The sequence below is a fragment of the Notamacropus eugenii genome, chromosome 2 (assembly GCF_028372415.1).
Source record: "Notamacropus eugenii isolate mMacEug1 chromosome 2, mMacEug1.pri_v2, whole genome shotgun sequence".
NCBI classification, from domain to species: domain Eukaryota; kingdom Metazoa; phylum Chordata; class Mammalia; order Diprotodontia; family Macropodidae; genus Notamacropus; species Notamacropus eugenii.
The window spans coordinates 11413062-11485150 of record NC_092873.1 but is presented as its reverse complement, the minus strand read 5'-3'; the positions used below and the strand labels follow the sequence as shown (position 1 = coordinate 11485150).

The window sequence follows — 72089 nt, the reverse complement described above, 5'->3', positions numbered from 1 at the left end:
AGTTTCATATTTGAAATTATTTCCATTTAGTTATTTAAATATCTATATTCTATTACATTCTGTTTAATTATTTTTTTCTTATAATGATTAGGTTCATATTTTATTACACAGTGCTACATTATTATTTTAGTAGCATATTCATCGTATTATTGTTTCTCATTCTCCTTTCCTACATATCAGTATTTTTTCCATGAAAGGTAGTATCATCTGCAGACTGAAAATTCAAATCTTCTTTTATCTTGATCAAAATTACTTTGATTTTCATTTTAAAAAGAAAATGCTTATCAAACTATGACAAATAAGGAGCTATCTCTTTTTCTGCTTTCCCATTTTTATATTTGCACATTTGTTCTCTTAAGGGATTATATTCACTGATTACCTCTTTGTTTCTCTCTTCTACCATAAAAATTTGTTTTTCAGTATCAACACGAACTTTGCTGAAGACATCAATACATTCTACCTGGTCATCACTCCATACCTTTTCTTGAATGATGCCTTTGTTTTGCGTATCTTCAAGCTGTTGTTGAAGTAATATATTTTCACTCCAGATGTAAGCTAATCTTTCTTGGATAGATTTATGTTTGACAATATATTTGTTCAGTTTTTCTTTTTACACTTGCTTTGTGTGTTCAAGTTTCTTTGCGTTATGTTGGGCCTGTTTTACTTCTCTCTGTGTGCTTTCCAAAATGGCTATCGTTTCTCTAAGGTAGTCATGTACATGGTACAGCTCATTTTTTTACACTGTTGCCTTTACTTTTAGGTGTAGAGAGCTCTTGACAAAGGACACAATTGCCTTTCCCTAACCTAGACAAGTTATAGTTTAGTTTGTCCTGTAAATGAAGTCACTCATCTCTTTCTCCCTGAAAGGTATGTCCAAAGGCTAGTTTCGATGTCTCACTTTGTTCATGACCTCAATAGTAGAAGGGGTGGTATGATTTCATTTCTGTCTCAAGCCTTTCCTATTTTTCTTTGTTGCATTCTCTACCTTAGTGTTCAACACTACATTCTCAGCTGTCCGAACATTTACTTGTCCACTCTACTGGGATATGATTTTTGTTACTGCTCCTTCATTCAGTTGTAATTCCTCTTGAAGCCCATATTTCTTTTCTTTTCAAACCTCAGTTTCTTCTGGATCTTGATTTTCTTTTGCATGATCTTTAATTTTTACTGTATTTAGCTCCAGTTTAAGCATAGCAACTTTGTACTGTAGGGTTCCAATTTTGTCCAGCAGATATTTTTCTTTTTCATTACTATCATTCGGGACCTGAATACAATTAAAAGGGGAAAAAATGCTATTCAAGATTAAATTGTATATTCTGAGTTTTCCTTAGTAATTCAAAACAAACTCCAAGGGGCCAAGAAGCATACGGAGAAAAAGTAAATCGAGGGAGTTGCACGTATTTCACATTTCGGTCAGACTCAGGTTTCCCAAAGAATAGGTCTTCAAGGTGCTTCATCAATCTGAAGATGTGGGTTGGATTTTTAGGCCTGTAAAACTGTCTGCCTTTCAGCATATTTCATTTCCTTTGCTCTATCGATGGGACACCACACTGATTCATCCTACAGTAATGACAAAAGTAACAATACCTACTATTTGCACAGGCATAGTAGGGTTCTGTGCAAATGACTTTCATTGCATTATCTCACTTCAGACTGGCAACACACTTATGAGGGCAATATTCATATTGTTCAATTCATTTTACAGAATAGAACTTAGGTGAGGAGAACTTGTGAAATAACCCCCCCCCCCCTCCAATCATCACACTCAGTAGGTTTTAGTAGCAGTATTTCAATCTAGGGCTCTTCATACTCGAAGTCTAACACTCTTTTGCAAAAGTTATTTTCCTCTTAGGTGTTGAAGATAAGAATTTGTCCTATATTTAGAGTCATTATTCTGGTACAATCATCTTAGCTGCAAACCAATGAAATGATGACTGTCTTAAACTTTCCTAATACACGTCTTGAGAAACAGCTCTTTTCTGGGAGAACTGTAGCATTTTCATTTTATCATTGATTTAAAACTTTTAGAAGTTTTCTAGTCTGAACATCTCTTTTAAGGATGGGAAAAGTGAGACCCGCAGTGTGGTCAGTAGATTGTAACCTAAACTTCCTTTACCATCAAATTTCAAAAGAATAGTGGAAGAATTATTGAGTTCAAAGTATAAAAATTTGATGTTGCAGTGCCATCAGTTCAAGCAAACTGGGCCCCATTCAGGATAGGTGGAAAAGCTATCTCAAAATGCTTAGAAGATCCATTCTATGAGATTCCTTCTATAAAGTCACGAGGAGAGCATGAATAGGGAGCACTCCAGTACCCAGGCGGCAAAGGACTACTAAGGGCTAAATGATTTACTTGCTAAATGATTTACTTCCAATCGATTTTGGATAAAAGAAATGCAAAATCCTAAGTCTGGCATTTGAGGAACTTGATTTTTTATCATACAGAGCAATGATGAATGTCAATTACTGAATCATTGTAATGGAAGGAGCCTTATTTTAGAAATCTAACTGAAAGTTATTCCTGTTACAAATCCTTATGTTCCTTCTCTTTCATGGAACATGTGTGAGACAACATCGTGAAATCGATCAAATTATTATCATGCATTTTATCACTCTTTCCCTCTGCCTATGAAAGCAGAAACGGATGAAATCAATTAATGAAGGAAGGAAAGAAATTTGTTTGAGATATCACCTTCTATTGGTTGCATTCCTTCCTCCCTGTAGGTATTAGTGACACTGATGAGCTGCCCCTTTCTGATTCTCAGAAAGGGCAGAGGTGCTCCCTTTGTCTTCCTTCCCTTCTAAAGACCCCGTCCTTTTTCTTTCCCCTTCCTCTTCTTACTGCTTCTGAGCCTAGTTAGGTTCCATACTTAACTGAGTATGTTCTTCCTTTCTTGAATCATATCTAATGAGAGCAAAGTAAAAACAATGCTCATCTCCCTCCATTCTTTCCCTTTACAGTCATATATTTTTGTGTCTCCTTAAGTGGAGTAATTTACAGTTTTCTGCGTCCTCCTTTGCCCTTCTCCCATTGCAATCTTTTTGTGATACTTAATTCCTTTTTTTGTCACATCTGTTAGTTTATACCCACAGCCTCTGTCTATGTCATTATAAAGATAAAATTTTCAAGATTTTTAAATGTCAGAATAAAGATAAAATGGTCAAGATTGTGAAGAGTATTGTTGTCCCACATAGGTATGTCAACAGTTTTCTCTTATTGAATAAGCTGATATTTTTTTAAAATGTGTTTTTCTTGTTTATTTTTTCATACTTCCCTTGAGTCTTGTATTTGAAGGTCAAATTTCCCATCAATCTCTGCCCTTTCATCAGGAAGATCTGGAAGTCCCTTCTTTCATTTAATATCCATCTCCTTTACTGAAAGATCACCCTCATTTTTGCTGGGTACCTGACCCTTGGATATAGTCCAACCTTCTTTGCCTTACAGAATAGCATATCCCAAAGCCTCTGACCTTTTAATGTAGAAGTTCCAAGGACCTTCGTGATCCTGACTGTAATTCCATGGTATTTGAACTGCTTCTTTCTGAATGCATGCAGTATGTTCTCATTCACCTGATAATTCTGGAATTTGACTACAATGTTCCTTGCAGTTTCAAATTTGAGATCTCTTTTAGGAAGTGATGGGTGGATATTTTTGATGACTAGGAGAAGGAAGTGGAAGAGGAGGTGGAGGAGGAGGAGGAGACAAAGAAGAATGTGACCTCAGCAGATCATATTAAGGAATGGGAAAGATGTTTACATTTAAATTACCATTACCGAAGGAGGAGAATAAAAAGGAGGAGAGCAAAGAGAAGAAGGAGGGGGAGGAGAGAGAGAGAGGGAAAGGGAAAGTGAGCGAAAAAGTTAAAGGTAAAGGAAGAGGGAGAGGGATAAGAAAAGGGGAAAAGAAGTAGAAGAAACAGAAGAAGAAGAAGAAGAAGAAGAAGAAGAAGAAGAAGATGATGATGATGATGTTGATGATGAAGAAGTAGAAGAAGAAGAAGAAGAAGAAGAAGAAGAAGAAGAAGAAGAAGAAGAAGAACAAAAAGGAGAAAAAGGAGGAGGAGGAGGAGTAGAAGGAGGCAAAGGAGAAGGGAGAGGAGGAGGAGGAGGAGAAAAGGACATCATCTTGTGAGTATCCGTTATTGTTGTATTCAGAAGTCCAGTGATCATGGACCTGAATGAACAGAATGAATGTTAGTAGTGCAGAGTACAAATTTCACATCATGAATGGAAAGCTGCAGAGGAAAAAAAGGGGAAAAGCCAAAGACCATGTGGTCATAGCTGGTTGTATTCCCCTTTGCAAGTACTTCCTGAGCTAACATCAATAAAGATCGCCAATCTGCTCTGCATTATATGTACCTTCAAAACCAAGGCAGCTTTCATGATCTATTCTAATGGAAGTCTGCAACAGGACGATACAAACAAATACAGAGAATGAAAATATCCCTGTCGGAAGAGACATTATAAATTCCAGAGTCCAACCTTGCAGTCAATGTAAGAATTGTGTCTGTAGTAGTCACACATAGTCAGACAGTGTCTCCTGAAGGAACTTGTCTCACAACCAATCCATTCCATTGCCATAAATTTTCATTTTTCTTATAAAAGTCACAACTAGGCACCTTTCATCACTGATTTGACCAATCTGTTCTAGAGATACCCAAGTCAGCACAGCAGCTCTTCACGGATCTGAAATTAGACATCATGCCGTCCCTCAACTGTCTTATTCATTCTTAGTTCATCCATATCACTTGTCTCTGAATTGAGTTCAGCCTTCTCCAGTCATCCTGATTCATATATGGCCAAAGAACCCTGGTGGTTCTGGAGGAGAAAGTGAAGCTGGTGACTTTGCACAGCCATTCCTTATTGAAATCCAATTCAGTGGTAAGCCGTGTCATCATCTTCTTCAAGTTCTATTGCTCCTCAAGAATAAAGGAGATACCAAAGCCTGTGAGTAGCTCACTTTAGCTCAATAGGGACCCAGCTGAGCAGTTCTAGTTGGGCTACTCAGCTCGTCCTGTCCTCTCTCCTCTTTTTCTCCCCGACATAGGGTATCACCTCTTTCCTGTAGGGGGTTCTGCCCAAAGAAAGGTGAGATTTCATGACTCAAACCTACATAGTTACCGGACATTTACTGGTTGGATTCGCTTCTTAACGATAATGCCTTCAACTCAATTCACTCTGCCTCTGATTAAGTGAACTATAGGTCGCTGACGAAGTACCACTTAATGAGTATTTTTTGGCCATCCTGGCTTCAGAGTGAATGTAAATAATAATTGTTTCTCTTCAGGAGAGAAGAGAGTTGAATTTTTTTTTTTAATTTCCATTAAAGGAGATATCCTTCGATTTACCTTTTAAACAGGCTTCTTCACTGAACTGGCATTGCCTCACTCAAAGTGAGAATTTGAAAAGACATTTATTTCAAACGAACAAGTTTCCTCGGCACACGCTGGGTCATCTCCAGTCATGCTGATCGATATGTAGCCAGTGGACTCAGATGGCTCCAGAGGAGAAAATCAAGCTGGTGGCTTTGCACAGCCCTCCCTCCAATCCAGTTGAAGTATAAGTCATGTTGTCTTCTTACTGAGGTCAAGGTCCTCTATCAGAAGGAAGGACAAACCATAATCACAACTCTTAACTTATCAATATTCCTCTTAATATGTAGCCCCCATTATTATCATAGTCTTGTGGACGGGGACCCTGCAGCCCAGAGGTGAATGGAACTGTTAACTTGCGAGATTTAAACTGTATTATTCTATTACCGTAGCCTTTCTTATGATCAGCTAAAACGAACATCACTTTTTCCAAGAAACTGCTGCAACCCACTCTTCCCCTACCCTTACTTAGGACATATCTAGGGCAATGATAATTTTGCAGAAGCTAGGCTTGAACCCAGGGCTTCCTGTCTAAGGCCAGCTCCACCCTCCCCGTGCCAGGCAGCCTGTCCCTGAGGAATCATTGCCCTCCTCTCCTGAAGGTCAGAAGGGAAAAGGAAGAATGAGAGCAAAGAGGAACCTAGGCTACCAGACATCAGAGTAGTAACATGCTACTCGTTTTCAGTCGGGGCGTCAACGAATTCTTAAAGCCTTGTAGACCCTTGGCGGGCTATGGAGAATCACCTCTTCCTTTTACAGACGCAGAAACTGAGGCTGGGAGAGGAGGTGCTTTCCCAAGTGAAACAACAGAGCCAGTCCGGAGTTCGACATTCGAATCCAAGTCCTCTGAATCCAGCTGCTCCAGCTTTCCCATTAGGTCTCCTCCACCCCTTCACAGCCCCGCCCCTATGCATCCTGTCCCAGCGCGAGACCCGGCAGAACCTCTAGCAGGGGAAGCAGCCAGCCTTGGGCCCAGCCACCCTCGCGATCATGACCTTTGGAGCCTTCCAGCAGAGAGTTAATGGACCTGGCACGTGAGCACTCGTGCAGGCTTAATCTTTCCCGTTGGGCGCGTGCGCATGCCTTGAGCGTCTGTCAAGCTCACGCGCACTTCGGTCTCCCTCGAGGCGTTGCTAGGGCTCCAAGCATCTCCAGGATCGATTCCTTTCTAACTGTTGCCCTGTTTGGACGCAGTTTCCTTGGAGTCTCTGACTATCGAAGTGTTTTGGAGAGTAAGCGAGCTCCCGGAGAAGGCTGAGGGTCTCCAAGTGAGTTCTCCAGACCATCTCTGAAGCCCGCCCTCAGGATGAGGAAGATTTTCAAAATCTTGAGAAGGAGAGAGCGGTCTCCATCTGGCTCCTCCTCTCCCAGGAGAGACAGCGAGGTCCGACCCTTGGTCCCAGGTGCCGGTTATGTCATCAGAATGAAGGACCTCGGGAAGATCCATAAAGCTGCCTCCTTCGGGGATGTGGCCAGGGTGCAGCACCTGCTGCTGCTGGGCCAGGCACACGTGGACGATCTGGATAAAGAGAAGCGGTGAGAGGGCGCTGGGGGTGAGAGAAGGGATGGCCCCCCCCCAGGAACAGTGTAAGACACCCCCTCCTCCACCCTCCCTCCACGAGTCTGCATGTGCCTTGGCTAATCCTTGGAAAACTTGTCCTTTGAGCACCTGGGCCAGAGCAGGCGCAGGCTCTGCCTCCTGGAGATTGGATCCCAAGTTCTGAGTGCTGGTGACCCCTGACCCTCCTGCCTGCCCATTTTTAATGGAGGGGAAACTCCTTCCTTTTACTTGTAGTCTGCTTCCAGCTGACTTACTCTTTCTCAGTGACGTGGTGGGAGCAAATGCTGCTCTCTTCCAGTGAAATGTTCTTCTGAGTCTGCTATTTATTTCCCAGACGTTTTTGTTCATCATATCCGGTCAGAAGAACTAATGCACATTGTAGATGTCCTCGGGTGAGAAGGGTGGCCACTTATATTTATTTGGGCAGCGATTTCGATTTCAGGCGGAGTAACAATAATGCATTTTATGTTACAAGTATAGTACCTAACAAGAGTACAATTTTGATTTTCGTAATTACCAAGCATTGACTTAGCTCTCATTTTCATAGCACACCTCTACACCTGGCTTCTGCAAATGGCCATCCAGATGTTGTGTCTCTCTTAGTAGAGAGAAAATGCAAAATAAACCTGCGTGACAAGCACTATCAGACATCTTTAATGAAGGTATGCCCTAGTTAACCTTGCTGGTCTATAGAATGCGTTTGGAGTAAGAAAATGTGCTTTACTAAATTATTTAAATATCACTAATGATGTTTTAGTATACTAAATACTTTTTAGAGTATTGATTGTCTCTTTCTCTACATTCCATTCACAGGCAGTACAGTGTCAGCAGGAGGAGTGTGCAAGGATCCTGCTGGATTATGGTGCAGACCCTGCTCTGATGGATACCCATGACAACACTGCACTTCACTATGCTGCCTCTGGACTTAACACAGCCATAGCAGCAAAGCTGCTTAGACATACAATAGACATGGAAGCAAAAAACAAGGTAGAAGTCTACCTCTTGTGTGAGAAAATATTTTCTGAGATCAAATGTGTAAATCAGGTATTTTCCAATGCACATTATATTCTTGGAAGCATTTCTTTAATGCAAGTATCTTAAAATCCATCTCTACTCAAAGTTCATTGGCCTTGGGAATTTTCTGATGGCCAGGCAAAACGGGGAGGAGACTCCATTCACAACGGAACTCTTAATGAGGAACTTCCCTCGACTGCTTTGGACCAGGGCCTGTTCTAAGATTTAATCTTCGAGTAGGGTTGTTAACCTGGGATCCATTAATTTCAAAAAAAAATCACCATTTATTTTATAGTTCTTTCAATGTTATTGGCTTCCTTTGCATTCTCTGTATTTTAGGTATTTAAAAGCATTATTCTGGAAAGGGGTGCATGACACACACACACACACAAAAAGTTATGAAAACGTGACTTAGGGAATGGTTTGTAATGGTGAAATGTGAAGTGACTTCCCAAGCTCACCTAGCCACTCTAAGTGTCTCAGCAGCAGGCCTTGAATCTCTGTTTCACTGATTTTGAGTTTGGCTCTCCATTCAGTCCACCACATCTGTCTCTCTAGAATTTTCTTTGCATGCTATATTAGGTCTGGTACCCAGAATTCAAAGGTTCCATCAAATATCTGTCTGCAATACTTTACATATAAACATTTACCTATGATAGTACAATGTTAATTGGTCAAGAAGAAATGTCATAATGTTTTAAAAAATATTCTCTTAAAAATTTGTTCAGCATAAAACTGCAGACAGACATTTTACAAGAACAAATTCTTAAGTGTATGTAGGTGTGTTTTTTTTTCTATTTCCTACACACTATGCCGTTTCCTTTGTAGACTTATTGAGTATCTCCTGATTTTTAAGAAAAGGTTTGACTCTTCGTCACTGCTGCTCAAGAAAGAAAATAAAAATCAAAATATACATTAGGAGGGTTGTGAAGGGAGGGAAAATATCAAGAGAATGACTTTCTTCAAGGTTCAGCCACCTTAAGGCAAGATTTTCTTGAGTTTTGAGGCTGGTTGTAACACACTTCAGGGGAAAGGATGAAGAGAACTAGGCAACTTGAAAACTGACCAGAACGTAGTTGTAGCTTGGCCAAGTACTGGGGAAATAAGGGTGACTGCACGCAGACGATCATTGATCATGACATGAAGACAGAGGAAAGGAAGGTACCCCTAAAAGATTAGGAAAATCTCTTACACATCCTGGTTTTCTACGTCCTGATCACAAATTAATAACTGGAAGCAATCCCAGAGGCTATCTAACTTCATTCCCTCATTTTACATGTGAGGAAATTAAGGCCCAAAGAAGTGAAATAATTTACTTACGGTCACATGGAAATTAACTAACAGAAGCTGGATTTATGCCCTGCTCTTCTCATTCCAGAGTTCCATTGTAGCCTACTTCCTTAGCATGTCATTAGCAAGTTCACAGGATGTTCACAACATGCCTTCAACTGAATTCTATCATATAAACAATTCTTGCATACCTTAACTTGATCTTTAATATGATTTTGCAGGAAGGCTGCACACCACTTTTGCTTGCAGTTAAAGAAAATAACCGAGATATGGTAGATCTTTTCTTAAAGAATGGAGCAAATGTGAATACATCGGATAGGCTTGACAGGTACGGTAATTAAAGCTTCCAAGAAAAAAAGAGGTAACTGTTATTAGAGGAATAAGAACAACTTCAGTCAGGGAACTCTTAGTGAGCAACAATAATTGAAATTGTTCATCACTGAGAAAGGGTGACAATGTGCACAAACATCAATTATGAAAAGGGCTACTATTTATGCTTCTGCAGCAGAGAAAGCCATTCATGTGGGCATGCCATCCACCATCAATTAGTGATTTATTTTCGCAGGTTTCATTGTTTGATTTTCAATGACTTAAGATCATCACATAGCTGTTTTGTGTACTCGTGATGCAATTGATTCTCTACATGAAATAATCTTCATGTCAATCATGAGAATTGATGTGTGTAATTTTTCCTTCTTCTTCCTTTCATTGTTCTTAAGGATATGTGCACTGACAAATACAAATCAATACAATAATAAGATGACTGACTTTCATGATCCTGTGACCTTATCACTGTGAATATTTATGCCACTGGCTGAGATTTTAGTCCTTCCATACTTTCTTATGCTACAGGATTTTTGTCCTAATACCAGAAATTCCACATAGAGGATCCAAGAAAGGCATTGAAGCCTTCTCCTGGTTCTTTTAATATTTGAGGACGATGGAAGCACTTACATTGTCACATTTTCTCTCTTTTATTCTTTTAAAATTTATTTATTTTTACTTTTCAATTTTTTGCAGTTTTCAAATTTTGAGTTCAAATTGCTCTTCTTCCTGGGCCTCCCCCTTTCCCAGGATGTTATGCAAACTGATATAGGCTGTACATGTACAATCATATTCAACCTATTTCTACACTGCTCATGTTTGACAGAAGTAGCAGAATAAAAGAGGAAAATCTGAAGACAGAAAAAACAAAAAACCAAAAGGGAGAGAAAATAGTATGCTTCCACCTCCATTCAGACTCCATAATTGTTTCTCTGGATGTGAATAACATTTTCTGTCATGAGACTTTTTCCCCCGGTTTTCTCAGCATTTTTTGTCAACTAGTGAATTCAGAAGCTGGAATCTTTGGATTTCTCATATAGAAGATTACTGTAGTCATTGACCCTGGTTCTTTGATACCAAACATATTCCACTAATCCTACACTCTGTTTCTCAGCCTGTCCCAAGTGGCTTTGATGATTGTCGATTTATACAATAGAATTTTATATATGGTAGAGATAGACCACCTTCACTTGTATTATTTTTGATTAATTCCCTTGGTATTCTGGACCTTTTGTTCATCCCGATGAATTTTATTTTTTAATTTCTATACAATAATTTTGGTAGTTTGATTGGTATGGCACTGAGTAAGATATTACTTTTGGTAGAATTGTCATTTGTATCATATTAACTTGGCCTACCAATGAATAACTGATATTTTTTAGATTATTCAGATCTGACTTGATTTGAGTGAAAAACGTTTTGTAATTGTGTTCATTGTTGGTTGGTTTGTATTGGAAGAGAGATTCCCAAGTATTTTATATTGTCACAATTCTCTTTCATCGCTCAATTCTTTGCACACTTTTCCTTCTACCTCTCTTATATGATTTTAATTTCCTTTCTGAGCTCTTCCATGAGATCTCTCTGGGATTGAGCTCACTTCTCTTTTTCCTTTGCGATTTTGCCTATACGTGTTTTGGCGTCATTCTCCTTCTCTGAATTTTTTTCCTCCACATTCTTTGTGGCCACAATAACTTCCTATGGTCATTTTTTCCAATGACTTTTTGCTCGTCTTTTTTTCCCCTTTCTTTTCAATTTGAGCTCTGCTCACAATGTGGAAAGGGCACTGTTTCAGAATTTTATAGCAGGGTCCCTAGGTCCTGGCTGTTTACCTGGTGCTGCAATGTTTTGCTGACTCGTGTGGGAGCCCTCTTTTACGGTGGTTTGCTCGGGGGATGGGAGTGGGAATGAAAGGCACTGCTGCAGATAGTAGGGTTCTGGCAGCTTACCTGATGCTGTCCCGGAGTTCTACTGCTGATGTTTGTCATGTGCTACGACTGGTGGAGTGTTCTCGAGTTTCCCTAGATGTACCCTGAAGTTCTTGGCATTGTAACCATTGGTGGCTGCCTGTTTCCTTAATCACCTGTAGGGATAGACCCTACCTGTTTGGCTGAGTCTATTCTGAGGCATGTCAGTTCTTAGAACTGGAGTCTGCCCACTCCCTATACTGGGACTCCGAATCTACCATTGCTTTGTTGAGATGAGGCTTGCTGCTGCCCTGTTGGGATACTTCCTGTCCTGGAGTATGCTCCCTTTTACCTAAGTGAGAAAGAACTTCCCTGTCAATCTTCCAAGGTTTGGGGGCTCTAAGATTGTTTCACCCTATACCTTTGATGGTTCTGCTGTGGCAGGATTTGTTTGAGGGCAGTATTTTATGGTTGTTTCGAGGTGAATATTGGAGAGTTATGGCGATTTACTGCTTACTCCATCATCTTGGATCGCAAAACTAAAAATAATCTTTTAAAAAACAAACCTAATATTTTAAAAGATAGGATAATATTAAGAGCTAATACTATATTTCATAACTCCATCAGTTTCAATCTTTCCCATAATCCTTTATTCCGCGCCACCCCCAAATATATTGTACTCGTTCCTTTTGCTATGTTTGGTATTGAGATTTTGGATCAGAGAAAAACATTTAAACAGAATCAACATTTCTACCTGCCATAAAGAGTTTATTAACACTTGAATATACCTTAAAATATCCATAATTTCCCCATATAATATATTTACATTACATGGATATTTTTGACACTACTTCCACCTTCCACAGAGTTAGCCTATTATATCGGTTATCACTGCGTGAGTGTTCACCCTTCCTTGCAGAGGAAGACCATGCCATCAGGGCAATACTGCCATGACTTGCAATTGACTTTATTTTGAGCGAGGGAGGGCTGTGCAGGTTGCCAGCCTCACATCTCCTCCAGAACCATCTGAATCCAGTGACCAGATATTCATCAGGATGACTGGAGATGACCCAGGATGAGACAATTAGGGTTAAGTGACTAGGCCAAGGTCACACACCTAGTGAGTGTCAAGTATCTGAGGTGAGATTTGAGCTCAGGTCCTCCTGACTCCTGCACTCGTGCTCTATGCACTGCACCACCTCGCTGCCCCATGAGTTATCACGAAGTAATCAAGGAACAGCACACCTCTACGTGACATTACTGATATACCTACAATACTGCCTTAGGCAGAAAGACAGTGAATTATTCAACATAACACAAACTCGGAACTTCAGAAGATCTCTGTTTTCACGATTTTGGATATTTTCTCTACTAGTGCAGCTTGTAATCACACTAACTCTTTATCAACTGCCTTCATGGGTTAATGGGCCTTCCTGAAATCCAATGGTCCTAGCTATCTGGTGATGAACCTTTCTTCAGTTACATGAGCTTGTCCATAAACATTACTTTCAAAGAGCCTCCACTTTCCTTTCAAGGCTAGTAAACAAGTGGAAACTTGGTGTAGGCTCCCTTGAAAGTTCTTCACTTTTGTACACAAGTTACTCTGATGCACTACCTTCTTGTTGTCATGAAAATCTTGAATTGGACAGTTCCTGCTAGAACTCTAAGAGGACAAAAAATACCCCTCTCAATCCTGTCTTTCCTTCTTTTCCTAACTGCCATTTTTCATGCTGCATATAAGCACAAAAAGTACTCATCCCTCACGAAGTATTCATGTTGCACATGCGTATAACCTCATATATGAGATATCCTCTTGTTGCAACATATCGAGAGAAATCTAATTACGTGTGACTCCTTTAAATTCTGAAATGTCGATGGTTTCTTTGTTATTCTAGAACAGCCCTGATGATTGCTGCCCGTTGTAAACCAACAGGTGTAGTCAGTCTTCTTCTTCAATATGATATTGATCTCTCTTGCCGAGATGCATTTGGACAGACAGCTGAGGAACATGCTGCTTTCAGTGGTCATTCCATGTAAGTATCAACGTTTTAATTCTAATAATTTGTATGGAATTGCATTTAAAATCATTTCTCCTCTATACAAAGGAGACTGTCTGGGACTTTCATAGTTGCATAATATGGCAAGCATCTGGCAAGCATACTTCAAGGCACTGTGAAGAAGTTGGTCCAAAGGCCAATTTCGGTTATCCAAGTTCAGGAGGACATAAGCATGAGACGAGTTACAAAGTAGAGTCAGGGTATGTGAGATCAGATTTTTCAGAAGTAAGGATAACGAGGATGATAGGTGCCATTTTTATAGTTCTATAAGGTTTTCCAATGTTTTCCATACATTTTAGTATTTGATCATCCCAAAAGTTCACTTCACAAAAATTTATTTATAAAGTCTGCTTTAAAGACACGGTTTTTTTTTCCTGTTTGTTTCTTAATCTTTGCTGATACCTCCAGTTATAGTAGATTTAAAGTTAGTTTTAGGAAAAGCCACATGATATGTTGGACACCTGAAAGTGAGTGACAGCTAAAGAGAATAAGTAATAAATATAATAATCAACATCAAAATTTACAATGAGGCAGTTTGGTCAGGGGAAAGAGTGCTCTAATTGGAATCAGAGGACCTGAGGAAAAATGATGCCTCTCACTTTATGGATCACCCTGGAGAACTGTTAACCTTTTCTGGAACTCAGTTACTTAATCTAGAAAATAAAGTGTTTGGAGTAGATGATCTAAAGCTCTGAATCTATACTTCTCTATTACTGTGACTCTGAGTACATGTATACTAGGTTTAGGCTGAATAATTAGCTATACCCTACAGACTTTATCAAAAGAATAACAACAATTTTGCTGATAATCTGATTATTAAAGTCTAAGGTATGCAGAGACCCGGTACGTATAATTTTATCTTGGTTGATGTAGAAATATTTTGTTTTATCTTTTACTTTGTACATAGTCATTACGAACTAATTTATCAATATGGACAACAGAAGGCACTTAATCAGCCCCTTTCACTCCAAATCAGCAGTTTGGAAAGGGCTGCTGATTCCAGATTTACCGTGACTGGACCTGCCAACGATCAGGAAGGTAAGAGTGACAAATTAAAAAAAATAGCTAATTTTAAAAAATAATGAAAGAGCAATCTTTAATTTCATATATATTAAATATTTATGTATATAAATATATGTATATATGTTCTATTTCCATTTTATACTTTTAAAGGGTAGGAATTGGTCTATTTTTGGTTATTTACTTAATTATCCTTGTAGGTTGATTATCCTGAACAAAACAGCCTCAAGGTATTTTGTGTTATTAATGTCTGCTTTCTCCCAAAATTTCTTTAAGCAAGTTACAATAACAATTATCAGATTTCTCCATTGTTCTAAATGTAATTAATGAAATCATGTGAAAAATTTTGAACATATTTCACATGTATTATATGTAGTGATATTAGTTATTTTTGATGCTAAAACATGGGAAAAATAAGTACGTAAACGTCTCCTGTAACTGTAGCATGTTCACACACAGAGGCACACCGACACAGATGGGCTCATCTAATATTTGGACATATAAAGGCAGAACGGTAAAACAGCTGGAGAGCAAAGCCTTCTTCCTTTTTGGAAGTCTATGAAAATCACTTATCCAAGCTTTGGAAATGGATACATTTTAAACGTTTCCAACATTTCTAAATGTTCATAAAGCTTTCAGTTCAGAGATACCAAAGAGGATGCAAAAGACACAGAAGTTAGGGGGAACAGGGGACAAAGGTTTGAAAGGTAATACATATATGTTCCTAGATTTTTGGTAGATATTTGCACATGTGCCCACTTCCAACATCATCCTAGGAACACTTCCAATCTCCTGATTCAGGCCGTTAAACTTTCAAAGAGAAGAGATTTTTCTGAGTGGTTGCCTAATATTGAATCCTGCCAGCTGGGCCATTGGGAATCTCAATGACCTGGGCTTGCAATAATAACTTCATCCCGTATTTATGAGTTTTCTGTTTCAAATCAATTTACCCTTTACCTTGTGAGAAAAGCAGTGTGGGTATTCTGTTTACTTCCATTTGAATGGTGATGAAACTAAGGAGCAGTTAGCTTAGATGCCTTGCTCATGCCAACAGAGCTCAAAAGAAAGTGTGATCATGCGCATATTACACTACAGATCTGAAAGAGATGAGCTATGTAAATCGTTCCTTAAAAGAAATAAGAAATCACAATGGCACAAGAAACAGTATTTAATTTTAAGTATATCTAGTACAGTCTAAAATCACATCCTTTTCAGAAAACATTCCTTGCTTATAGCTTGTCAGGTGATGAATGAACTTCATTTTTCTTCGTTTTCTTCGTTTGTAAAATAGTATATCTCTAGCTACATACATGCAAATAGAATGAACTTTTAAGATTAAAAATGTCAAGTTGTATTCCTCAATTTCTATTATGTTATCTAGAGAAAGAAATTTAATCAAATTTTTTGAAATTCCAAATCAAATTGTAATAAAAATAATTGTACTTAGGAAACTCAATGAAGGTGGAATGTCTATGAATTTCATCAAACAAGAAAATTTATAGTCTACAAGACGGAAATAAATATAGGGAAAACTGAAAGGATTGTTACTGATAGAACTATTCATAAGTAGGTTTGTGACAGATATCTGAATGCAGACACTGACTTTATGAAATATATAATAACCAGAATCATTTTCTATAGAAACCCAAATCAGAGTGTAAGCGCAACCATAGTAAGGTTAGAATTTTAAAAGCTTCAAACAACTAGGGATAGGAATAGGAAGAAAAAAATTTCTTTTTTTAAATATATTTTTATTAAATATGTATGCTTTCCTTGAAATTCTGTACCATAAGACATTTATTTGTTCTATCTCATTTATGTTCATCCAAGAATTAGTAAAATTTGTTATCTGATACACGAGTGTGGCAGTACAGCATAGCTTCATGCAGCATTAGACAAAATTGGTGATGACTTTTTTGAACTTGAGGAGTCACTGAGCTGTGACCATGAACCTCAAATCTTCATTGTTTTGAGGGGAAGATGAGAGTAGTAATAAAGTGAGGACATATTTTCTTGAGTTTTATTAGTAGTGAACCCTTTGCGTACACATTTTCTTATAAATCATATTGGCAAAGGAAACCAGGCTCTTATCATGAAGTATGAGTGTGATAGAGTTCCGATCCTGGGGCCTGGTAGTCATTTTTCGTTCCCTGAAGCAACATCTTCCTTCCTTGTAATTATTTCTTGTTTTCTTTTGTTCACATTGAGAATAAGCCCAAATTATTTGTCAGAGAAATTCGAAATTTTCTGGTTTTCTGGCATTTTGACAAATTATTGTATTCTGGGGTGGAGCATTCCCTAATCAGTAATTCTCATTTCTTTGATATTTTAATTCAGGGTTATGGTAGCAAAGTCACAAATTATCCCAAAACATTGCAATCCAAAAGTCTTTTTTCTCTCTCTCCCTGATGATTGATATTCAGTTTTGTTTTCATGAAGCCATTACTTTAATTGAGTAATGTCATCTTGTTGCACAACTCTTCATGGGTAATACAAATTGGAAATGCTGACAAGTAAAAGTTGTCCTTCCCAAGTCAGACAGTGCTGTAGTGTAGCTAGATAAGACAGGCAGGATTTAGGACTAAGTGATCTAGTCCTGGCTCTGCCAGGTATTGTGTTGAATTAAGAAATCCAGTGCTCTTGTTGATTACTTTTCTCTTCTTGTCCTTAGCTTTAGGAAACAATGAGATGAATTTCAGTTTAATGAGTGGGTTATATAAATGTCTGCCTCAGGATACAAGCCCATATCACACAATTCTTTTTGGTGATAAAGACAAGACTTGTATTTCCGTTGGCATGAATTATTTCCTTCTGCAAGTGCAGTTTAGCACCTTCTGTGAAACTTCGGGTGGCAGAGAATTGACTTGAGCACTGAAAGGTGAAGGGATATATTAATTTTCACGTAGGCAATATCACAATCAAAGGTGCAACAATAATCCTATATACAAAAACTTGCACAGTAGTACCTGTTTCTTGATGCATTTACCTTTGTGCTCCCCTCCAGAAGGGCTCTAGAGCACGGCCCCATATTTCAGCGTACCAGAGGACCTGACTTTGACTATACATACATACATATTTATGTATGTGTGTGTATCTATGTATACGTGTACATATACATATATATCAATAATTGAAAATTCCCAAAGTTAATAAAAAGTTTTGCATATGTTCATTGATGCAACCAATTCCTCTTGTCAAACTAATTGTAAATACTTAATAAACAAGAAACCCCTGCTAAAAAAAAGCTTTGAATTTAGTAATATATTGTGGACTGATGAATAGTAAAGGTAATTATATAGTTTTGTATATTAAACAACATCTTAAGACGTTTTTGGACTGATATATAGTAAAGTCATTTAATATTTCAAAATAGACAATGGCTGATGTAGGAATTTAAAGATGTAAAATTTCTTCCTCTAAGGACATGAACGAATTGGGCATGCAGGTGAAAAAGCCAGAACAAGAAAAAATTGAAAATCCCCAAGTAAATCCCCAATCAGAAAGACTGAAAACCAGAAGAGAGATTAATAAAATGGAAATTAAGAAAACTATTGAAGTCATAAATGAAACTCAAAGTTGGTTTTATGAAAAACCACAAAATTGAGAAACCTTTGAGCCATTTGATAAAAAAAAAAACAAAACCAAAGAAGAAAAGCAAATTACACTATCAAAGATGAAAAGGGTTGAAGTCACCTACAATGAGCCGGAAATTAAAACATTAACTAGAAATTACTTTGCCCAACTGTATGCCCATAAATTCGACAATCTAAAGGAGATGGATGACTATTTTAAAAAATGTGAATTGCCCAGATTAACAAAAGAGGAAGTTGAGTAGTTACATAACCCTGTCTCGGAAAAAAGAAATTGAACAAGCCATCCATGAACTCCCTAGGAAAAAATCTCCAAGGTTGGATGGATTAACAATTGAATTCTATCACACATTTAAGGAACAGTTACTTCCAATATTATATCGAGTATTTGGGAAAATTGGCAAAGGAGTCCTCTCAAAGTCGTTTTATGATGCAAATATCGTTGTGATACCTAAACCAGGAAGGGCCAAAACAGAAAAAGGAAATCCTGGACCAATTTCTCTAATGAATATTGGTGCAAAAATTTTAAAAAAGATTTTAGCAAAAAAAAAAAATACAGCAACTTACCTTGAAAAGAATGGTTCATTATTAGGAAAACTATTAACATTATTGATCATGTCAAAAACTAACAGAAACCACATGATTATCTCAAAAGATGCAGAAAATCCTTGGACAATATACAACACCCATTCCTATTGAAAAGACTGGAGAGCATAGGAGTAGATGGAACTTCCCATAAAATAATAAAACAATAAGTAGTATCTACCGAAAACCTTCAGCAAGCATCATATGCAAGGGAGATAAGCTAGATGTACTTGCAAGAAGACCAGGGGTGAAACAAGGATGTCCATTATCACCCATGTTATACAATATGGTACTAGAAATATTAGTGGTAGCAATAGGAGAAGAAAAAGAAAAGGATGGAATTAGAATAGGCAAAGAAGAAACTAAGCTATCTCACTTTGCAAATGATATGATGATATACTTAGAGAATGCCAGAGGCTCTAGTAAAAAACTACTTGAAATGATAAATCATAAACAACTTGGCAAAGTTTCAGGTTGCAAAATGAACAGATCTTCTGCATTTCTATATATTATTAACAAAGCTCAAGAGCAAGAGATAGAAAGAACAATTCCTTGTAAAGCTAGGTTAGACACTATAAAATATTTAGGAGTCTACCTGCCAAGAGAAATCCAGGGATTATCTGAATACAATTACAAAACCGTTTTTGCACAAATAAAGACAGGTCTAAGAAAGCGGAAAAACACTAGTTGCTCATGGCTAGGCCAAGCCAATGTTAAAAAAACATGACAATTCTACCTAAGTTAATTTACTTATTCAGTGCCATAACAATCAAATTATCAGATAATTATTTTCTATAGCTAGACAAAATAAGATCAAAATTCGTCGGGAAGAGAAAAAGGCCCAGAATATCAAGCGAACTAAAGAAGAGAAATACCAGGGAAGGTGACCTTGATCTACCAGATCCCAAATTTCATTATAAAGCAACAATCATTAAAACCTCTTGATACGGGCCAAGAAACAGAAGGGCAGACCGGTCGTATAGCTTACGTCCTTCCGACGCAGTGGTCAAAGAATATAGCAATCTACACTTCGAGAAAGCCAAGGAACCCAGTTTCTGGGATAAGGACTCACTACTTGACAATAATTGCTGTGACAACTGGATAACATTGTGGTGGAAACTAGGGTTAGAACATTGCCCAAAACCGTACACAGGAATAAATTCCAAATGGATACATGCTATAGGAATAAAGATTGATACTATAAATAAATTAATGGAGCAAGGAATAGTCTATTTTTCAGATTTATGAAGAAGGGAAGAATTTTTGACTAAACAGGAGGTGGAAAGCATTATGAAATTCAAAATGGAAAATGTTGATTCCATTAAACTGAAAAGCTTTCTACAACCAAACCCAATGCAACGAAGATTAGGAGGAAAGCAGAAACCTGGGAAACAATATTTGCAATTAGCGTCTGTGATAAAGGCCTCATTTCTAAAATAGATGGAGAAGTGAGTCAAATGTACAAGAATAGAAGTCAATCCCCAGCCCATTACCGGCCAAAGGTTATGAATAGGCAGTTTTCAGAGGAAGAAATAAAAGCTGTCTAGAGTGATATAAAAAAAGCTCTCAAGAACTTTTGATTAGAGAGATGCAATTCAAACCAACTCTGAGATACCACATCACAGCCATCAGGTTGGGTAACATGACAAAATAGGAAGATGATGCATGTTGGAGAAGATGTGGGAGAGTTGGAACACTAATCTCTTGTGGGTGGAGCTGGGACCTGATCCAACCATTCTGGAGAACATTTTGGAACTATGTCCAGAGAGCTAAAAAATGTGCACAGCCCTTGACCTAGAACTACCGCTTATAACACTGTATCCCCAAGAGATCACAAAAATGAGAAAGAGTCCCAAATGTACAAAAATATTTATAGCAGCTCTCCTTTGGGTGGCCAAAACCTGAAACTCTACGGGATGCATATCATTTAAGGAATAGCTGAATAAAATGTGGCACAGGAATGTAATGGAATACTGTTTTGCTATAAGAAATGATGAACAGGAAGATTAATGAGAGGTCTGGAAATAGTAATGTGAAAAGATTGTGAGTGAAAGGAACAGAACCAGGAGACCTTTGTACACAGCAACAACCGCTATATGGGAGGAATTTTTCTGCTAGGCGTAGCACTTCATTGCAATGCAGGGATTTACATAATTTCCAGTGGTCTCTTAAGGCAAAATGCCTTCCACATGCAGGGAAAGAACTACGAAATTTCATCACATAATGAAGCAGATCATTTTCTTTTATATTCTATTTTGATTTGTTTTAGGATTTCTCTCATTCGTTTTAACTCTTCTATGTAACATGACCAAGGTGAAAATATATTGAATTGGAATGTAAGTGTAGAATCTATAACAAACGGTATGCTGTCTCAGCATGGACATGGGGAGATACGGGGTTACAGGGAGGGGGGAATCTAAGATATATGGAAATGACTGTTGAATACTGAAAACAAATGATATTTTAAAAGTATACAATAGTTTGAAAGCTTCAAATTTTGATTTCTGAGATATATCTCCAACATGTACATAGCTTTCTTTTTCATTAATGGTAAAATACATATGTGGAAAGGGTGTTTATATATTAATAACTTTGAATTACTAAAGGAGATGACTAAAACAATTTTTCTTTCTTGAAATAACTCTCCAAATGGCAAAAGTTTTTCCATCATGTCTTAAAAATATTTTATATACGTTCTTTCCTATATGGATAAACTAAACTTAAAAAGTAGCTTTTATATTTTTATAGTTTTGAACATACACTTCCATTAATTTTACATTTTCTCCCCCTCCTTCCCTTTCCCCCTCCTCAAGACATTCTGCAATCAGATATAGGCTGTACATGTATTTTCCTATCAAACGTTTTTTCACATTAGTCATGTTATATAGAAGAACTGGAGTGAATGGGAAGAGCCATGACAAAGAAAATAAAACGAAAGGAAAATTGTCTGCTTGACTCTGAATTCACACTCCTTAGTACTTTCTCTGGCTGTGGACGGCACTTTCCGTCATGAGTAAAGAAAAACCTTTTAAGACTGATAAATTAATGGATACCAGAGGTGTAAAGATGCCAGTAGGCAGCACTGGTAAGGAAAGAAATGAAACTGTATTATTAACTGTTATTCTACAAGTGTGCATCGAAGTGGATGTATTCAAAACATAATTCTAGCTCTTTATTTCTGAGATAAGAATATCATTTATACATTGTTTGAAAGTACCTTATTGTGACTGCTTACATATTACGCGAATTTCCAAATTATACAACTAATTAAGGAATCATCCACACTGGGGTCCCTTGTGATATAATTGCATCAATCACTGCCATTGTTTGGAAGATATGATGCTGTGTTGCAGCATCAACTTCATAAGAGCCCCCTGGGAATCTTGAGTATCCATCCCTTCAAAAGAATCACGTTTCCATGTGTCACTGTGGAGCATGTTATGTACTGCTCCATATACAAATATGTAAAACCCTTGAAGTAGGGTCTATTTGAAATGTGCGTTGCATGTTGTGTTAACACTATATTCTTGTTTTATTTCAAGAACTGATAATTGATTCTAATTGCTGTGATGCAAACGCCATAACCGGAAGTACACCAAATTATGGCTTTCATTCTTTAATTCACATACTGGGATCCAACAAGCCTATTCGTTTTGTGGGAAGTTGTGATGGTATTATATTGCTGAAATACACTTGTTGATAAACCTTTCATTCTTTTTCTTTCAGATTCTCTTGAGAGACATCAAAATGTGAAGGTAATAAAAATGATACTGTTAATTTACATCTGATATTTATTCAAAGCTTTCAATATAACTATCTTCTTCTTATTGGTTTCATAGTCCATTCAACCCACTACAGAAACGCATGTTTATTACACGAATGATAACCTGGGAAATGGAGTTCAGGAAAAACGAAAGTCATGTAAGTGTCCTAATTCTATAATTTAGGAAGAAAGAAAGTATATTTTTAAAAACGTAAATATTCATATCCTTTTCTCCTTCCCTTTCTCCCTACTTATCTTACAGATTTAGTGGAAGAAAGGAACTTAGATGACTCAGATGATATTGACGGTATTGTCTCATTTTCCCCTTTTTTACAAGTAGGAGATTAAATGATTTTTATTTTCAAAAAATCACACCTAATAGGAGATGTGCCCTGCAGTTTTCAGGTTTTTGCTATTGTGTTATGAGTACCGTATTTCAAGTGGCATTTTTGTACTTGCTGCCTCCTTTCTACATTTCCCAAAGCCACATAAATTGAGTTATGTATGTATTATCGCAATTCAAGTTAGTATTTATTAAGGAACGATTATTTATCATGTGAATATCACATTCTTGCTGCTTTATTGGACGATGGAAAGATAAAAACAAACAGTTTTTTTGCCTCAAGAAATTTACTTTCTCTGAAGGGGTACAACGTACAAACTGTGTTAAAATGTCAGCAGTATGGAAGGTAAGGGAGAAGAATTACACTGCTCCAGGAAAATTGAGGGGTGAGAGATCAGGAGAAAGGGTATTGGTTGTGGAAGAAAGGTTTCATAGCCCCGAGAACTGCAGCAATAAGGTACCACAGAAGGATTGAGAGCAAGAGAATGGCCAGTTCAGTGTCTTAAAGAGATTACTTGATGACTTTGTGTAGAAGGAAGCAGAGAAGGTAGAATTCAGAAATATGAAGACTGCTTAGTAAGCTATGGCAAAAATCCAGGTAAAAGTTGAGGAGTTCGTGAAATGGGGGTTCTTTGATACTGATGAAAAGGGAGAGGATGACAGATGTGATGGAGGTAGAACCAACAGGGACTTAGCAGCTTTTGCATGTGTATGTTTCTTCATACACACACATACATATATGGATGAGAGGAGTATCAAAGATACGGGCCCATATTCCTGAGAAGATGGCATGCGTTTACCAAAGATAAAAAGTATTAAAGACTGTAGATTTAAGAGCTGGAATGGAGAGAAAAGAAAATGATGAATTCAGACTTGTTCATGTTGAATTTGAAGCTCCAGGAGGACATACAGGCTGAGAGATCCAGGAGCCAGTCCCAAAAGATGGTGCCCAAAACACAGAACAGTATTTAGGTGTGGTCTGACGAAGGCAGGGGTCAGCTGGATTTATATCTCCCTTCCTCTGAACGTGATTTCTATTTTGATGAAATGTAAAATTGCTTTGTCTCTCACGGCTATTATATTGATTCAGAGAAAGCACATCATCCAAAAAACTCCCAAGAAATTCTGACAACCATTTCTATGTAATTCTCTATCCTGTTCTTGTACTTGCGTTTGTTATTCTGCCCAGAAAGATGACTTGTAGGAATTTGTCAAATGCTTTTCTGAAAGGGAGGCAAAGTATAATGACAATAATACCCTGTTCCGTCAGTCTAGTAAGATTGTCAAAATGTGAATATAGTCTGCTATGACGTGTTCTGACCCTATCTCAAGAAATCATGAGAGTTGCTAACAAATAGCATCAGAAGAGGTTATCCATGAAGCATAGAACTTGAACAGTATGTGATCACGACCATGTAAGGTCAAGAAAGAGTAAGAACGAGGATAAAGGCTATCAGATTTAGCCTTTAGAGACCATTGCTAATCTTGGAATCAGCAGTTTCTGTAGAAGGTTAGATCCAGGGCAGACAAAAGGGTTTGACAAATGAATATAAATAACTCTACTACTTGGACAGTGAAAAGGAGGGCAGATATCAGATAATATATTCCCCACATTCCGTGAAGGCTAGCAAGCCTCTCTCCTGCTCTTTCATCATTGAGAAAAACAAGTAACCCAATGGATTGATTACTCCTGGCCTAACTACCAAAATGATCACACATGACCATTGTTCATTAGTTTACCTTTAATTTTCAAATTTTACAATTTCATCTGGAATGAATACATAAATCAATCCTCACAGCTTCCTGTGATTTGGTATAAAATGAACATCTCACAAGCTACTTAAAATGCAGCAGTTGATTGAGATTACAGAATAATTTGATGAATGCATGATTAGTGAAATCGAATTTTCTTATATTCATTCCTTTCTTGAAAAGAGAATACAATGGATAACTTATAGCTGTCCTGATTGCCACTGCTGATAAGAGGGGGAGGTTTCATTTCTATGAGAAAAATGCTTCTCAATAAAATCACCTGTTACTTAAACATTAATGCCCATTTACCCCAATAATTAGAATTTAAAGGATCATCAGAGGAAAGTCAAGAAAGTTTTGATAAAAGTGACCTGGAACAGGTATGTAATAATAATATTCCAATTTCTGATATTTTGTATTATGCAAAGTGCCTTTCATGCTAGTTTGCTTGCAAGACTTTCATAACTTGGTTTACTTTTCAATGCTTTTTGCAATAACTTTAGAAAATAATGCATGTTTCAGTGACAACGAATAGGAATAGTTAATCTGAAAATGAATAATTTTAGAAATTGTCTCCTAGTCAAATATGTCCATTGTGAATGCTAGAAATTTGATGATAAAGCTGGAATTTACTTCATTTCTCCCTATATATTAAAGAAGAATGTTTATAATCAGGAAGACGTGATTATATATATTATACATATGATATAATAATATATGATTATATATCGTTATTTTATATACGTTATATGATATCATACATGATATCATATATATATATGATAATTTTCACAAGATTCCTAAATAATGTAGCTTCTAATGGGTTAGGTGGCATACTAGGTAGGGTCAATAAGACCTAATTTTGAATCCATCCTTGGATTCCTAGCTAAGTCTATGATACTGGACAAGCCACCTTACATTTGTAAAATGATTATGAATATTGCTTGTCTCACAAAATGGTTGTGAGAATGCCACGAAGTTTTGTGAAAATCTGAAAGTGCTACAGAAATGTTAGCCATTGTTGTTCTTTAAATATTTGTTTTTTTAATTTTCCCCTGCTGTCATGTATTTTACAGGACACAGTACAGATGGATGCAAACAATTGTGATGACCTCACTCAGTCTTCTGACACAGCTACAGAGGGTGATGATTTACCTGCCTTAAACTATAAGAATGTTTTGTTAGTGATGGAACAACTTAGTGTTGGTTGTGATGGTACGAACGTTTTACAATTTCCTAAGAAAATAACAATGTTCAACAGAAACCAAAGATGTGTGTGTATGCAAGAAGATACCACTGAAGTCCTAACCCATTTTCTCATAGCAAAGTAGAGGTCAGCTTAATCTCTGGCAGGCCTTCACCAAAGAATGACTAAGTACCTATTGTGTGCTAAATATTCAAAGTTTAGATAAGTTTCCTCATTCAATGTGCAATCTAGTACGGAATATAGCCTACATAGATAACTCAAAAATTAATATGTATATTCATATATATATGTATATGTACATATACGTATATATGTACTATATATGTGTGCATATATATGCATATATATATATATGTATGTTTGAGAAGCACAGTCATATTGCTGTTTGAGGTTCAGTGGGGGAAAGACTATCAACATTACAAAATAAATAACCTGTGTGTGAAGGTAGCATTTGAGTTGACTTTTAAAGAATGAGTATGAATTCAGTAGGTAGAGATCATGGGAAAATAATGAGATGAAATGAACATTTTCAACCATGGAAACTCTGAGTAGAAAGGTAAAAAAGTGACACTGAAAAATCCAGTTTTTCTGGACAATATATACCTGTAAGAATTAAATATGGAAAGTTAGGATATTACACATTTGCACAGGGCCTTGATTTTGTCTGTAGTGCACACACTTAAACGTGGAACTTCAGTTTCATAACGTATAAAATGTCATACTTCACAGGATTGTTGTTGGAGGAGGTGTATTTTGTAAGCCTCTAAGTGCTATATTATATAATCTGTGTTAGTAATATTGGTTGGTAATAGGAGAACCATTGAAGAGACTGAACTGACTACGAGTATAAAGATCTCAAGGAGTGAACTCTTTCATGAAAAGAATAGTCAAAATATGATAATCTTTCATAAAATGGCCCCAAATATCAAACATCTTGTAAATATTCTGCCTAGTTTTTATAATTCTTCTCTCAGCATGGCATATAGGATAGTGCACTGGACACGATGCCGTGAATAGCTAGGTTCAGATTCTGCCTTTAACACGTTCCAGTTGTGCGAATCTTAACAAGTCTTTTAACTTCTCGGTGCCTCAGTACCTTCTTTTCTTTGAATCGGTGAGCTAACCAGTTCCCTCAGTGTCAGCATCGCTTCTACTCCAGTATGTCTACATCCAGCAATTGGGTTCTCTCTTGTTGCCTCACTTCAGTTCAACAGTGAATGAATATATGAAGAATTGGAAGTTCCCAAGGAAAACCCAATAATCAAGTTCGTTGAAACTGTAACGACATAACGAACATTTCTAACTCTGGATTAGGTCTCAATTTGACTCCATATGTCTCTCAAGAATAAAGGGGCAGCTATTTTCTTTAGTGCTCAGAACCATTTTTGACCTTCCTCTGGTGTTTCAAGTTACCAGAGGTTTCGCCAATGAATAAATGAGGATGGATATTTCAATGTGTGAATATTACATACTTGTTGATATTATAAATCTCTAAAGAGGAAACAGTGTTTCCATACAATTATGTAAAGCAAAACATGTTTACATTTCTAAAATAATTCACTATATTTTCATTATGTAGATATTAAGTATATAATCCCTTGGATGAATCTTATTTGTCCCACCCAGAATACACCTCAAAATACTTCCTTTTCACAAATATTTTTCTTTCATTGTGAAGAATTCTGAGCTTTCAGATTTTTTTATATCAATTAATTTGTCACTTAGAGATTGTGTTTCATTGCCTACAGTGCACACATAGAAATAGGTTATTGTCATCTTCAATGTAAATTTTTGACAACGCATTATTTTGCAATATGTGAGGATTTATACGTGGATATGATTTTGTCATTGCCAGAGTATTTGAATTCTAAGTATACTGCTACGGTTCAGCGGATTTCAAAATACTCATGTTTTTATTGACTTGCGTTTTTCTCTGTACAGATTTTATTAAACTTGTGAAAAATGAAGATGCAATACTTAGATATGATCGATCAGTGGTACGTAAAAAAGGACATTGTCCATTACTCACCAGGAAAGTGAAGAGTTTAGAAAACAAGATTTGTGGACTGCGGGAAGAATTATCAGAAACAAGGCAAATGGTGTCTGACTTAGAGCAACAAAAAGCAGAATGGAAAAGAGAACTCCTTAGCACCAGGTATGGAACTCATGATTTTAAACAAATCCTTGGAAGCTTTTCTCTTACCGTTGAAGAAATGTGATAGAGGATTTGAGGTTAGGAAGGCCAAAATACCACCTCATTCAAACAGTATTATGAATGAGCCCTACTTACTCATTTTTACTCTGTGGATATCAGGTAGAGATGCATTTGTAGTGAATTTTGAAAACTGTAACACAAGTAGCTGTGTTTCATTTTTTTCAACATGAAGTAAAAAATCACTTCACTAATCAATAGTAATGGAAAAATGGATGTAATTTCATATGCATCCCCCTCTACACTTTTCACCGGCGAATTTGAAATGTATCAGAACTCGGGAATTTGGAAATAATCTTTTGTTCCAGCTCCATACAATTTATGGAATTTCTCTTCATTGAATACAAGAAACAAAAGCATCCAAGTGAATATATGATACAGTTTTGATAGAATTAAAATGCCCTGGAGCAGCCTGGATAAAAAAAATGGGTTCCCCTCTGATTTTGATGACAACTGGCAGAGGGGCAATAAGTGCCACGCAAAGACCAGAGTACCACGGGCAGGTCACCTGGAATGAATTCACAACCTCAAACATTTTTGACATCAAGGTAAAGCTTTCTGACACTTTTCAGCAGCAAGGGTTCTTAGGGAAACTGCAACCCTAGCTGGGTACAGGTAAAGTTTATATACGATAGTCTTTAGGAAAACATGTGCCAAATATGCTAAGCAGATGACTCAAGGTGAGACTAGGCAATGGTTAAGCAGAGGTTATTTGTTAAAGGAACATGCAATTTTGGTATCTACCTGGCAGGTATTATACGCAGAGTTCACAGGGAAATAGCATAAGGAGGAGTGGCAACTGCATAGAGATGCGGTTTTAGGACTGAAACATCCCTAAGTCCACTAGTGGTCAGGACAGACTAACGGATGCCAGATTGGTCTCACGAATATCTTGTTGGACAAGAAAAATGTAAGGGAGTGTTCCTATATCTAAATCGAGGAAACATATGATGGGTCAATGAGTAGTCAATGTCGTTCTGGCCATGTTCACAGACTGTTCAGCCAGCACACAGCTGTTCAAACTTTTGAATTCTATGGTTGTAACTGGCTATTGTATCAGGTAAGGAGATAATAGTTGTTGCTGTGACAGGCTGTTTTCTTGCACTGGGGAGAAACTGCCTGAGATAATGTTTTGAGGCTAGGGAGAAATGCGATTTTGAAAGAGAAACGTGATTTTAGAATTGTGTCCAAGCACAGGCACCCAAGAACTCCATCAGTTTCTGACACATCCTGACTTTGTGAGCCTGTGCAAGTTACGTTTATTCTCAGTGTAATAGGGAACAGAAACAGGTCAACTCAAAAGTGTAGAGCACGGACCACTCTGCATGAACAGAGGGAGTTCCTTGACAGGGAGTTCTCTACATAGATCGAGTTCCCAATAAATTAATCTTCTTTTCCTTTAGAAATCCAGATGAGTATATTCAATGGTATTTCTTCCTTATTTCTACTGCATTGTCATTGAAAAAGGACAATTTTCTTCTAGGGTTCCCGGGAAGCAAGAAGAAATTGAGCAAGACGCTGAAGAAAAGCTAGTTCTAAAAATGAGTCACCAGTTCAGAAAAAAAGAACGATGTGGTGAAAAAGTGGAGCTAAGACAGGAATTTCAATACCCTCTCAGAACTCTGGACCTGGAATTGAGAACAGAAACAAATCATTCGAAACAGGTAAATTGGAATTTTAAAGTCACTATTTCCATCTGTTCTTGGTAAGAAAACTTGTGGGTTCCCTGGGAGTGGGGAAGTGAACATCATACTCTTTTTAATCTTGAGAAAGGACTAGGATTTTTATGTCTAGTGTAAGTAAGTTGGGTCTAATCATTTGTAGATATGTACTCATGAATATAAAAAAATATATATCCCATGCAGTAGCATTAGAATGTAAAATTGCAGTGTAAAGAGCCATGAAAGAGTAAAGTGAAATTAGTACTTTTTAAAGTATGTCTCACAGTAGAGGATCACTATGGCGTAGTGAATAGAACTAACCTGAAATCCAGAGAAACCTGGGTTCAAATGTTGCCACGGAGTTCATCTCACCTACCCCTGAGCCAAAGGTTTCAAAGTCCCCCAGATCTGTCCATAGAACTCAGTACTGGAGGATCTGTTTGACACCACTGCTCTATCCTCAACTTTGATAGCAACATAAGTTCCAGAGGATTCCTCTCCATTTTTAGAGAGAGTCTCCTTATCTGAAAATACTTTGGGCAATGCAAGTGCAAGTTCGTTCTCTTTTTCTCTTCCTTTCACTACACTTTAGCACACATCCTTCAGGCTTTCAGAAGAGTTTATTGGTCTCTAGGGTCTTTATGTTTTACTTATTTACGTGTTGATTTACTTAAAATTATTGCAGACTTTCTACATGGAGGAAATGCAAACTCTCAAGAAGTCAGAGTACTGGACTGAGCCTATTCATAACATGATATTTAGTGAGGATTACTGTCAAATTATACAATTAGTTACAAAATTAGGTTCATACGTATGAGTTGGGGGAAATAGGTTTAGATAGCATTTTGCCTGAAAAGATATAAGAATCGTGGCCAGTTCTAAACTAAAGTTGATTTATTGATGTTATTTGAGAACCCAAAAGCTAGCGTAATTTTGCATCTTATTCAGAAAAGTATAGCTACCAAAATAGAGAAGGTGAAAAGCACTCTCTACTCTGAAGTGAATAAGTAGATAGGCTTATGTTGTTTAACTCATTTGTGGCTTCCTCAGAATTATGCTCGCTAATAAGCAGAATGGCAAACAGGATGAGGAAGGCCCTTGGGGACCATGACTTTTGAGGATCTGTTCAAGAAAATAGAGCTATTGATCCTTTTATGTTCAAGTTTTTGAAGGAGAGTCATGTGGAAGAAGGACGAAGCTTGCTCTGCTTCAGTGTAAGGATAAGAGCTAAGAGCCATGGATAAGAGTTGCACAAATGTACATTTTTAAGATTAATGAGAAAAAACTTGCCAACAAAGAGAACCATCCACAAATCGAATGAGTTCACTTGAGATATGGTATCTATCCTCACCTGTGAAGACTTCAAGCTGAGGCTTGTAAGAGTTAAGGACTTAACCCTGGGTGTGGATCGCCCAGAGGAGTGATTGAGGTTCCTTTCCAACTTTGAAATGCTTTCCTTCTTGTTGCTTTTCCTTTTCAGTAGCCTGTTTTTCTTTGAGTTTTTAAAGTTAGTTTCCGTGCTTTGTCCGATTCTGTATTCCATTTAAAGGTAAAATGTTGTTGCTGACTGTTGAAGGAAAATGGTGATGAAAATTTTATGAACTTCTTGTCCGCAGGACGAAGAAGAGCTAAAGGAAACTCAAGGACCACTTTTTCCGGAGCTAAATGTTATAGCTTTGCAAAGTGGGATTCTGAACAATCCTCTTTCGAAGCAGAAAGAAAACAAAACAACTGCTTCCAAAATCACTCAGACTTCTGAGGTATTTACTTTGGTCATTTTCAAATCTAACTACATATTTTGAAAGTTCAGATTTCGGTTCTTCATTTTGGGACATCTTTGTTATCCTCAGTCCCGTCCATCTGTCTGCAACAGAGAGTTCAGGACACAGCTAGTGACCAAAATCAGCACAATACTGTTTGTCTTGCTTGACCGTTTCTTTTTCTTTTAATTGAATGATCTCTCCCGAGACCCAACTTTACGTCTACTGAAAAAAGTTCCTGGTGCACAACAGTGCCTCTTCCTTTCTGGACATAGGAAAGGGGCAGCACATCAGTGTCACTAACTCCTAGCTTAGAGAGAGAAAGGAATGCAACTAGGTAGAAGGTGACACCTCAAACACAAACCATTTTTCTTCCTTGATTAAGGGATATCATCTGCTTGTACTTTTCAGGGAAGAGAGTGAGGGTTCTGAAATATATGTTAATAGATTGCTCTATTTCACCTTCTTGTCTCCCTCATCTTTCATTAAAGAAAAGGAATAAAAGTATTTGCCACAGAAATAAATTTCACTTAGGTTTCTGACATAAGGCTCTATCCGGGCCATGAATTCCTCCATTCGCTCACATTCATCATTGCTCAGCATGATAGAAACACAAGTTTCTCAAATGCCAAAATTAGAAATTTTCATTTTCTTCTGTTTTTCAACAGTTGTTTGAAGTAAACCATTTGGGTTGTTGGCCCTTAGTAGTCCTTTGGTGCTTGCACACTGGAGTGCTTCATTGAACTCACCTGTGACCAATTCATGCTCTCCTTCTGGCTTTTTAGAAAAGATATCATAGAATGCAGCTTCTAAGCTATTGGACAAAACTCTGTTCTCTGGTCCTGAACGGGATCCAACGCTCCTGGAGGAGTTTGGTTGTGATGGGAGTGCAATACTCATATTTTATTATTTGGCCCCAATAATTCTTTCATCATTTCTTTAACATGTCATGGTTAAGACTAGGTTACCATCAGTAGGGGACCACATTCTAGGCCTGACTTTTCCCTTCCCTAAAATGAGAGATTTCAACTTGATAACTTCTAAAAGTTTTAAATCAATGATGCTATGAAAATGCGACACATCCATGAGAAAATCGATTATTCGTAAGACTTCTACTAAGAAACATAAGACTTATGAGTTCATTGTTCTGGAGTGAAGTTCATTGTACCAGGGCAAGGAGTCTCCATTTAGGACAAATTCTTAATATCAACTGCTGAAAGGAAATAAGCTATTGAAAAAAGTGTGCTAGATTTGGAGTCTGAAGAGACCTGGATTGAGATATTGCTGCTGATACTTACTGAGTGTGATAATGGACAGGTTGTTCAATAATGTATCCTAACCTAAGTTCTAATCTGTAAAACGGGGAGAAGAATACCAATATTTCCCGCATCTGGGTGTGGCAAGGCTTAGGTGAGACAATGTATGGGAAGTACTTTGCTGAATACCACCAAAGGCAATGTGTCACGAAGACTTTAGAGAGGGCTGGAAGGACTTATGTGAACTGATGATGAGTGACAGGAGCAGCACCAGGAAAATATTGTATGCAGGAACAACCAGAGTGTGTGAGGAAATATTCTTGTAGATGTAGTACCTCGTTGCATTGCAAGGACTTAAAAAATTCCCTTTGGCTTCTTGAAGCAAAATGCCTTCCACATGCTGAGAAACAACTATGAAATCTGATCGCAGAATGTAGCACAGCATTGTCTTTTCTGTTACATTTTGTTTTATGGTTTCCCCCGTTCATTTTAATTCTTCTAGGGAGTATAACTAAGGTAAAAATGCACTTAATAGGAATGTATGTATAGATACAAGATACTAGATAAGATATAAGACAAGATATTGATGCTCTATAAGATCGTACACCGTGTAAGGCAGTAAGTGGAGAGAGAAGAAGAAAGGAGGTGGGGGAAAGGGAAAAGAATCTAAGATATACAGAAGAGATTGCACAACACTGAAAATGAGTAAAATAACTCAACATAGAAGAGGCAGTTTGAAAATATTAAGTATTTTAATTCTATTAACAATATGACTTATCAGCGTGGAATAGAATGGACAGAGCAAAGGAAATAAAATATAAGCTTTCTAGGCCTAAAAGTACACTCCATGCCTTTTGATTAATGAAGCACTTTTAAAATGTGTTCTTTGTGAAAACTGACTCTGAGAGAAATGTGAAATAGGGCAAACTCCCTCATTTTAATTTTGTTTTACTAAAGTATGCTTCTTGGTACCTTGGCGTTTATTTGTAATTGCTAGGGAATAATCAGCATCCATAACTTTATTTTGAGTAGCACTTTTTTTCTGTTTATTATGTTTAGATTCCTGACAGCCATGAGAAAGAAAAATATCTGTTCGACAAAAATCAAATCTTAGAGGATGAAAATGCCATGCTCAAACTCGAAGTAGATACACTAAAAATTAAGAATCGAGACAAAGAAAACCATATAGAAATTTTAAAGGAAAAGAATGATTATCTTCATCAGAAATTACAGTTGAATGCAGAAATACTAACAGCAATCAGAGTACAGTACAGTGAAGAAGTAAATGTTGTGACAGCTGAGAATGCAGTGCTGAATTCTAAATTGGACACTGCAAAACAAAACACAGAGAGACTAGAGGGCGAAATTGAATCATACAGGTCTCGTCTGATGTCTGTTATTGACGATTATGAGCAAAGTGAGGCGTCCAAGCTAGCCCTTGAACATTCCTTTCAGGAAGCAAGAGATGAGTGGCTTCATGTACAGGACAAGTTATACAGTGACTTGTCTAGTTTAAGAGAGAACCATGCTTTGCTTTCTGAAGAACTCTCTCAGGCTGAAAGTGGAGCCAGGAGTTTAGAAAATGAGCTAGGCCATGTCTATGAATCCCTCAGAGAAAAGACATATATTGTAGAAAACACACAGAGAGAACTGAACCATGCTGAAGAGAAGGCAAAGGAACTTGAAGAAACAAATCGAGTGTTAAAGGAAAAACTAAGCAGATGTAGTTTGGAAAATGAATCTCTCCAAGAAAGATTAGGGCAAATCCAGAGTGAAAATATGGTGCTTCAGCAAGCGCTTGAAGACACACAGAAGAAAGTCACGATGAAAGAAAAGCAACTGCGTGATGCCCAGGTACAGTTTATTGATCTCTTCAACAAAATTTATGCTGATAGTGAAAAACAACTTCTTCTAGTAGAAGACAGCAAGAAAGTGTTAGTCAGTGAATGTAACCACTTAGGAGAACAAATGTATAAATATGAAACTGAGAAGGCTGAAAGAGGGTTCGGTCATTAAATGTCTTGGACAAAGATAAAGCTTTTTGAAATGAAAGTCAAAGTAATTTTAATCAAGATAATTTAGGAATTTGAATTCTCAACAGGCTGGTGAGGTTATCAACTTTCACTGGGAAAATGCTGATATGTAAGAATTGAGAATGAGAATCCATAATATGATAAATAGAACAAGTAATATCGTGATTTTGAAGATAATATGATTGCAATAATAAGTAAATATCCTGTAATAAAATATAAGTAATTAACTTAAATGAAAATAATGTGACATATAAAATAATAATTTAAAAACTATATAAAACTAAAATTAGAAAACGCTTTTGTAGATAAGATGACTCATTTTGATTGAAGAAATTCTAGAGGCCATGACATTTTGGTTTCATAAATATTTGTAGGGGAAATCGCTAGTGTATAAACACAAATAATTTTTTATATTATTAATTTTCCTAATATTCTATTTGAATATTGAAATGGAATAAATTAATTCCAACGCTGAAGTTTAAGAGAAGTCTTACCAAAAAATGCTAGGAATAATGTAACAGTTGAAAGATAACATTTCTTTTGAGATACTCTGGAATATTCCCATTAGACATCTCATTAACATTTAAACATGCTCAACATTCTGACGAGTTTCAATTCAGATTCCTCTGAACTACTCTTTGCAACGCTAACGACAGGATGATAGTTGTAGTGAAAATCCAGAGTCTAGACACTCCTTTTCTTTTCAATTTAGGACGGTAATTCTATTCAAAAAGAGGTTAATTTTGGGGTTACTAATATTATTTTTTATTGTGCTTCACTACCAATTTTTTTTTAATCTCTGTACTTTTTATTGTTTTACTAATAATTCTTGCTCGGTGTGCAAAATTGCAAGTTCTGGTATCACTGCCTTTTAGTTGTTGAGTAAGAACAGCTTTACACAGTCTAATAGCAGCTCTCATTTTCTGTGATTTGTCATATATACAATGAGCGTCCATTGTACCATATATTGTACTGGGTAATAATTTCATCTAAAAAATATGAAAATTTTATCTTGTCATTCAATGGTAGAATTTAGTTAACATGTAAGAATTCAGTGAATTGCGCCCATTTTACTTTCTCAACTTTACATTGTCTTCTTTTAGCCTTACGTTTTCTTCAAAACAACTTACCAGACTTTAGTTAAATTTAGTTTCACAAAGTATTTCAACTTGTCTAATAGGAGAAAACATTTTGATTTCTTTTGATTTGGGGCTTCATTTGGTATTCATAATTTATGCAATAACTTGCCTGGCACTATGATGAAAGCAGAGATGAATTTCTGCAGTATAACAGTCCATAAACACACGACTTTGTATCTCTGTGTGTATATTTGCTTATACACATATGTGAATGAATGAATACGTCTGCAGGTACAAAACTCTGATTTTGTAATGTGCTATATATGCATAAGCGGGAGAGCTAGCATGTTTTCCGCAGTTTCCTTTTTTTTTGCCGATGGACTGAAACCAGGCGTGTAATTCCTATCAGAACAGGAAAAGGAATTCTTTGAAGGCTTAGCAAAGACTCTTGAAGATGGGAACAGCAGCTAGTGACCATATGTGTGGTTCTCATTGTGGCTTTGAGCAAAGCACATCATTCATGTGAAGTGCTTTTACCAAGCCTGACATGCGTACCAGTACCTACGTTCCTTCCCCCGAGTTAAACAATGAGAGGAAGGAAAATTCAAACGTTTCTTGTAGATGTCCTCTTCTTTCTAAAGGTTGGTGCATAGAAATGAGGCAGTTAACTTTTCTGAAAAACGGAATGGGAAACCATTAATGTGGCTATCAAGTACAAAAAAGTATACATTCCTCCCCCCTCATTCCATTACCTTCCATGTGAGTCTCACCTATCATATTTTAGTCCCTAGATAACTTTTGAGGTGATACAATTATGCTCAAAAAATAGGTAATGGGAAATCAGGCTGAATGTTTGAGCAAGTAGAAAGATCTCATTTGACCCATGCTAAATGAAGGTTGAGTAGAATAATCAAAAGAGCTTTCTCGTGTCAGGAGCCAAGTGTCAATCTTTGTCCCTAGAAACGACTAACGTTAGGAGCTTGGGTAACTCAACTAACCTCTTTGGAGTTTCGTTTTTCTCATGTGCAACATGCGGGAATTTTGTTAAATAACATCTAAGATATTAATACCGCAAATCTATGAAAATTATGAATATGTTGATGAAATTAAATTGCATGCAGAACTATAATGACTTTTGATGTGAATTTTGACATGATATTTATTTCATATGAGCTAATTCTGCTTTCTGAAATCAGCAATAGAAATAATTTGGACATATATCTCTCAGGCCAGAGAAAGAAATCTTCAGCGAGAAGTTCCTGTTTCTGGCAACTACCAAGCCATGAGAATAGTTTCGCAACAAGTTACATCATTTTATCGAAGGAATTATGAAGAGAAGGAAAAACTACCGAAGCAAGTAGATGAAACCAAAAGTAAAGTATGTATGCAAAAAGATCAATAATTTGTTCCTGATGAATGGAAATTGTGTGCAGTGTGACATTTCCCTTTTTCTCGTCAACAGTATAAATTTTCTGAACGCTCTGTCAATTAAGTCGAATTAAATTAGACCTACAAACTCCACAATGTGTGCACACGAATTTCAATACAAATATTCACTCATGATGTCCTTGACAATTTGGTTTATCTGTCTTTACAGAAAGAGTGAGGTGTTTTCCCAAGGACCCATAATGCCTAAATCATTTCTATGATTCCTTATGTTTAGAAAGACCTTTACCATTATTTTCTCTTTTAATCCCGAAGCAATACTGTGAAGTAGAAATTACTTGTTTACTTACGTTGAAACTTCTCCTTGAACAACAGGAAAAGGTTGTCTCTTCACAATTTGTAAATATGTAAATTGTACCTGCAAAATGCAATTGAGAATTCAAGTAATGAGATGGATGATTTCATTAATATCCTCTAACTTCATCGATCTGATCTCACCATGTAGATTTCTGGCTCCATACCTTCTTCACACTCTTCTTCTGGCTTACACACAGTTACACGTCCTCATCTGCACTACCCGTCAAAAACCTATCGACTCTTTACCTCCAGCATGCTTGTGCCTTCCAAAAGCATGATTCGTTTGCCATAATGCCATTGGGACTTTTCACCCATATGGATTTCTGAATCTCCTGAAATCCACTTTTCATTTGATATGACCTCATTGGGTATTTATTGCTTTATGCTGTTCACATCTGTTAACAAACTATTACTTCCGTGTTCTACCTCTTGTTTGCCCAACTATCATAGATTTCCTTGAGGACAGTGATCATTTAGACTTCGTTATTTTTGATAGAACGTTGTTTTCAAAGCATGCTGTCAAGAGAAGTAATTGTTATTATTTTTTCAGTACAAGTAGTACTAGTAGTAGTTCTAGTACTAGTAGTTCTAGTGATAGTAGTACTTGTAGTGGTAGCACTAGCAGTAGAAAAACAGGAACAAGGAAACTCAATGTTTTCTGTTGATTTTGCCAGGAGTTGCAAGTTTACCTAAAATTAAATTTGTTCTAAGGTAATGGTTGGGCTAAAGTACTTTGAGTTTCTCTAGTCTGATTTTATATAAAGTTTCAATTTCCCAGACGCCAAAAGTAGAAATTCAATACGAAAGTATTGTAGTTTCTATGATCATTCTTCGAAATTATTAAAATGAAAGTGCAGTTAAGCGTACAATAGCATGACAGTTAAATTCTTCTAGCCCCTTCCCTTTAATACTATCAAATAGCCTTCTCCATTGTCAGTTGCTTTCCCACATTTCCATGTATTTCTGCATGCTATTCATCATGGTGGAAGGCACAAAGTATAGTAAGGGAGATTTCTGAGATTCTTCCAACCGCAATTTCACCCTGGTAGTCACCATAACTTGAAAAGTAAGTAAGTAACTCTGCCAAAGCAGGTTAAAAAAGAACTTTGGATGATGAGATATTTCTCCACTTAGACGTATGTTGGGGGAATTAGCGATAGAAATTTGGGTCTGGGGTTAGAAAAATCTGACTTCAAATGTGTCCGGAGATTCTGTCTGTGTGATCCTAGGCAAGTCACTTAGTTTTTCTCAGTTTCCTCAGCCACAAAATGGGGATAATACTAGTACATACTTCTCAGGGTTGTTGTGAGAATCAAATGAGATCATTATTGTAAATCTCTTATGTTTATGGCCTTTATTGTTGGCACATATTGGACACTTAGGAAATGCTAGTTTCCCTGCTCCAAAAGCATAAAGACCAACGTCCACTATATATAAATAATACTGCCTCCCACATTTGGATAATCATCTCCTAATATTGCAAAAGAGTTTTCTTAACCTGGCCAATTTCAGTGTACTCAGCTTAGTTAAGAAACTATTATGAATTCCAATCTCATTCTTCTGAAAATGACTTTTCTTTTCAATGTCCATGCTTGAGAAATTTTTCAAGGTGTCAGAAATGAGCACTGGAATGAAATAAGTTCTGTTTCCCAAGTAACGCCCCTATCACTTCTTGTCTTCATTTCTCTCAACTTCTTTCTGAAAGACTTGGATTAAAATATGAACCTTCATAAGCTTTTGGCTTCAGGTTGCAGTCAAGAAACGAGGTGTGAACTGACTCCTGGAAGGTATACCAAGCAAGCAGTAACTTAGAGTCCATCGTTGGCAGCAAGAAGTAGGTCATTTTATTGGCATTCTGGCCAAACTGGCACCATTTCTTGTGTAATTTCCCTGATCGTGTAAGTTTTCAGTATGTAAGAATTTAGTGAAATTACAGTTTCTTCCTTGTTCAAACGTTATTTCATCAACTAGTGAATACTGTCTATGTGAACAACACTGTGATAGATCCTGAGCAGGATAAAAGACTGTGTGTCAGACGTGCACTGTCTCCTTGAAGAATTTTCACTCTCTGTGGAAGTTAACACAAAATAGAGAAACTTCATTTATAACAAACGGTAGAATTTAAACAACTACGAAGTGAAGAATTTTCCGGTAAGCATTTATAAAGGAGATATCACTAAAGTTGCACGTTAGAGCAGATGGTAGTAATCCATTCATGTTTTTCCTAATGCAAACATTACTTGATGCAATTTGGTTGAGTTAGCAGCCCTACTGGAAGAGCAATTGCTGAATACCTACCTATTGTATATCTATATCTATCTATCTATCTGTCTATCTGTCTGTCTGTCTATCTATGTATCTATCTATCTATATTAACATGTACATTTATATTTATATATTTATTTATATTGATATATTTGTTCCTGTGTGCATGTGTATATGCACACACAAAAATATACATGTACACATACGTTGATACATGCACATATATGTGTGTGTTTTTACAAATATGTGTCTGAAGTTTGTTAAAACTCTGCATCTAAGGATGACTTTTCCAAGATTTTGTGTTCTGCTTCAGTCCATTGCCATCCAGATGGCTTTCGACAAATGATTTTCTGTCTTTAGGCTTCTGGTTCTTGATTTGTAAAATGAAGTACTAACTCATCAGTAGTGTCCATTATTGCTCGAACAGTCTATAGTTTTACGTGCGTGAAGTGCACTTCTGTTACACAATTAGCAATATGAAGGAATATAAATATTTCCCTCACAAGGGTGGTGCAAATTTTAGGTGAGATAATGTACTGAAAGTCCTTTCCAAAAACCTTGACATGTCTCAGATAGAATCATCAGTGTGAGACAGAATGTATGGAGAAAAGGAAACCAAATCTACTGAAAGACAGACAGCTTTGTGAGTTCAAAAATGGTGCCCAAATCTTCTGGTTGATGAAGCAGTTTCAGTCGTATTCTTTCAGCAAATTGATAGAAATTGGAAAGAGGTGAAAGTCCCTCAGTGAACTTTTTCTCTAAATACACTATGCTTCTTGGCCCCTTGGCGTTTCCTTTGAATTTTGAAGGAAATATCAGAATAAGTCATTTTATTTTGAATAACACTTTCTTTTCTTTTTCTTATGTTTAGGTTCCTGTTAGGAATGTAAAGGAAAAATACTTGCAGGAGAAAAATGAAATCATCCAGTATGAAGTTGCCATGCACAAAGTGGAATTAAAAACAGTAAAAATTAAGGATCAGCGAACCAGAAAGCACCACAGAGAAGAAACTGAAGCTTTGAAAGAGAAGAATGAGGAGCTTCAACAGGAATTAAAATGGAATAGAGAAGCATTAAGAAAAATCCGATTTCAATACAGTGGCCAAGTAAAGGTTCTGAAAGCTGAGAATGCAGCGCTGAACTCTCAATTGGAGAATGCAAAAGAAAACACAGAGAGACTAGAGAGCGAAATTGAATCATACAGGTCTCGTCTGATGTCTGTTATTGACGATTATGAGCAAAGTGAGGCGTCCAAACTAGCCCTTGAACATTCCTTTCAGGAAGCAAGAGATGAGTGGCTTCATGTACAGGACAAGTTAAACAGTGACTTGTCTAGTTTAAGAGAGAACCATGCTTTCCTTTCTGAAGAACTCTCTCAGGCTGAAAGTGGAGCCAAGAGTTTAGAAAATGAGCTAGGCCATGTCCATGAATCCCTCAGAGAAAAGACATATATTGTAGAAAACACACAGAGAGAACTGAACCATGCTGAAGAGAAGGCAAAGGAACTTGAAGAAACAAATCGAGTGTTGAAGGAAAAACTAAGCAGATGTAGTTTGGAAAATGAATCTCTCCAAGAAAGATTAGGGCAAATCCAGAGTGAAAATATGGTGCTTCAGCAAGCGCTTGAAGACACACAGAAGAAAGTCACGATGAAAGAAAAGCAACTGCGTGATGCCCAGGTACAGTTTATTGATCTCTTCAAAAAACTTTATGCTGATAGTGAAAAACAAGTTCTTCTAGTAGAGGAGAGCAAGAAAGTGTTAGTCAGTGAATGTAACCACTTTGGAGAAGAAATGTGTAAATATGAAATTGAGAAGGCTGAAAGAGGATTGGGTCATTAAATGTCATACTTGGACAAAGATAAAGCTTTTTGAAATGAAAGTCAAAGTAATTGTAATCAAAATAATTTAGGAATTTGAATTTTCAACAGGCTGGTGAGGTTATCAACTTTCATTGTGGAAATGCTGATATGTAAGAATTGAGAATGAGAATCCATAATATGATAAATAGAACAAGTAATATCATGATTTTGAAGATAATATGATTGCAATAATAAGTAAATATCCTGTAATAAAATATAAGTAATTAACTTAAATGAAAATAATGTGACATATAAAATAATAATTTAAAAACCAAATAAAACTAAAATTAGAAAATGCTTTTGTAGATAAGATGACTCATTTTGATTGAAGAAATTCTAGAGGCCATGACATTTTGGTTTCATAAATATTTGTAAGGGAAATCGCTAGTGTATAAACACAAATAATTTTTTATATTATTAATTTTCCTAATATTCTATTTGAATATTGAAATGGAATAAATTAATTCCAACGCTGAAGTTTAAGAGAAGTCTTACCAAAAAATGCTAGGAATAATGTAACAGTTGAAAGATAACATTTCTTTTGAGATACTCTGGAATATTCCCATTAGACATCTCATTAACATTTAAACATGCTCAACATTCTGACGAGTTTCAATTCAGATTCCTCTGAACTACTCTTTGCAACGCTAACGAGAGAATGATAGTTGTAGTGAAAATCCAGAGTCTAGACACTCCTTTTCTTTTCAATTTAGGACGGTAATTCTATTCAAAAAGAAGTTAATTTTGGGGTTACTAATATTATTTTTTATTGTGCTTCACTACCAATTTTTTTTTAATCTCAGTACTTTTTATTGTTTTACTAATAATTCTTGCTCGGTGTGCAAAATTGCAAGTTCTGGTATCACTGCCTTTTAGTTGTTGAATAAGAACAGCTTTACACAGTCTAATAGCAGCTCTCATTTTCTGTGATTTGTCATATATACAATGAGCGTCCATTGTACCATATATTGTACTGGGTAATAATTTCATCTAAAAAATATGAAAATTTTATCTTGTCATTCAATGGTAGAATTTAGTTAACATGTAAGAATTCAGTGAATTGCGCCCATTTTACTTTCTCAACTTTACATTGTCTTCTTTTAGCCTTACGTTTTCTTCAAAACAACTTACCAGACTTTAGTTAAATTTAGTTTCACAAAGTATTTCAACTTGTCTAATAGGAGAAAACATTTTGATTTCTTTTGATTTGGGGCTTCATTTGGTATTCATAATTTATGCAATAACTTGCCTGGCACTACGATGAAAGCAGAGATGAATTTCTGCAGTATGACAGTCCATAAACACACGACTTTGTATCTCTGTGTGTATATTTGCTTATACACATATGTGAATGAATGAATACGTCTGCAGGTACAAAACTCTGATTTTGTAATGTGCTATATATGCATAAGCGGGAGAGCTAGCATGTTTTCCGCAGTTTCCTTTTTTTTTGCCGATGGACTGAAACCAGGCGTGTAATTCCTATCAGAACAGGAAAAGGAATTCTTTGAAGGCTTAGCAAAGACTCTTGAAGATGGGAACAGCAGCTAGTGACCATATGTGTTCTTCTCATTGTGGCTTTGAGCAAAGCACATCATTCATGTGAAGCGCTTTTACCAAGCCTGACATGCGTACCAGTACCTACGTTCCTTCCCCCGAGTTAAACAATGAGAGGAAGGAAAATTCAAACGTTTCTTGTAGATGTCCTCTTCATTCTAAAGGTTGGTGCATAGAAATGAGGCAGTTAACTTTTCTGAAAAACGGAATGGGAAACCATTAATGTGGCTATCAAGTACAAAAAAGTATCCATTCCTCCCCGCTCATTCCATTCCCTTCCATGTGAGTCTCACCTATAATATTTTAGTCCCTAGATAACTTTTGAGGTGATACAATTATGCTCAAAAAACAGGCAATGGGAAATCAGGCTGAATGTTTGAGCAAGTAGAAAGATTTCATTTGACCCATGCTAAATGAAGGTTGAGTAGAATAATCAAAAGAGCTTTCTCGTGTCAGGAGCCAAGTGTCAATCTTTGTCCCTAGAAACGACTAACGTTAGGAGCTTGGGTAACTCAACTAACCTCTTTGGAGTTTCGTTTTTCTCATGTGCAACATGATTGAATTTTGTTAAATAACATCTAAGATATTAATACCGCAAATCTATGAAAATTATGAATATGTTGATGAAATTAAATTGCATGCAGAACTATAATGACTTTTGATGTGAATTTTGACATGATATTTATTTCATATGAGCTAATTCTGCTTTCTGAAATCAGCAATAGAAATAATTTGGACATATATCTCTCAGGCCAGAGAAAGAAATCTTCAGCGAGAAGTTCCTGTTTCTGGCAACTACCAAGCCATGAGAATAGTTTCGCAACAAGTTACATCATTTTATCGAAGGAATTATGAAGAGAAGGAAAAACTACCGAAGCAAGTAGATGAAACCAAAAATAAAGTATGTATGCAAAAAGATCAATAATTTGTTCCTGATGAATGGAAATTGTGTGCAGTGTGACATTTCCCTTTTTCTCGTCAACAGTATAAATTTTCTGAACGCTCTGTCTGTCAATTAAGTCGAATTAAATTAGACCTACAAACTCCACAATGTGTGCACACGAATTTCAATACAAATATTCACTCATGATGTCCTTGACAATTTGGTTTATCTGTCTTTACAGAAAGAGTGAGGTGTTTTCCCAAGGACCCATAATGCCTAAATCATTTCTATGATTCCTTATGTTTAGAAAGACCTTTACCATTATTTTCTCTTTTAATCCCGAAGCAATACTGTGAAGTAGAAATTACTTGTTTACTTACGTTGAAACTTCTCCTTGAACAACAGGAAAAGGTTGTCTCTTCACAATTTGTAAATATGTAAATTGTACCTGCAAAATGCAATTGAGAATTCAAGTAATGAGATGGATGATTTCATTAATATCCTCTAACTTCATCGATCTGATCTCACCATGTAGATTTCTGGCTCCATACCTTCTTCACACTCTTCTTCTGGCTTACACACAGTTACACGTCCTCATCTGCACTACCCGTCAAAAACCTATCGACTCTTTACCTCCAGCATGCTTGTGCCTTCCAAAAGCATGATTCGTTTGCCATAAGGCCATTGGGACTTATCACCCATATGGATTTCTGAATCTCCTGAAATCCACTTTTCATTTGATATGACCTCATTGGGTATTTATTGCTTTATGCTGTTCACATCTGTTAACAAACTATTACTTCCGTGTTCTACCTCTTGTTTGCCCAACTATCATAGATTTCCTTGAGGACAGTGATCATTTAGACTACGTTATTTTTGATAGAACGTTGTTTTCAAAGCATGCTGTCATGAGAAGTAATTGTTATTATTTTTTCAGTACAAGTAGTACTAGTAGTAGTTCTAGTACTAGTAGTTCTAGTGATAGTAGTACTTGTAGTGGTAGCACTAGCAGTAGAAAAACAGGAACAAGGAAACTCAATGTTTTCTGTTGATTTTGCCAGGAGTTGCAAGTTTACCTAAAATTAAATTTGTTCTAAGGTAATGGTTGGGCTAGAGTACTTTGAGTTTCTGTAGTCTGATTTTATATAAAGTTTCAATTTCCCAGACGCCAAAAGTAGAAATTCAATACGAAAGTATTGTAGTTTCTGTGATCATTCTTCGAAATTATTAAAATGAAAGTGCAGTTAAGCGTACAATAGCATGACAGTCAAATTCTTCTAGCCCCTTCCCTTTAATACTATCAAATAGCCTTCTCCATTGTCAGTTGCTTTCCCACATTTCCATGTATTTCTGCATGCTATTCATCATGGTGGAAGGCACAAAGTATAGTAAGGGAGATTTCTGAGATTCTTCCAACCGCAATTTCACCCTGGTAGTCACCATAACTTGAAAAGTAAGTAAGTAACTCTGCCAAAGCAGGTTAAAAAAGAACTTTGGATGATGAGATATTTCTCCACTTAGACGTATGTTGGGGGAATTAGCGATAGAAATTTGGGTCTGGGGTTAGAAAAATCTGACTTCAAATGTGTCCGGAGATTCTGTCTGTGTGATCCTAGGCAAGTCACTTAGTTTTTCTCAGTTTCCTCAGCCACAAAATGGGGATAATACTAGTACATACTTCTCAGGGTTGTTGTGAGAATCAAATGAGATCATTATTGTAAATCTCTTATGTTTATGGCCTTTATTGTTGGCACATATTGGACACTTAGGAAATGCTAGTTTCCCTGCTCCAAAAGCATAAAGACCAACGTCCACTATATATAAATAATACTGCCTCCCACATTTGGATAATCATCTCCTAATATTGCAAAAGAGTTTTCTTAACCTGGCCAATTTCAGCGTACTCAGCTTAGTTAAGAAACTATTATGAATTCCAATCTCATTCTTCTGAAAATGACTTTTCTTTTCAATGTCCATGCTTGAGAAATTTTTCAAGGTGTCAGAAATGAGCACTGGAATGAAATAAGTTCTGTTTCCCAAGTAACGCCCCTATCACTTCTTGTCTTCATTTCTCTCAACTTCTTTCTGAAAGACTTGGATTAAAATATGAACCTTCATAAGCTTTTGGCTTCAGGTTGCAGTCAAGAAACGAGGTGTGAACTGACTCCTGGAAGGTATACCAAGCAAGCAGTAACTTAGAGTCCATCGTTGGCAGCAAGAAGTAGGTCATTTTATTGGCATTCTGGCCAAACTGGCACCATTTCTTGTGTAATTTCCCTGATCGTGTAAGTTTTCAGTATGTAAGAATTTAGTGAAATTACAGTTTCTTCCTTGTTCAAACGTTATTTCATCAACTAGTGAATATTGTCTATGTGAACAACACTGTGATAGATCCTGAGCAGGATAAAAGACTGTGTGTCAGACGTGCACTGTCTCCTTGAAGAATTTTCACTCTCTGTGGAAGTTAACACAAAATAGAGAAACTTCATTTATAACAAACGGTAGAATTTAAACAACTACGAAGTGAAGAATTTTCCGGTAAGCATTTATAAAGGAGATATCACTAAAGTTGCACGTTAGAGCAGATGGTAGTAATCCATTCATGTTTTTCCTAATGCAAACATTACTTGATGCAATTTGGTTGAGTTAGCAGCCCTACTGGAAGAGCAATTGCTGAATACCTACCTATTGTATATCTATATCTATCTATCTATCTGTCTATCTGTCTGTCTGTCTATCTATGTATCTATCTATCTATATTAACATGTACATTTATATTTATATATTTATTTATATTGATATATTTGTTCCTGTGTGCATGTGTATATGCACACACAAAAATATACATGTACACATACGTTGATACATGCACATATATGTGTGTGTTTTTACAAATATGTGTCTGAAGTTTGTTAAAACTCTGCATCTAAGGATGACTTTTCCAAGATTTTGTGTTCTGCTTCAGTCCATTGCCATCCAGATGGCTTTCGACAAATGATTTTCTGTCTTTAGGCTTCTGGTTCTTGATTTGTAAAATGAAGTACTAACTCATCAGTAGTGTCCATTATTGCTCGAACAGTCTATAGTTTTACGTGCGTGAAGTGCACTTCTGTTACACAATTAGCAATATGAAGGAATATAAATATTTCCCTCACAAGGGTGGTGCAAATTTTAGGTGAGATAATGTACTGAAAGTCCTTTCCAAAAACCTTGACATGTCTCAGATAGAATCATCAGTGTGAGACAGAATGTATGGAGAAAAGGAAACCAAATTTACTGAAAGACAGACAGCTTTGTGAGTTCAAAAATGGTGCCCAAATCTTCTGGTTGATGAAGCAGTTTCAGTCGTATTCTTTCAGCAAATTGATAGAAATGGGAAAGAGGTGAAAGTCCCTCAGTGAACTTTTTCTCTAAATACACTATGCTTCTTGGCCCCTTGGCGTTTCCTTTGAATTTTGAAGGAAATATCAGAATAAGTCATTTTATTTTGAATAACACTTTCTTTTCTTTTTCTTATGTTTAGGTTCCTGTTAGGAATGTAAAGGAAAAATACTTGCAGGAGAAAAATGAAATCATCCAGTATGAAGTTGCCATGCACAAAGTGGAATTAAAAACAGTAAAAATTAAGGATCAGCGAACCAGAAAGCACCACAGAGAAGAAACTGAAGCTTTGAAAGAGAAGAATGAGGAGCTTCAACAGGAATTAAAATGGAATAGAGAAGCATTAAGAAAAATCCGATTTCAATACAGTGGCCAAGTAAAGGTTCTGAAAGCTGAGAATGCAGCGCTGAACTCTCAATTGGAGAATGCAAAAGAAAACACAGAGAGACTAGAGAGCGAAATTGAATCATACAGGTCTCGTCTGATGTCTGTTATTGACGATTATGAGCAAAGTGAGGCGTCCAAACTAGCCCTTGAACATTCCTTTCAGGAAGCAAGAGATGAGTGGCTTCATGTACAGGACAAGTTAAACAGTGACTTGTCTAGTTTAAGAGAGAACCATGCTTTCCTTTCTGAAGAACTCTCTCAGGCTGAAAGTGGAGCCAAGAGTTTAGAAAATGAGCTAGGCCATGTCCATGAATCCCTCAGAGAAAAGACATATATTGTAGAAAACACACAGAGAGAACTGAACCATGCTGAAGAGAAGGCAAAGGAACTTGAAGAAACAAATCGAGTGTTGAAGGAAAAACTAAGCAGATGTAGTTTGGAAAATGAATCTCTCCAAGAAAGATTAGGGCAAATCCAGAGTGAAAATATGGTGCTTCAGCAAGCGCTTGAAGACACACAGAAGAAAGTCACGATGAAAGAAAAGCAACTGCGTGATGCCCAGGTACAGTTTATTGATCTCTTCAAAAAACTTTATGCTGATAGTGAAAAACAAGTTCTTCTAGTAGAGGAGAGCAAGAAAGTGTTAGTCAGTGAATGTAACCACTTTGGAGAAGAAATGTGTAAATATGAAATTGAGAAGGCTGAAAGAGGATTGGGTCATTAAATGTCATACTTGGACAAAGATAAAGCTTTTTGAAATGAAAGTCAAAGTAATTGTAATCAAAATAATTTAGGAATTTGAATTTTCAACAGGCTGGTGAGGTTATCAACTTTCATTGTGGAAATGCTGATATGTAAGAATTGAGAATGAGAATCCATAATATGATAAATAGAACAAGTAATATCATGATTTTGAAGATAATATGATTGCAATAATAAGTAAATATCCTGTAATAAAATATAAGTAATTAACTTAAATGAAAATAATGTGACATATAAAATAATAATTTAAAAACCAAATAAAACTAAAATTAGAAAATGCTTTTGTAGATAAGATGCCTCATTTTGATTGAAGAAATTCTAGAGGCCATGACATTTTGGTTTCATAAATATTTGTAAGGGAAATCGCTAGTGTATAAACACAAATAATTTTTTATATTATTAATTTTCCTAATATTCTATTTGAATATTGAAATGGAATAAATTAATTCCAACGCTGAAGTTTAAGAGAAGTCTTACCAAAAAATGCTAGGAATAATGTAACAGTTGAAAGATAACATTTCTTTTGAGATACTCTGGAATATTCCCATTAGACATCTCATTAACATTTAAACATGCTCAACATGCTGACGAGTTTCAATTCAGATTCCTCTGAACTACTCTTTGCAACGCTAACGAGAGAATGATAGTTGTAGTGAAAATCCAGAGTCTAGACACTCCTTTTCTTTTCAATTTAGGACGGTAATTCTATTCAAAAAGAAGTTAATTTTGGGGTTACTAATATTATTTTTTATTGTGCTTCACTACCAATTTTTTTTTAATCTCAGTACTTTTTATTGTTTTACTAATAATTCTTGCTCGGTGTGCAAAATTGCAAGTTCTGGTATCACTGCCTTTTAGTTGTTGAATAAGAACAGCTTTACACAGTCTAATAGCAGCTCTCATTTTCTGTGATTTGTCATATATACAATGAGCGTCCATTGTACCATATATTGTACTGGGTAATAATTTCATCTAAAAAATATGAAAATTTTATCTTGTCATTCAATGGTAGAATTTAGTTAACATGTAAGAATTCAGTGAATTGCGCCCATTTTACTTTCTCAACTTTACATTGTCTTCTTTTAGCCTTACGTTTTCTTCAAAACAACTTACCAGACTTTAGTTAAATTTAGTTTCACAAAGTATTTCAACTTGTCTAATAGGAGAAAACATTTTGATTTCTTTTGATTTGGGGCTTCATTTGGTATTCATAATTTATGCAATAACTTGCCTGGCACTACGATGAAAGCAGAGATGAATTTCTGAAGTATAACAGTCCATAAACACACGACTTTGTATCTCTGTGTGTATATTTGCTTATACACATATGTGAATGAATGAATACGTCTGCAGGTACAAAACTCTGATTTTGTAATGTGCTATATATGCATAAGCGGGAGAGCTAGCATGTTTTCCGCAGTTTCCTTTTTTTTTGCCGATGGACTGAAACCAGGCGTGTAATTCCTATCAGAACAGGAAAAGGAATTCTTTGAAGGCTTAGCAAAGACTCTTGAAGATGGGAACAGCAGCTAGTGACCATATGTGTGGTTCTCATTGTGGCTTTGAGCAAAGCACATCATTCATGTGAAGCGCTTTTACCAAGCCTGACATGCGTACCAGTACCTACGTTCCTTCCCCCGAGTTAAACAATGAGAGGAAGGAAAATTCAAACGTTTCTTGTAGATGTCCTCTTCATTCTAAAGGTTGGTGCATAGAAATGAGGCAGTTAACTTTTCTGAAAAACGGAATGGGAAACCATTAATGTGGCTATCAAGTACAAAAAAGTATCCATTCCTCCCCGCTCATTCCATTCCCTTCCATGTGAGTCTCACCTATAATATTTTAGTCCCTAGATAACTTTTGAGGTGATACAATTATGCTCAAAAAACAGGCAATGGGAAATCAGGCTGAATGTTTGAGCAAGTAGAAAGATTTCATTTGACCCATGCTAAATGAAGGTTGAGTAGAATAATCAAAAGAGCTTTCTCGTGTCAGGAGCCAAGTGTCAATCTTTGTCCCTAGAAACGACTAACGTTAGGAGCTTGGGTAACTCAACTAACCTCTTTGGAGTTTCGTTTTTCTCATGTGCAACATGATTGAATTTTGTTAAATAACATCTAAGATATTAATACCGCAAATCTATGAAAATTATGAATATGTTGATGAAATTAAATTGCATGCAGAACTATAATGACTTTTGATGTGAATTTTGACATGATATTTATTTCATATGAGCTAATTCTGCTTTCTGAAATCAGCAATAGAAATAATTTGGACATATATCTCTCAGGCCAGAGAAAGAAATCTTCAGCGAGAAGTTCCTGTTTCTGGCAACTACCAAGCCATGAGAATAGTTTCGCAACAAGTTACATCATTTTATCGAAGGAATTATGAAGAGAAGGAAAAACTACCGAAGCAAGTAGATGAAACCAAAAATAAAGTATGTATGCAAAAAGATCAATAATTTGTTCCTGATGAATGGAAATTGTGTGCAGTGTGACATTTCCCTTTTTCTCGTCAACAGTATAAATTTTCTGAACGCTCTGTCTGTCAATTAAGTCGAATTAAATTAGACCTACAAACTCCACAATGTGTGCACACGAATTTCAATACAAATATTCACTCATGATGTCCTTGACAATTTGGTTTATCTGTCTTTACAGAAAGAGTGAGGTGTTTTCCCAAGGACCCATAATGCCTAAATCATTTCTATGATTCCTTATGTTTAGAAAGACCTTTACCATTATTTTCTCTTTTAATCCCGAAGCAATACTGTGAAGTAGAAATTACTTGTTTACTTACGTTGAAACTTCTCCTTGAACAACAGGAAAAGGTTGTCTCTTCACAATTTGTAAATATGTAAATTGTACCTGCAAAATGCAATTGAGAATTCAAGTAATGAGATGGATGATTTCATTAATATCCTCTAACTTCATCGATCTGATCTCACCATGTAGATTTCTGGCTCCATACCTTCTTCACACTCTTCTTCTGGCTTACACACAGTTACACGTCCTCATCTGCACTACCCGTCAAAAACCTATCGACTCTTTACCTCCAGCATGCTTGTGCCTTCCAAAAGCATGATTCGTTTGCCATAAGGCCATTGGGACTTATCACCCATATGGATTTCTGAATCTCCTGAAATCCACTTTTCATTTGATATGACCTCATTGGGTATTTATTGCTTTATGCTGTTCACATCTGTTAACAAACTATTACTTCCGTGTTCTACCTCTTGTTTGCCCAACTATCATAGATTTCCTTGAGGACAGTGATCATTTAGACTACGTTATTTTTGATAGAACGTTGTTTTCAAAGCATGCTGTCATGAGAAGTAATTGTTATTATTTTTTCAGTACAAGTAGTACTAGTAGTAGTTCTAGTACTAGTAGTTCTAGTGATAGTAGTACTTGTAGTGGTAGCACTAGCAGTAGAAAAACAGGAACAAGGAAACTCAATGTTTTCTGTTGATTTTGCCAGGAGTTGCAAGTTTACCTAAAATTAAATTTGTTCTAAGGTAATGGTTGGGCTAGAGTACTTTGAGTTTCTGTAGTCTGATTTTATATAAAGTTTCAATTTCCCAGACGCCAAAAGTAGAAATTCAATACGAAAGTATTGTAGTTTCTGTGATCATTCTTCGAAATTATTAAAATGAAAGTGCAGTTAAGCGTACAATAGCATGACAGTTAAATTCTTCTAGCCCCTTCCCTTTAATACTATCAAATAGCCTTCTCCATTGTCAGTTGCTTTCCCACATTTCCATGTATTTCTGCATGCTATTCATCATGGTGGAAGGCACAAAGTATAGTAAGGGAGATTTCTGAGATTCTTCCAACCGCAATTTCACCCTGGTAGTCACCATAACTTGAAAAGTAAGTAAGTAACTCTGCCAAAGCAGGTTAAAAAAGAACTTTGGATGATGAGATATTTCTCCACTTAGACGTATGTTGGGGGAATTAGCGATAGAAATTTGGGTCTGGGGTTAGAAAAATCTGACTTCAAATGTGTCCGGAGATTCTGTCTGTGTGATCCTAGGCAAGTCACTTAGTTTTTCTCAGTTTCCTCAGCCACAAAATGGGGATAATACTAGTACATACTTCTCAGGGTTGTTGTGAGAATCAAATGAGATCATTATTGTAAATCTCTTATGTTTATGGCCTTTATTGTTGGCACATATTGGACACGTAGGAAATGCTAGTTTCCCTGCTCCAAAAGCATAAAGACCAACGTCCACTATATATAAATAATACTGCCTCCCACATTTGGATAATCATCTCCTAATATTGCAAAAGAGTTTTCTTAACCTGGCCAATTTCAGCGTACTCAGCTTAGTTAAGAAACTATTATGAATTCCAATCTCATTCTTCTGAAAATGACTTTTCTTTTCAATGTCCATGCTTGAGAAATTTTTCAAGGTGTCAGAAATGAGCACTGGAATGAAATAAGTTCTGTTTCCCAAGTAACGCCCCTATCACTTCTTGTCTTCATTTCTCTCAACTTCTTTCTGAAAGACTTGGATTAAAATATGAACCTTCATAAGCTTTTGGCTTCAGGTTGCAGTCAAGAAACGAGGTGTGAACTGACTCCTGGAAGGTATACCAAGCAAGCAGTAACTTAGAGTCCATCGTTGGCAGCAAGAAGTAGGTCATTTTATTGGCATTCTGGCCAAACTGGCACCATTTCTTGTGTAATTTCCCTGATCGTGTAAGTTTTCAGTATGTAAGAATTTAGTGAAATTACAGTTTCTTCCTTGTTCAAACGTTATTTCATCAACTAGTGAATACTGTCTATGTGAACAACACTGTGATAGATCCTGAGCAGGATAAAAGACTGTGTGTCAGACGTGCACTGTCTCCTTGAAGAATTTTCACTCTCTGTGGAAGTTAACACAAAATAGAGAAACTTCATTTATAACAAACGGTAGAATTTAAACAACTACGAAGTGAGCGATTTTCCAGTAAGCATTTACAAAAGGGAGATATCACTAAAGTTGCACGTTAGAGCAGATGGTAGTAATCCATTCATGTTTTTCCTAATGCAAACATTACTTGATGCAATTTGGTTGAGTTAGCAGCCCTACTGGAAGAACAATTGCTGAAAACCTACCTATTGTATATCTATATCTATCTATCTATCTGTCTATCTGTCTGTCTATCTATCTATCTATCTATCTATCTATCTATCTATCTATCATCTATCTATCTATCTATCTATCATCTATCTATCTATCTATCTATCTATCTATCTATCATCTATCTATCTATCTATCTATCTATCTATATATCTATATATGTATCTATCTATATTAACATGTACATTTATATTTATATATTTATTTATATTGATATATTTGTTCCTGTGTGCATGTGTATATGCACACACAAAAATATACATGTACACATACGTTGATACATGCACATATATGTGTGTGTTTTTACAAATATGTGTCTGAAGTTTGTTAAAACTCTGCATCTAAGGGTGACTTTTCCAAGATTTTGTGTTCTGCTTCAGTCATTGCCATCCAGTTGGCTTTCGACAAATGATTTTCTGTCTTTAGGCTTCTGGTTCTTGATTTGTAAAATGAAGTACTAACTCATCAGTAGTGTCCATTATTGCTCGAACAATCTATAGTTTTACGTGCGTGAAGTGCACTTCTGTTACACAATTAGCAATATGAAGGAATATAAATATTTCCCTCACAAGGGTGGTGCAAATTTTAGGTGAGATGATGTACTGAAAGTCCTTTCCAAAAACCTTGACATGTCTCAGATAGAATCATCAGTGTGAGACAGAATGTATGGAGAAAAGGAAACCAAATCTACTGAAAGACAGACAGCTTTGTGAGTTCAAAAATGGTGTCCAAATCTTCTGGTTGATGAAGCAGTTTTCAGCCGTATTCTTTCAGCAAATTGATAGAAATGGGAAAGAGGTGAAAGTCCCTCAGTTAACTTTTTCTTTAAATACACTATGCTTCTTGGCCCCTTGGCGTTTCCTTTGAATTTTTAAGGAAATATCCGAATAAGTCATTTTATTTTGAATAACATTTTCTTTTCTTTTCCTTATGTTTAGGTTCCTGTTAGGAATGTAAAGGAAAAATATTTGCAGGAGAAAAAGGACATCATACAGTATGAAGTTGCCATGCACAAAGTGGAATTAAAAACAGTAAAAATTAAGAATCAGCAAACCAGAAAGCACCACAGAGAAGAAACTGAAGCTTTGAAAGAGAAGAATGAGGAGCTTCAACAGGAATTACAGTGGAATAGAGAAGCATTAAGAAAAATCCGATTTCAATACAGTGGCCAAGTAAAGGTTCTGAAAGCTGAGAATGCAGCGCTGAACTCTCAATTGGAGAATGCAAAAGAAAACACAGAGAGACTAGAGAGCGAAATTGAATCATATAGGTCTCGTCTGATGTCTGTTATTGACGATTATAAGCAAAGTGAGGCGTCCAAACTAGCCCTTGAACATTCCTTTCAGGAAGCAAGAGATGAGTGGCTTCATGTACAGGACAAGTTAAACAGTGACTTGTCTAGTTTAAGAGAGAACCATGCTTTCCTTTCTGAAGAACTCTCTCAGGCTGAAAGTGGAGCCAAGCGTTTAGAAAATGAGCTAGACCATGTTCATGAATCCCTCAGAGAAAAGACATATATTGTAGAAAACACACAGAGAGAACTGAACCATGCTGAAGAGAAGGCAAAGGAACTTGAAGAAACAAATCGAGAGTTAAAGGAAAAACTCAACAGATGTAGTTTGGAAAATGAATCTCTCCAAGAAAGGTTACGTCAAATCCAGAGTGAAAATATGGTGCTTCAGCAAGCGCTTGAAGACACACAGAAGAAAGTCACGATGAAAGAAAAGCAACTGAGTGATGCTCAGGTACAGTTTATTGATCTCTTCAACAAACTTTATACTGATAGTGAAAAACAAGTTCTTCTAGTAGAAGACAGCAAGAAAGTGTTAGTCAGTGAATGTAACCACTTAGGAGAACAAATGTGTAAATATGAAATTGAGAAGGCTGAAAGAGGGTTCGGTCATTAAATGTCATACTTGGATAACGATATAGCTTTTTGAAATGAAAGTCAAAGTAATTTTAATCAAGATAATTTAGAAATTTGAATTCTCAACAGGCTGGTGAGGTTATCAACTTTCATTGGGGAAATGCTGATATGTAAGAATTGAGAATGAGAATCCATAATATGCTAAATAGAACAAGTAATGTCATGATTTTTAAGATAATATGAATGCAATAATAATTAAACATACTGTAATAAAAAGTAAGCAATGAAATTAAGAAATGAAAATAATGTGACACATAAAAATAATAACATAAAAACGAAATAAAAATAAAAATAAAAAAATGCTTTTTACCTTAAGAAGACTCAGAGTCCATGACATTTTGGTTTCATAAATATTTGTAGGGGAAATCGCTGCCTCATAAATGCAGATAATTTTTTCCATTTTAATAATTTTCCTAATATCCCATTTGAACTCTGAAATGGAATAAATTATTTCAAATGCTGAAGTTGAAGAGAGATCTTACACAAAAATGCTAGGAATTATATAACAGTTGAAAGGTAAAATTTCTTGTTTGATTCTGTGGAATATTCCCATTAGACATCTCATTAGCATTTAAACATATTCCACAATATGATTAGTTTCAATTCAGACTCCTCTCAACTACCTTTTGATGCATTAACAACTGGATTATATTTGTAGTGAAATTCCTTAGTCTAGACACTATTTTTCTTTCCAAGTGAGGACAGCAATTCTATTCCAAAAGATGATTTTTCTGCATTAAACGTTAACTTTTTGGGTTAATAATCTTATTTTTTAATTGTGCTTCACTAGTAATATTTTAATGTCAGTATTTTTTTATTGTTTTACGAATAATTCCTGCTCGATGTGCAAAATTGCAAGTTCTGGAATCACGGCCGTTTAGTTGTTGAATAAGAATAACTTTACATAGTCTAATACCAGCTCTCATTTTCTGTGATTTTTCATATATACAATGAGTGTCCATTATACCATATATTGTACTGGGAAATAATTCATCTAAAAAAGTTGAAAATTTTATCTTATCCTTCCAAAGCAGAATTTAGTAACCTTATGGGAATTCAGTACATTGTGCCCATTTTACTGTCTCAACTTTACATTGTCTCCTTTTAGCCTTATGTTTTCTTCAAAATAACTTCCCAGACTTTAGTTACAGTTAGTTTCACAAATTCCTTCATCGTGCCTAATTAGAGAAAAAATTTTGATCTCTTTTGATTTTTGCTTCATTTGGTATTCATAACTTATGCAATAATTTGCGTTGCACTATGATGAAATTAGAGATGAATTTTTGCAGTGTATCAGTCTATACACACATGACTTTGCATCTTGCGTGTATATGTACACATACACATATGAGAATGGATGAATACGTCTGTATGTACAAATCGCTGAACTTGCAACGTGCTGTGTATAGATTAGTGGGAGAACTAGCATATTCTTTCATAGTTTCCTTTTTTTTGTCGATTGACTGAAACCAGGAGTGTAATTCCTATCTGAACAGGAACAGGAATTCTTTGAAGGCTTAGCAAAGACTCTTGAAGATGTGAACAGTGCCTAGTGACCATATTTGTTGTTTTCATTTTGGCTTTGAGCAAAACAAATCATTCATATCAAACGCTTTTACCAAGCCTGACATGCGTACCGGTACCTACGTTCCTTCTCCCCAGTTAAACAATGAGAGGAAGGAAAATTCAAACGTTTCTTGTAGATGTCCTCCTCTTTCTAAATGTTGGTGCATAGAAATGAGGCAGTTAATTTCTCTGAAAAAAGGAATGGGAAACGATTAATGTGTCTATCAAGTACAAAAAAGTATACATTCCTCCCCCCTCATTCCAGTATTTTCCATGTGAATTTCACCTATAATATTTCAGTCCCTAGATAGCTTTTGAGGGGCTGTAATTATTCTCAAAAAGGAGTCAATGGGGACACCAGGCTGAATGTTCTGATATCTCAGGATTATACTGAGCAAGTGGAAAGTGCGCATTTGATCCATGCTAAATGAAGGTTGAGTAGAATAATCAAAAGAGCTTTCTTGTGTCAGGAGCCAAGTGTCAATCTTTTTCCCTAGAAACGACTAACGTTAGGACCTTGGGTAACTCAACTAACCTCTTTGGAGTTTCGTTTTTCTCATGTGCCACATGCGGGAATTTTGTTAAATACCATCTAAGATATTTATATCTCAAATCTATGAAAATTATGAATATGTTGATGAAATTAAATTGCATGCAGAACTATAATGACTTTTGATTTGAATTTTGAAACTATATTTATTTTATATGAGCTAATATTGCTTTCTGAAATCAGCAATAGAAATAATTTGAACACATATCTATCAGGCCAGAGAAAGACATCTTCAGCGAGAAGTTCCTGTTTCCGGCAACTATCAATCCATGAGAATAGTTTCACAACAAGTTACATCATTTTATCGAAGGAATTATGAAGAGAAGGAAAAACTACTGAAGCAAGTAGACGAAACCAAAAGTAAAGTATGTATGCAAAAAGATCAATAATTTGTTCCTGATGAATGGAAATTGTGTGCAGTGTGACATTTCCCTTTTGCTCGTCAACAGTATAAATTTTCTGAACGCTCTGTCTGTCATTTAAGTTGAATTAAAGTTAGACCTACAACCCCCACAATTTGTGCACATGAATTTCAATACTAATATTCACTCATGATGTCGTTGACAATTTGGTTTATCTGTCCTTACACAAAGAATGAGTGTTTTTCCAAGGACCCATAATGCCTAAATCATTTCTATGATTCTTTATGTTTAGAAAGACCTTTACCATCATTTTCTCATTTAATCCCCAAACAATGCTGTGAAGTAAAAATTATTTGTATACTTCCATTGAAACTTCTCCTTGAATAACAGGAAAAGGTTGTTTCTTCACAATTCCTAAATATGTAAATTGTACCTGCAAAATACAATTGAGAATTAAAGTAATGAGATGGATGATTTCATTAATATCTTCTAACTTCAGCAATCAGATCTCACCATGTGCATATCTAGCTCCATACCTTCTTCACTTCTTGCTCAGTTACACGTTCTCATCTGCACTCCCCATCAAAAACCTATCTACTCTTCATCTCCAACAGGCTTGTGCATTCCAAACGCACGATATTTTTGCCATAATGCCATTGGGACTTTTCACCCCTAAGGATTTCTGAATCTCCTGAAATCCGCTTTTCATCTGATACCACCTAATTACCTAATACCGAATTGGGTATGTAAGTGAGCATTTATTGCTTTATGGTTTTCACATCTGTTGACAAACTATCACTTCCCTTTTCTAACTGTTTTTTGCCCAACTGTAATAAAGTTTCTTGAGGACAGAACAATGGATACTTCATTCTTTCTCGGTAGAACTTTGCTTTCAAAGCACACTGTCAGTAGAGGCAATTGTTATGATTGTTGTAGTACAAGTAGTACTAGTTGTAGTTCCAGTACTATTAGTTCTAGTGATAGGAGTACTTGTAGTAGTAGTCCTAGTAGTAGGAAAACAGGAACAAGGAAACTAAATGTTTATTTGTTGATTTTGCCAGCAGTTGAAAATGGTTGGACTAAAATACTTGAAGATGTTCTAGTCTGATTTTTATAAATTTTGAATTCTCCAGACCACAAAGAGCAAAGTAGAAATTGAAAACAAAATTATTTTTCAGTTGCTCGTATTATTCTCAGAAATTTTTTAAATGAAGGTACAGTTAAGCGTACAATAGCATGACAGTCAAATTCTTCTAACCTGTTCCCTTTAATGCTAGCAAATACCTTTCTCCATTGTCAGTTGCTTTCCCACATTTCCAAGTATTTAGGTATGGATTCATCATTGTAGAAGGCACAATCTATAGTAAGAGGTATTTCGGATACTCTTCAAAACAAATTTCACCCTAGTCGTCATCATAAATTGCATAGTAAGTACGTATCTCTTCCAAAGCAGGCAAAAAAAGAACTTTTGATGATGGGATATTTCTCCACTTAGACGTATGTTGGGGGAATTAGGGATAGAAATTTGCGTCTGGGGTTAGAAAGATTTGACTTCAAATGTGTCCACAGATTCTATCTGTGTGATCCTAGGCAAGTCACTTAATTCTTCTCCCTTTCCTTAGCCACAAAATGGGGATTATAATAGCACATACTTCTCAGTGTTGTTGGAAGAATCAAATGAGATAATGATTGTAAATCTCTTAAGGTTATGGCCTTTGTTCTTGGCACGTATTAGATACTTAAGAAATATTAGTTTCCCTGCTCCAAGGACATAAAGATCATTGTCCATTTTATACAAATAATACTACATCCCAAATTTTGATAAGCATCTCCAAATATTGCAAAAGACTTTTCTTAACCTGGCTAATTTCAGTAGACTTGGCTTCGTTAAGAAACTATTATGAGTTCCAGTCTCATTCTTCTGAAAATTACTTTTCTTTTGAATTTGTATTCTTGAGAAATTTTTCAAGGTGTCAGAAATCAGCACTGGAATGAAATAAGTTTTGTTTCCCAAGTAGCTCCCCTATCACTCCTTGTCTTCCTTTCCCTCACCTTCTTTCTGGAAGACCTGGATTAAAATGTTAACCGTCAAAAGCTTTTTGCATCAGGATGCAGTCAAGAAACTAGGTGTGAACTGACTCCTGGAAGTTACAGCAAGGAAGCAGTAATTTAGAATCCATCTTTGGTAGGAAGAGGTAGGTCAATTAATTGGCATTCTGGCCAAACTGGCACTATGTCTTGTCTAATTTCCCTGATCGCGCAAGTTTTCACTATGGAAGATTTCAGTGAAATTACAGTTTCTCCCTTGTTCAAATGTTATTTCATCAATTAGTGAATAATAATTATGTGAACAACACTGTGATAGACCCTGAGAAGTATACGAAGACTGTGTGTGAGACACGCACTGTCTTCTTGAAGAATTTTCACTCTCTCTGGGAAGTCAATACAAAAGAGAGAAAGTTCATTTGTAGCAAAAAGTAGAATTTAAACAACTACTAAGTGAACGATATTCCTGTAAGTATTTATGCAAGAAGATATCAGTACAGGTGGAAATTAGAGCAGATGGTATTAATCCATTCATGTTTTTATTAATGAGAACATTACTCGATGCAAATTGGTTGAGTTAGCAGCCCTAGTGGAAGAACAATTGCTGAATACCTACGTATTATACATATATATATGTATATATATATATATATGTATATATATTTATACGTATGTATGTACATTTATATATTTATTTATATTGATATATCTGTTCCTGTGTGGATGTGTATATGTACACACAAAATTATACATGTACACATATGGAATTACACACACATGTGTGTGTTCATATAATTATATGTCTGAAATCTGGTAAAACTGTCAATCTAAGGGGGACTTTTCCAAGATTTTGTGTTCTGCTTCAGTCCATTGCCATCCACACGACTTTCAGCAAATGGTTTTCTGTCGTTAGGCTTCTGGTTCTTGAATTATAAAATGATGTACTAACTCATCAGTAGTGTCCCCTTTTGCTCTAATAATCTATAGTTTCAAATTCGTGAACTGCACTTCTTTTCCACACTTAGCAATATAAATAAATATAAGTATTTCCCTCATAAAGGTTGTGCAAATTGTAGGTGAAATCATGTATTGAAAGTACTTTCCAGAGACCTTGAAATGTCTGAAATAGAATCAGCAGTGTGAGATAAAATGTATGGAGAAAAGGAAATCAAATATACTGAAAGAAAGACAGCTTTGTCGGTCCAAAAACGCGTTCCAAATCTTCGATTTATGATGCAGTTTTAAGTCCTGTTCTTTGCGCAAATTAACAGAATGGGAAATAGGTGAAACTCCCTCAGTTAACTTTTCCTCTGAAGACACTATGCTTCTTGGACCTTTGGCGTTTATTTTGAATTTTTATGGAAATATCAGAATTTATAATTTTATTTTGAATAACATTTTTTTCTTTTTCTTATCTTTAGGTTCCTCTTAGGAACGAAAAGGAAAAATACCTGCAGAAAAAAAAGGAAATCATACAGTATGAAGTTGCCATGCACCAAATGGAATTACACACAGTAAAAAGTAAGGATAAGCGCACCAGAAAGCACCACACAGAAGAAACTGAAGCGTTGAAAGAAAAGATTGAAGAGCTTCAACAGAAATTACAATTAAATAAAGAAGCGTTAAGAAAAATCGGATTTCAGTGCCGTCGACGAATAATCGTTCTGAAAGCTCAGAATGCCATGCTGAACTCTAAACTGCAGAATGCAGAACAAAACATTGAGAAACTAGAGGACGATGGGGCATCATACGCGTCCAGGTTGATTAAAATCGTTGGCAAATATGAGTTATCAAAATTAGCCCTTGAGGATTCCTTTGAGGGTAAAAGAGATGAGTGGCTTCATTTAAAGGACAAACTAAACCATGACTTGTGTAGTCTAAGAGAGGATAACGGTGTCCTTTCTGAAAAACTCTCTAAGACTGCAAGTAGAGCCAAGAGTTTAGAAAATGAGCTAGACCATGTCCATGAATCCCTCAGAGAGAAGACATACATTTTAGAAAACACACAGAGAGAACTGAAGCATGCTGAACAGAAGGCAGAGGAACTTGAAGAACCAAATCAAGTGTTAAAGGAAAAAGTCAAGAGATATAGTTTGGAAAATGAATCTCTCCAAGAAAGATTAGGCCAAATCCAGAGTGAAAATATGGTGCTGCAGCAAGAGCTTGAAGACACACAGAAGAAAATCATAATTCAAGAAAAGCAAATGAGTGATGCCCAGGTGCAATTTATTGATCTCTTCAATAAAGTTTATGCTGATATTGATAAACAAGCTCTTATAGTAGAAGAGAGCAATAAAGTATTAGTTAATGTGTGAATGGAACCACTTCAGAGAGCAAACGTGGAAATATGAAAATGAGAAGGCCGCAAGAGGGTTCGCTTTTGAAGTATTTTGCTTGGATAAGTTTTAGTCGTTTTGAAATGAAATTCAATTTAATTTTTATCAAGATATCTTAGGAATTTGAATATTCGACAGGCTGGTGATGCTATTATCTTTCATTGTACAAATTCTGATATATAAGAATTGAGAGTGAGAATCCATGATATGATAAATAGAACAAGTAATATAATAATTTTTAAGATCAAATGAATATAAAAATGAAAATAACATGTACTGTAATACAATATAAGTAATAAAGCAAACAATCGAAAGCAATTTTAAACATAAAAATAATAATATAAAAGCTAAAAGTATAAAAATAATTTACAAATTCTTCTTTTAGGTAACGACACATTTTGCTTCAAGAAATCATGCAGTCCATGACATTTGGCTTAATAAATATTTGTATAGGAAATCTCTAGTATCCAAATAAAGATAAATTTTTATTTCATTAATTTTTCTATTATTCCATTTGAATACTGAAATATCACAAATTTTTTCAAATGCTGCAATTTAAGAAAAGTCTTCCAACATAATGCTAGGAACAATATTACAGTTGAAGTATAAAATCTCTTTTGAGATAACTGTGCAATATGCCCTTTACGAGTTTCATTAAAATTTAAACATACTCATCTGTCTAACTAGTTTCAATTTAGACACTTTTGAACTAATTTTTGAAACATTAACGATTGGATTCTATTTGTAGTGAAATTCCGTAGTCGAGCCACTACTTTTCTTTGAAATTTAGGACAGTGCTTCTATTCAGAAACATTATGATTCTTCATTAAGCGTTAATTTTTCAGTTACTAATCTTATTTTTTAATTGTACTCCACTATTTTTTCATCTCTTTTTTTATTTTTTTTTTTTTTTGTGGTTGGACTAACAAGTCTTGCTCAGTTTCCAAAGTTGCCGGTTCTGGAATCACTCCTTTTAGTTCCTTAATATGAATAATTTATACAGTCTAATAGCAGATCACATTATCTGTGATTTTTCATATATGCAGTGAGGGTCGATTCTACCACGTATTGTCCTGGGTAATGATTTCATCTAAAAAATTTAAAATTTTATCTAGTCATTCCATAATAGAGTACAGTTTACTTGTAGAAATTCAGTGAATTGAGCCAATTTTACTTTCTGAACTTTACATTGTCTTCTCTTAGCCTTATGTTTTCTTCAAAAAATTTGGCGTGACTCTACTAAAATTGACTTTTACAAAGTACTTCATCTTGTCTAATTAGAAAAAAACATTTGGCTTCTTTTGATTTTTGGCTTCATTTGGTTTTCATAATTTATGTAATAATTCCCCTTGCTCTGTAGTGAAAGAGGAGAAGAATTGTTGCAGTATATCATTCTATACACATACAGTTATGTTTTTCTGTGTGGATATCTACATATACATATATGTGAACGGATGAATACGTCTGTATGTCCAAAACTCTGTACTTCTAACATGCTACGTACACATAGCGTGTAGAACTAGCATATTTTCCATAGTTTCCTGTTTCTTCTCCATTGACTGAAACCAGGAGTGTAACTCTTATCTGAACAGAGAAAGCAACTTCCTTGAAGGCTTAGCAAGACTGTTGAAGATGTGAATAATACCTAGCTCCCATATTTGTTGTTGACATTTTGACTTTGGGCATGTTAAGTGCTTTTACCAAGCCTGACAAGCATATCAGTGCCTATGTTCATTCTCCAGCGTAAACCATGAGAGGAAAGAAAGCAAAACCTTTTCTTGTAGATGTCTTTCTTCTACGGACTGGCACACAGAAATAAGGTAGTCAACTTTTCCGAAAAATGGAATGGGAAACCTTTACATTTTCTACCAAGCATAAGAAAGTGTACGTTCTTCCCTCCTCTTTCCTTTACTTTGCGTGGGAATTTCACGTAAAATGTTTTAGTGCCTAGATAGCTTTGGAGGTGGTGTCATTCTTGTCAATTAAGACGTAATGGGGAAAGCAGGCTGACTGTACTGATTTCTGAGGAGTATTCTGAGGGAGTAGAAAGATCTCATTTGCTCCATGCTAAATGGAAGTTGAGTGATATGATCTAAACAACTTTGCTGTCTCAGGAGCCAAGTTTTAATCTTTTTCTTTCTAAACGTCTACCTTTAGGACCTTGGTTACTCATTTAACCTCTTTGGAGTTTAGTTTTTCTCACCTGCAAAATGAGGTTGTTTCCTTAATCCCTAAGAGATTTCTGTCTTTCAATCTTTGATAATTATGAACATACTGAAGAAATTAAGTTGTATGCAAAATTATATAGACTTTTGATTTGAATTTTAAAATTATATTTATTTTATACGAGCTAATGTTGCTTTATGAAATCTGTAATATTAGTAATTTGGACATATTTCTATCAGGCTAGAGTAAGAAATCTTCAGCGAGAGCCACCTGTTTCCTGCAATTATCAGTCCCTGACAGGAGTTTCACAACAAGTCACATCATTTAAGGAAATTGATTATGAAGATAAGGAAAAACTACAGAAGGAAGTAGATGAAACCAAAAGTCAAGTACGTATGCAAAAAGATCAGTAATTTGTTCTGGAAACAAATGAGTGGAAAGTATATTCAGTGTGACATTTCACATTTTTAAGCAATATATTTAGTTTTAATATTCTCCAATCACTACGACAAAACTTAGATTTTTTTCCCTCCCCAAGAGCCATACAATTCTATATAGAATCTACATATACATTCCTACTGAGTACATTTTCACTGTAGTCATGCTGTGTAGAGGAATTAAATAGATGGGAGAAATCATATAACAAACCAAAATATAACACACACACACACACACACTCACACACACACAGAAATGATCTGTTAAATTCTGCGATTGAATTCCATAGTTCTTTCCCTGCATGTGGAAAGCATTTTGCCTTAGGGCATCATTGGGAATTTTTTTTTTTCTATGAATATCGAAGTCTACCAGAAAAAGCTCTTGCACACTTTGGTGGTTGCTGTGCACAAAGTTCTCCTGGTGCTGCTCCTCTTGCTCAGCATCAAACCATGTAAATATTTTCAGGCTTCTCTGAAGTCATCTTGCTCATCATTTCTTATAGCGCAATAGTATTCCATTACATTCAGATACCATAATGTCTTCAGCCATTCCTCAATTGATGGGCATCCCCTTGATTTCCAGTTTTTGGCCACTACAAAGAGTGATGCTGTAAATATTTTTGTACATGTGGGGTCCTTTCTCATTTTTATTATCTCTTGGGGATACAGTCATATTGCTGTATATTGCTGGGTGAAGGGGTATGCACATTTTTGTAGCCCTTTCGGCACAGTTCCAAAGCGCTGTCCAGAATGGGTGGATGAACTCACAGCTCCACAAACAATGAATTAGTGTTCCAACTCTCCCACATCCTCTCCAACATTTATTATTTTCCTGTTCTGTCATGTTTGCCAATCTAATAGGTGTGTTGTGGTACCTCAGAGTTGTTTTGATTTGCATCTCTAATCAAAAGTGGTTGAGAGCATTTTTTCTATGATTATAGGTATCTTTAATTTCTTCCTCTGAAAATTGTTTGTTCATATCCTTTTACCATTTATTAATTGGGGAATGACTTGTATTCTGGTACATTTGACTCAGTTCTCTATATACTCTAGAAATGAGGAACTTTGTCCCCAACATTAACTGTCAAAATTCTTTCCCAATGTACTACATCCCTCTGAATCCTGATTGCATTGGGTCTAGTTGTGCAAAAACTTTTCAGTTTAGTGCAATCACAATTATTCACCTTTCCCTTCATAATGCTTACTGTCTTTTCTTTAGTCAAAAACTCTTCCCTTCTCCATAAATCTGATAAATACACTATTCCTTCCTCCTTCACTTTGTCCATGATATCAATCTTTATCCCTAGATCATGTACCCATTCATTCTTGTGCATGGTGTCATGAATTGGTCTATGCTTAGTTTCCACGACATTGTTATCCAGTTTTCCCAGCAATTTTCTCGAACAGTGAGTTCTTATCCCAGAAGGTAGGGGTCCTTGAGTTTATCAACCCAGAGACTGCTATATTCATTGCCTGCTATCTCTTGAGTACCTAGCCCATTCCACTTCTCTACCCTTCTCTTTCTTAGCTACTACCAAGTGGTTTGGGGAATTGCTGCTTTCTCATTTTACCAGTTTTGTCAATTTTCTGAACACTGTGTCTGTAATTTCTGTTGACTTAGAATTACTCCTCCAACTTCCACAATCTGTACACGTAAATTTTAATACTTATATTCACTCTTTCTGTGGTTGACCATTTGGTTTATCTGTCCTTATGCAAAGAGTGAGGTGTTTGTCCCAGGACCAATAATAGCTCAATCATTTCTATCATACTTGATTTTTAGAAACACCTTGACCTTCATTTTCTCATTTAATCCCCCAAACAGCACTGTCAAGTACAAATTCTTTGTTTCTTTCTGTTCAAACTCCTCCTTGAATAACAAGAAAATGTTATTTCTTCACATTTTGTACATATAGAAATTGTACATGGAAAGGATAAATTGGAGTTGAAGTAATTAGATGGATGCTTTCATTAATATTCCCTAACTTAATCAATCTGATCTCACCCTGTGGATTTCCACCTCCATACCTCCATCTTGTTTAGTTACTCTTCTTGTTTAGTTACACTTCCTCATCTGTGCTACCTATTCAAAACCTTTCTACTCTTCACATTCAAGATGTTTTTGAATTACAAAAGTATGATTCTTTTCTCATAATGCTTTTTGGGCTTTTCACCCCTGTTGATTCCTGAATCTCCTCAAATCCACTTTTCATCTGATACCACAAAATCTGGTATTTAATTACAGATAGATTGTCCTATGGTGATCGCATTTCTTATCAAACTATCAATTGCTTTATCTCATTGTTTTTTACCCAATTATAATGGAGTTCCTTGAGGACAGGGAGTATTCATGCTTCCTTATTTTCCATAGAAATTCCTTTTCCCAGGATGTTGGCAGTAGAGTAATTGTTATTATTGTAGTAGCAAAAGTAGTAGTAGTAGTTGTAATAGATTTGGTAGTAGTACTTCTAGTAGAAGTAGTAGTGGTACTGGTAATAATAGTAGTATTACTAGTGGAAAAACAAGAAGGACAAAACTCTATATTCATTTCTTGGCTTTGCCTAGGTTGAAAATGGAGTTAAAATGAAAATTGGCTCAAGGTGATATTTGGACGAAAGCACCTTGAGTTTGTCTATTCTGGTTTTTTATATATTTTCGGTTTCCCAGAGCCTCCAATGGCCACATATAAATTCAGTAAAAAAAAATATTGTTGTTATTATTATTAGAAATTATTAAAATGAAGGGGAGGTTACGCATAGAATACCAACACAATCAAATTCCCCTAACGGGTTTCCATTATTAGGTCAAGTGCCTTTCTCCTTTTTCATTTGCTTTCCCATATTTATATCTAGTTGTGTGTGCTATTCATCATTATGCCTGCCAAAAAGTATAGAAGTGGATATTTCTGACATTCCTCAAACATATTTTCAAATTAGTACCCATCATAAGTGGTAAAGCAAGGGAAATCTAAGCCAAAGTGATCAAAAAGAGAATTTTGTATGATGAGATGTTTCTCAACTTGAAGGGGATTGGCAGCAATTATGGATAAAATCTTGAGCCTGGGCTGAGAAAGATCTGATTACAGATATAGCCTCAGATGCTCTTGGTGTGATCTTAGGCAAGTCACTTAATCTTTTCAGTATTCTCAAACATGAAATGGGGTTGATAATAGCACCTACCTCCCAGGGTTGTTGTGAGAATCAAATGAGATGATAATTGCAAATCACTCAACTTTATGGCCTTTGTTCCTTGCACACGTTAGACACTGACTAAATGCTAGTTTCTCTACACTGAAAACAAAAGACCATTGTCATTTTCATACAAATAACCACTGCCTCCCCAATTTTCATATCTACCTCCTAATTTTTCAAAAGCCTTATTTTGAACTCGTTAATTTCCGTATACTTCCCTTAGCTATGACATTATTACAAGGTCCAATCTCATTCTTAGAAAAACTTCTTTACTCTGGCATTTGACCCTTGAGACATTTTTCTAGGTTTCAGAACGCAGTACGAGAGTGAAACAACTTTTTTTTTCCCAATTAACTCCCCTATCCCTCATTGTCTTCATTTCGCTCACATTGTTTGTGGAACACATCGATTGAAATATTACCCTTCCAAACCTTTTAGTTTCAGGCTGCAGTCCAGAAACTAGGTGTGGACTGAGACCTTGAAGGTAAAGTAAGGAAGAAAAAAGTCAGAGTCCCTCTTTGTCAGTACGAATTACCTCATGTAATTGGTATTCAGTGCAAACTAGCACCCATTTCTAATCTAATTTCCCAGATCATCCAAGTTTTCGCTCTGTAAAAATTAGTCAAATTACAATTTCTTCCTTGTTCAAAATTTACCTCATCAACTAGTGAAAATCCATATGTGAATTCCACTATGAGAGGTTCTGAGCAGGTAGCAAAAGCTATGTGTAAGACATGCACTCTCTCCTTGAAGAATTTTCAGTCTCTCTAGCATTCCAATGCCAAATAGAGGAATTTCATGTTTAATACAATGTAGCATATAAACAACTACTAAGTGCATGGTAAACATGTAAGCATTTATGAAAAGGAGAGATCACTATAGGTGGAGGTTAGAGCAGATGGTATTATCCAGTCCTGTTCTCAGTACAAGAAGTTCCCAGAGCAAATTTGCTGAGGTAGCAACTCTAGTGGAAGAAAAATTGCCGAATATCTGAATTTTATATATGCGTACACACATCTATACATCTGTTCATATGTATATTAATTATTGATAGCATATATAGGAGGGTGAACTTTAAAAATTTTGCGTCCTGGCTCAGCCTCTTGGCATACAACTTGTTTTTATGAATGTTTTTCTCTCTCAAACCTTGGATTCTTCATTTATAAAAAAATCTGTACTAACTCATGACTTGTCCATTTTTGCTCTGCTTATAGTTCTAAATGAGTATAGTGCAGTTGATTATCCTGAAAATATTTAGTGAATTCCTGATAGGTCCCTATACAATATATCACCAGTAGACACTGAAATAATAAAGAACTAAAATGAGAGGTGATTCTCAATGTAGGCATTAACCCGAATAGCATACTCACTCAATGCTGCAGACAAAAATCTCAAAGAATGTAGTGAAGGCAAGGTTCATTGAAGCAAAATAGTAAGGAAAGCATTGAAGAAAAGTGAGAACTTTGAGTTGCCTTCGAGATTTGGGAAGGGATCAGCAGTACAGGAGAGCAATGGAGTCCAATAGGCTAAGAAAGTGATGGATTAGTAGGATAGGGAGCGATAGGAAAATACGAAAAGCATAGGAGTGTGAGGAGGGGAGCCGTAAAGCAATTAGAATTAAAAGTTGGAAAAATGTGATGAAGTGAGATATAAGAGAAAAGAAGACGGAGAATTTAAGCCTCAATCTGATAGCCCATAGAAGTTCCTGTACATGGCAGTAACATGATCTCAACGATGTTTGATAGTACTTGGCTTAGCATTTTGTAGGAAAGATTGGTGTGCGGGCAAAATTAGAACAGAAAGACTCTGTAGCCCTTTTGTTTTTAATTAAACTGTATGCAACTGATTTAACACCAGTGTGATTGCTTCCTCCTTTGTAAAATGAGAAGGTGGGATTAAATGCTCACCTCCCTCACTCTTTGATCCTCGGCTTGAAGTCATGATCCAGGACCAAAGGGGTCTCCATGAGATAGAAGAGGAAAGAGAAACAGGGTGAAAGGATAATTTATAGGGAAAATAAATTACCAATCACAGAAGAGAAAGAGGATCTATGTTTCAGTGAAGTCAGAGACTAAGAAGAAAAGTTTTTGGATACCAGTATGACTTCTACCTCTTGAGAATGCAGTTGTAGTAGACTAGTAAGGAGGGAATAACTGATTTTATGGCAATGAAGAAAGGCACTATGTTTTAGGAATAGAGATCTTGCCTCAGACGTATGCATAGGTTGAAATCCCAATGTTGACACAAATGGCTTCATGATCCTGGGCCAGTTTTGTATAATTTTGGTGCCCTAAGTTATTCAGTAAAACTCTGAGAGTTGCAGATTCTGAGACGTCGGTTGAGGGCAGGACCTCTTTGTACTGATACGTTATAAACGTTATGACTGGGCATTTCCTATACCAATTAAGTCACAGATAAATAGAAAATAAATAAGGGAAGAGTTACAGATAAATAGATGAATGAAATGGAAATAGGAAGTGAAGAAATTGCAGCTGTGGTAAAAATTCATTGGAGAAATGTGGAAGCAAAGAGGAGAAATAGGAGTGAGTCTACAATACAATCATGCAGTATTCACCACAATGAGCAGGCTTCTGTCTTTCTTTGCAAGAGAGTAAAGCGCACCTGGCTCATAATCTGGAACAACAGATAACCACTCAAGGAGAAAAAGAAAACGTCAATTTACTCACGTTGCATCTCTCTTATTTCAGTACAAAGAGATTAGCAGAACTGTTTTACACCCTTACTTACAAAGACATACATTGTCATTTCAACATAGGAATGTGTGGAACATGGGTCAGGTGTGCCAACGCAAAGGGGAAGTGGAGCTGAACGGATAATTATCATGGGCTCTAGAGAAATAGGAAAGGCCAATGTTCCTCCAAGGTGTGGTGTGTTGGGAAACTTGGCCCACTTTCTATTCATTCCTATTCATTTCAATCATTTCTAAATTTATGAATATTGTCAGTAAAAGTAATACCTATATTGAATCAAATCAGAACTTTCATTGATTTAAATTTCAAAAGAAAAGAAATAGTTTGTAGTGAAATCACAGGAAAGGTATGTCATGTCAAGGAAGATCAATCATTTTCAAATCTTTCCATATTTGTTTTGGTTTCACAATCTATGCTTAAATTGATATTTACATTTGCAGCTAGAGTTAATGAAGAGAATCCCTTTGAGAAATGCCAGTTCAATTGTGATATTTTTCATTGTAAAATTTTTTTAAAGCTTCGTATTGAAAGGGAAAAATTCACGAGACTCAATGAGTGGAAGCAATGTCTGGAAGATTCTCTAGAACTACAAATGAAGAGAAATGATGAATTAGAGGAAGATTTAAATCGGTAAGACCCCTTTTGGCAGGCCTTTCAAAGGAAACATTAAGTAAGCAAGGATTTCACTCTTTTGTTAAATACTGAGTACAAATTCATTTTGTATATTAACACTTAAAGAATTCCACCATGGATGATTCTAAGTGAACAAAGGGGTTTTTTTTTTTATTTTCATTTTCTTCACTAACCTACCGCTGACAAATATACCTTGTGTCCTGCATCTCTGAAGCTATAGTAAAATGCTGCATAGCACCTGTACCTTAAAGTATGTTTGGTGGAATGATACTATACAGCATTTGACAGTCGCTTGTTCTGTATACTATTTCTGGACACAAATGCTTCTCTAAGGTAAATTTCTATGTTTTCTGTCCTAATTTCTTTCCTTCATTATTTATCTAATTTGTTCAATTGTCATTCAGTCAAA

At 36.0% G+C, this 72089-nt stretch overlaps 2 protein-coding genes across 2 annotated transcripts; both read left to right on the top strand.

Annotated features, from left to right (window-relative positions):
• The first annotated feature begins 7302 nt into the window (after window positions 1-7302).
• Window positions 7303-41824, top strand: LOC140522503 (ankyrin repeat domain-containing protein 26-like). Its single transcript, XM_072637924.1, has 18 exons — window positions 7303-7325; window positions 7481-7595; window positions 7747-7977; window positions 9459-9565; window positions 13361-13498; window positions 14430-14560; window positions 22260-22388; window positions 22444-22472; window positions 22557-22638; window positions 22743-22787; window positions 24897-24955; window positions 25652-25790; window positions 27724-27937; window positions 29478-29658; window positions 31272-31415; window positions 33731-33952; window positions 37012-37161; window positions 40663-41824. The coding sequence occupies exons 1-18, from the start codon at window positions 7303-7305 to the stop codon at window positions 41629-41631; spliced, it is 3108 nt and encodes a 1035-aa protein (XP_072494025.1). The 3' UTR covers window positions 41632-41824.
• Window positions 41825-43278: 1454 nt separating this feature from the next.
• On the top strand, window positions 43279-71721 carry LOC140522502 (uncharacterized). Its single transcript, XM_072637923.1, has 8 exons — window positions 43279-43372; window positions 43928-44109; window positions 50912-51061; window positions 54694-55500; window positions 58014-58163; window positions 61628-62425; window positions 64948-65097; window positions 71565-71721. Exons 1-8 carry the CDS (start codon window positions 43279-43281, stop codon window positions 71679-71681), a joined length of 2448 nt encoding a protein of 815 aa, XP_072494024.1. The 3' UTR covers window positions 71682-71721.
• The last annotated feature ends 368 nt before the right edge of the window (window positions 71722-72089 follow it).

Bases quoted from the DNA above. Each gene is read 5' to 3' on its own strand.
- LOC140522503 (XM_072637924.1), top strand. From the start codon at position 7,303: ATGCACATTGTAGATGTCCTCGG. The intron at 7,596-7,746 runs GTATGCCCTAGT...TTCCATTCACAG, and splicing joins ATCAGACATCTTTAATGAAG to GCAGTACAGTGTCAGCAGGA. The intron at 22,639-22,742 runs GTAAGTGTCCTA...CTTATCTTACAG, and splicing joins TCAGGAAAAACGAAAGTCAT to ATTTAGTGGAAGAAAGGAAC.
- LOC140522502 (XM_072637923.1), top strand. From the start codon at position 43,279: ATGCGTACCAGTACCTACGTTCCTTCCCCCGAGTTAAACAATGAGAGG. The intron at 44,110-50,911 runs GTATGTATGCAA...TATATCTCTCAG, and splicing joins TAGATGAAACCAAAAATAAA to GCCAGAGAAAGAAATCTTCA. The intron at 65,098-71,564 runs GTACGTATGCAA...ATTTTTTTAAAG, and splicing joins TAGATGAAACCAAAAGTCAA to CTTCGTATTGAAAGGGAAAA.